A 72,089-nucleotide genomic window follows, 5' to 3' on the forward strand; every position below is an offset into this window, starting at 1 on the left:
TTTGCCCGGAAACCGGGAAAGGGAATAACACTCGAAATGTATATAAGAAATACTCAAGTTAATAAAAAAAAAAAAAAAAAAAAGGGAGTATACCACAATGCCTGACTCTTAAAACATATTCTTAATGGGAGATTCATAAACACATTTTCAAATTTTCAAACTGATTCCTGAAGTTTTAGTCTTTGATATTACCTTAGTCACAATTATTTTGTTGCAGAGTAGCCTGGTCTGTGCAAGATTAACAGATAGAAACCAATGGAAGAGAATCTGCCCTAGCCAGGCTTGAAGTAAGACTTGACCCCAAAAAGAAAGATGTGTTCACAAAAGTTTAAAAATTTAAACATAACTCAGTAATGAATTGTGAAAAGTATCTGTTTTCATTTTCTGGAAAGGAAAATTGAATAATCAATGAAACCAGGCAGTTTAAGAATTATATTCTGAAGGAAGGCTTAACACTGAAGCTTTAGTTTGACAATGACTTAGAAAACTCTGTTTTCTGTATAGATGGTTTATAGATGACTGCCCTTGAGGCATGACTGGGCCATTGCCTTCTTTAAATACCTGCAACTGTGATTACCTGCAGGACCTGCTCATGACCCTGCCCCTCAACCTTCTACCCAGGAGGTGTGTGGTGCTTATAAAGTCCCACCCCTCCCCAAGGACTTAAAGATCTGTAACGATGACTGGAAAAGATGATTTTCTTCTGTGGTTTCTATGCCCATGTTTCTGTAAGTGTCCTCAATTAAATTTGTTGGTTCACTAAATTACACTTGAGCTGAATCTTTATTTCTGTTGATGCCCTACCTGGGGTGAGTATTCATTTGTTCACCTTTCCTCAGGAAAAAAATCATGCAACAAATGCTTTGGTCTTTCTGTGCTGCACTGAGCCTGACTCATTGAGGTGAATGTTATGGGGCTCAGCAGGTCCTCATTCTTGAGCTGATCTATGGAGTCCTTTCAAGTTTGCCAACTGATACTTTCTTTCCCAGATAGGTATTTGAAAGATTATCCTGATCCAAAGTGCTTTGGAGCAGAAGAGACTTGCTGTGCCCACCTTTTCTGAATTTGGAGTCCTTGCATGCACATAATGTAAGACCATGCAGATAGGATACTTCATGTAGCTCATGCAGACAGCTTGGTGTCAATTTCACATAATAGTTTAGTCCGACTGCATTTTGACTGTGACCCACCCACAGGCCAGATATAAAATTATTCACTTGTGTTTGTGTCCATGTCCAGCTTGGGGAGTGTTTAAAGTTTCGGATTTTCAGACCAACCCAAGCAAGGCTGAGCTGCTTCGATTCCAGCACACATTGCTAGTGACTGGAGACAGGACCAGAGCTGTGCTGAGTGTTGAGCAGGTAAGAAAGAGCAACACATTTTTTGATAGCCATGCAGCACACTACATTTGCATAGAGAGGTAGATTTTCCTCTTTCCGGCCATGAGCTAGCAGAAAATGAGGGCACGTCCCTTAGGAACATGCCTTTTCCTGTTCAGTAAAGTCAGCAGAATTCAGATTAGATGTCAGATCTGGGTAACAGTCCATGCCTCTATTTGTGTTGGGTACTTTTCTAAGCACTTTTAGTGATAACTGATCTTCTCCATGTGGTAGGAATTGTTTCTGCTCCCATTTGGATGGGAAAATGAAGGCATAGATGCTTGGTAACTTGTCTATGTAATCAACTCTTTAAAAAAAAACAATTAGCCTCAAATTGAACATTGTTGACATGCAGTTTTTAACTAATTCAGACACCTACAATGAGTCTTAGTTCTTCCATCCTTGTTCTAGAATCCACTTCCCACCCACCCCCATTCATTAGAAAACTTCTGTTTCTTCACACTTCTCTCACTAACACTGAAAAACTGAAGAACTACATGGGCCATGCCTTTGGCTCCACCCCACCACCTCCTCTCTCACCTTATTCACTCTGCTTCTTCTTCATAAGCAGCACCTGGTGCTCATGACCCACTCCTTAACTCCACGTATTCCTCAGCCGTGGAACTCTTGCTAAGCTCACTGCAGTTGCTAGCTCCCTCCTCCCAAGCTGGTCCCTCCTCCCGGTTTGGACCACTTTTCTTTTACTTCAAGTGTGTTCCCAGCCACCACTCTGTCAAGTCAGGCTCAGATTCTTAACCTAAATTAATAAATAAATGTTTATAAATGTTCCACCAGATATTTGTTTTCTTAATGTTTAGAGGTTTTTAAAAACTCCTTCTTATGTCTATATATTTCAAAGTACATTGTATAAATTTCTCAAATAATTAATAAAATATTTAATGGAATGAAAAAGAAAAAAGAAAAAAAAATAAATGTTCCACCAACCCATTACTAGCAAAGAATCAAGATTTTTACCTCTGTCAAAAGCTCCCTCAGGAGTCTGAAAAACTGAAATTCTCTCTGATGCCAGGAGTAGTTTCCAGAAGCAGGGCTACTGGGGCTGCCAGGCTGAAGCTAAGGCAATGATCAAAAATGCATTGGTAAACTTTCCTGGGACTAGACAGAAAAAAAAAGTCCACGGTTCTTTGAAACACTATGAAGAAAAGTCAAACTGAAGAAATGCCAGGCACTTTTCTAGGCTTTAGAACTTTTCAAAAACTAGTCTGATTTCTGAGTTCAGAAGGTGGTTTATAAACCAAAGAGGACCTATGTTTTAAAAGCTTGTCCAATATATTGAATTTCTCATAATTAAATGCCAACACACAGAAACTGAGATAGCTATCATAAAAAATAAATAAATGTAGGTTCTAGCTTTCACAGAAACCCAAGGGAAGCCTACATCCTGACCTGGCTACGTAGACCAACGCAAAGAACCCTGCCAGGACCCATTTACCTCATTTCCTTAACCACCTGGCACAGGAGATCTCCATCTTCTGTCAAGTTGACACAACCACACACCCTTGAGAAGAGGGACCCTCAGCCGAGGAATTGCCTCTATCAGATTGGCTTGCAGACATATCTGTGGGGTGTTTTATTGATTGATTATTGATGTGGGAGGGTCTAGTCTCCTTGTGGGCCATGCAAGTCTGTAGCTGATGTCCTAGGTTATATATGAAAGTAGGCTGAGCAAGCTTTGGGAAGTTAGTCAGTAAGCAGTTTTCTGTCAAGGCCTCTGCCTCAGCTCCTATTGTGTCCTGTGACCTGTGGGCCAAGTTAACTCTTTCCTCTCCACGTCACTTTTGGTCATGGTGGTTATCACAGTCACAGAAACCAAACTAAGACACAACTCCAAGGTAAATGGCAACAAGTTTAAATACCATGTTGATGTCAGCTAGTTGGAAAAATTAAAGCAACTATAGGGTAGAAACGAAGTAGACAAGTACGTAAACACTGCCCTCACACAAGTGTATCAGTATCAATAATAACTTTTTCATTAATGCCCCTTCAAAACTGTTAGTTTTATTTTCTGTACATGGGTGTTTTGCCTGCATGCATGCATGTGTACTTTGTGCATACCTGGTGTCCCTGGGAGCCAGAAAAGGGCATTAGATCCCCTGGGATTGAAGTTAGAGATTGTTATGAACCACTATGTGGGTACAGGGACCTGAACCCTGGAGCTGTGAAACAGTCAGTGCCTTTAAATGCTGACCCATCTCTCTAGCCTCTTATTAGTGCCTTTTGAATCATCATCTGGTTTCACATTTGGAGATGCAATGTGATCCTTTATGTCATCCACCGAAGTTTAAGGTAATTGTTTGATTATAAAGTAGCAGGCACTGTTCTAGGCTCTAGAACTTACCAAAAAACAGCCTGATTTCTTGAACACACTATTTGTTGCAAGTGGATAGAACACTTACCCTATTGCAAAGACCAATGACTGGATGACTATGAAGCAAATTATAAAGGAAATGGGGTTAGGGTACTCTTCCCAACCAGGTCATCATCTTTGCAAAAGGTAAAAATTAATAAAACCCAGTCACCTGTCCCTCAAACTATTGAACCACCTCTCCTTCACTCTGAAGATTTGGCTAACACACCTCACCACTGGAGATAGAACACATGCCTGTGAGGCGGGAAAAGAGCTGAGCCTGTGCTTCTTCAAGTGTCAGAGCTTTGGTAACAGCCTCTTGCCTCTTCAAGAAATGGTGTGAAAAAGAAGTCGAAGGTTAGAAAATTAAGACAACTCAGGGTTTAATGGTGTCAGAACAACTCGCTTAGATAACACAGTTCTAAACACTCAGAACACATTGTGACCTCCAGGCATGATGCTTATAGAACAAGAGCACTTTCGTATGTGCAGAAGTTATAAAGAAAACATAATTTTCCTTATTCACCTCCCCATCTTTTGTTTTCCCAAATGAAAAACTTTTCTCTAGAGATACAAATGACAAGTTTCTTCTTGTCTTTTCTTTGTTTTGTTTTGTTTTTATTTTTATTGGATATTTTTATTTACAGTTCAAATGTTATTTCCTTTCCCAGTTTCCCATCCATAAGCCCCCTTTCTCATCCCCCTCCTCTACTTCTATAAGGGTGTTCCCCCTACCCAAACACCCGTTCCTCACACCTCCCTGCCCTGATATTCCCCCTACACTGGGGAGTCCAGCCTTGGCAGGGCTTCTCCTCCCATTGGTGCCCAACAAGGCCACCCTCTGCTACATATGCAACTGGAGCCATGGGTCTGTCCATGTGTACTACTCTATGGATGGTGGTTTAGTCCCTGGGAGCTCTGGTTGGTTGGTAGTGTTGTTCTTGTGGAGTTGCAAGTCTGTTCAGCTCCTTCAATCCTTTCTCTAACTCCTCCTCCATATGGGGACCCCATTCTCAGTTCAATGGTTTGCTGCTAGCATTTGCTTCTGTATTGTCATGCTCTGGCTAAGCCTCTCAGGAGATGCCTATATCAGGCTCCTGTCAGCATTCACTTCTTGGTTTCATCAATATTGTCTAGTTTTGGTGACTGTATACATATGGTCTGGATCCCTAGTTAAAGCAGGCTCTGATTGGCCATTCCTTCAGTCTCTGCTCCAAACTTTGTCTCCATATCCCCTCCTGTGAATATTTTTGTTTCTCATTTTAAGAAGGACTGAAGCATCCTCACTTTGATTGTCCTTCTTAAACTTCATGTGGTCTGTGATTTGTATCTTGGGTAATTTGAGCTCTTGGGCTAATAACCGCTTATCGGTGAGTTTATACAATATTTTTTTGTGATTGGGTTAACTCACTCAGGATGATATTTTCTAATTCCATTCATTTGCCTAAGAATTTCATGAAGTCATTGTTTTTAATACCTGAGTAAAATATACCACATTTTCTATATCCATTCCTCTGTTGAAGGGCATCTGGGTTCTTTCCAGCTTGTGGCCATTATAAATAAGGCTGCTATGAACATAGTGGAGTGTGTCTTTGTTGCATGTTGGAGCATCATTTGGGTAGAGGCCCAGGAGTGGTATAGCTGGGTCCTCAGGTAGTAAAATGTTCAATCTTCTGGGGAACCTCCAAACTTATTTTCAGAGTGGTTGTACCAGCTTGGAATCCCACCAACAATGGAGGAACGTTCCTCTTTCTCCATATCCTCGCTAGCATCTGTTGTCACCTGAGTTTTTGACCTTAGCCATTCTGACTGGTGTGAGGTGAAATCTCAGTGTTGTTTTGATTTGCAGTTCCCTGATTACTAAAGATGTTGAACATTGCTTTAGGTGCTTCTCAGTCATTTGATATTCCCCAGCTGAGAATTCTTTGTTTAGCTCTATACCACATTTTTAATAGGGTTATTTGGCTCTTTGGAGTCTAACTTCTTGACTTCTTTGTATATATTGGATACTGCCCTCTATCAGATGTAGGATTGGTAAAGATCTTTTCCCAATCTGTTTGCTGTTTTGTCCTAGGGACAGCGTCCTTTGCCTTACAGAAGCTTTGCAGTTTTATGAGGTCCCATTGTCAATTCTTGATCTTAGAGCATAAGCCATTGGTGTTCTGTTTAGGAAAATTTCCCCAGTGCCCATGTGTTCAAGGCTCTTCCCCACATTCTCTTCTATTAGTTTCAGTGTATCTGGTTTTATGTGGAGGTCCAAGATCCAATTGGACTTGATCTTTGTACAAGGCAATAAGAATGGATCTATTTGTATTCTTCTACATGCTGACCACCAGTTGAACTAGCACCATTTTTTGAAAATGCTATCTGTTTTCCACTGGATGGTTTTAGCCCCTTTGTAAAAAATCAAGTGACCATAGCTGTGTGGGTTCATTTTGGGGTCTTCAATTCTATTCTACTTATCTACCTGCCTGTCTTTGAACCAATACCATACAGTTTTTTAATCACTATTGCTCTGTAATACTGCTTGAGTTCAGGGATAGAGATTCCCCTAGAAGTTCTTTTATTGTTGAGGATAGTTTTCGCTATCCTGGGTTTTTGTTATACCAAATGAATTGGTATATTGCTCTTTCTAATGCTATGAAGAATTGTCTTGGGATTTTGATGAGGACTGCATTGAATCTGTAGATTGATTTTGGCAAAATGGTCATTTTTACTATATTAATCCTCCAATCCATGAGCATAGGAGGTCTTTCCATCTTCTGAGATCTTCAATTTTTTTCTTCAGAGACTTGAAGTTCTGTCATACAGAACTTTCGCTTGCTTGGTTAGTTACATCAAGGTATTTTATGTTATTTGTGACTATTGTGAAGGGTGTCATTTCCCTAATTTCTTTCTCAGCTTGATTATCCTTTGAGTAGAAGAAGGCTACTGATTTTTTTTAGTTAATTTTATACCCAGCCACTTTGCTGAAGTTGTTTATCAGCTTTAGTAGTTCTCTGGTGGAACTTTTGGGGTCACTTAAATATACTATCATATTATCTGCAAATAGTGATATTTTAACTTCTTCCTTTCCAATTTGTATCCCTTTGACCTCCTTTTGTTGTCTGATTCCTCTGGCTAGGACTTCTAGTACTATATTGAATAGGTAGGGAGAGAGTGGACAGCCTTGTCTAGTCCCTGACTTTAGTGGGATTGCTTCAAGTTTCTCTCTATTTAGTTTGATGTTGGCTACTGATTTTCTGTAACTGGTTCCCAAGACTTTTACCATGAAGGGGTGTTGAATTTTGTCAAATGCTTTCTCAGCATCTAATGAGATGATCATGTGGTTTTTTCTTTGAGTTTGTTTACATAATAAATCACAAATCAGCCATAACTCCAGTTACATGAGACACTGCACATTCTTTTAGTTTCTTTTACATGGCACCAGACATGTGTGCAGACAAAATATCCATATGCATAAAGTAAGGAAATCTTTGAGGGGGGGCAGAGAGAGGCGGTGGGGAGAGAATGTGAGCCCAGGAGCAAGACATTCAGCCGTGTTCCTCCATGGTCTCTGTTTCAGTTTCAACTTCAAGCTTTTGCCTTGAGTTCCTGCCTTAGCTTCCCTCAATGATGACATGTAGGAAGATAAAATCTCCTGCCCCCAGCTTGCTTTAGGCCAGAGTTTCCGTACATCAAATAGAAATAAACGAGGATAGTGGGTCTTGCTGTCTAGTCAACTCTGGTCTTGAACTTATGACCCTCTTGCCTCAGCTTCCCAGAGATAGTGTTTCATGTGTGAGCCCCATGCCTGGCTTCTCTGGGATATTTGAATATGATTATTGTAAATCTTTGTCTATATGTCAAAGAAGACAAATGTTAAAATTTATAACATACTTCCATAATACTTCTAATGACAAAGGCACTTGTGAGTGTCTTTCTCTGAAGGACAAAGGAATATGCACATAAACACACAAAAACATACCATATACTCAGTGGTGGACAAAGTCATAGGAGCTGAAAAGGGGGAGTGGTGTCTTCCATTTGACATTGACCTATAGGTCTTTGTGACACCAATATAAACAGTTGAAAGATGATTAAAGCAACAACTCGAATATTTGTGTTGAGTGTGGCACAGGGCTTTATCTGGTCACATCAGCACGCAGGAGGTAGAACAGTCTGGAGTGAGAGGTCATCACTGGCTACAAAGCAAATTCCAGGTTGGCCTGGGCTACCTGAGACCCTTTCTTAAAACAACACATAGACAGCATTTGTACTGTTCACACATCCCTCAAATTTGGGTTTTGTCTATTCTCTGAAAGGATAGGGCTTTTCAAATGTTTTGTCATGGGTTTTTCTTGTAAGTTAGTGAAGGTAATTGAATGAATCCAAGTATGATTTTTTTGTTGTTGTCCAATGAAAGAATCCAGAAAACACATAATCATCTCACTCCCTGGCACTCATGTCAACTATCAAAAGCCACCTGATTTTATTCTATTTAAGACAGCAAAACCATGTTATCTAATCTCTAAAAACAAAAATTACCTCAGTATACTTGTTACATACATATACATATATGTATATGCAGTGTATGCATATGCACAGGTGTATGTATATGTATGTCAGGTTTCATTCATATATATATATATATATGTATCAGGTTTCATATTATTACTTCACTCAAATAGCTTTCATGAAAAGAAATGACAAATTTTTTCATATTCCTGTTTTAATAAAATTCACAGTTCAAAGTAATGGAAATAAAGACAACAAATTATTAATAAAGTCTTTTAAATATTAAATAAGAATTATAAAACTGAACACAATATCTGACAAACATATCACTAAAATTATATACAATACTTATTTTTCACTAGTACTGAGCTACAATTCATATAATTAAATATTTACTAAGTAATATTAACTATAAAAAATAATATCCTTAGCAAAAATAAGGTACAGTTTTAAATATTCTATTTACAATATGAGATCTAAAAAACAATACTATAACTTTTTGTGTCCAGAATCAGGAAAGCTTTCTTCCTCCTGCAGGACGCCACTCATAGGTTACTCCTGGGAAGTTACTTCATGACGGTTCGTAGAAAACTAAACGTGTCCACTTTTTACATTAAATATGATTCCAGGTACTTTTTCTTCAAATTATATTTGCATCTTATGAAATGTCTGAAGTGGAAAAGAGGATAAAATAGTAAGAAACTGGTTTTCAAACACATAAAATACTTTAACACTTTTAATGGTTATATTTTATATTTTGTATTATCTTTCCTGAAATACAACCCTAAGAAAGCAGGCTGGTGTGCAGACAGAGAGGAGGAGGAATACAAATAAAAATAGAAATATTATCGGGATAATAAAAGTAAATAAATAACTAAATAAATGAACAGACAGACAGATACTCACAGCACAAGTTTCCTAGGTCTGGGAGCACAGTGGACTCACAGCTAATCTCGTCAGCAATCTAGCACATCTTTTATAATCTAGGAAAGCCATTTAAAGGGAATAATATATATAATTAATTGCTATGAATTCGAAAGAAATAACGTTATTGTCACTGTTACATGTAACAACCATAAGCACTTAGCATAGATGCTTAACCTAGGTTTCGGTATTCTATCTTCTGGAAACATGGAAATTCAACCACTTTGCTTTAAAGACAAGCAAATGTGACTTATCTCATAGCAACTAGGAGTTTAACTCTCCAAACTTCCCTTTCTCCCCCAAACTGTGCTGTTAGCCAGTGTCTTTGCCTTGAGTTCTTAGCTGGTTAATTGAGTTGTTATTTTGATTGTTTGGTTTTGTTTCATTTTGTTAACGTGATACAGACTACAGTTAGCTAGGAAGAAGACACTTGCATGAGAAATTATCACCCTTAGATTGTCCTGTAGGTATGCCTATGAGGAATTTTCTTGGTTAATAACTGATGTGGAAGGGCCCAGGCCTACCCCTGGGAAGGTGGTCCTGGGATATATAAGAAAGCCACATGGAGTAAGCCAGTAAGCAATGTTCTTCCATGGCCTTTGCTTCAGTTCTGGCTTTGAAGTTCCTAGCCTGGCTCCCATCAATGACCAGACTGTGATGTGAAAGTGTAAGCTGAAGTAAATCTTTCTTCCCCAATCACTCTTGGTCAGTGTTCTATCATAGCAACAGGGAAGCAAACTGGAACAAAACTAGTGTGCTTAATCTTCCCTAGTCATTAAATGTAAGTTATTTTGAAGAAATATAAAAATCTAACCCAACATCCTAAATACTTTTCAAGGTCATCTAGTTGGCAAGAAACACAATGCTCAAAAGTTACTCACTTTAAAAGGAAGTTTTAGATTTAGAAAGGAATTTGAAATAGGTGACTCAGCTAACCATACACTATTATAACTGGGCATTTTGAAGGATAGCCCTTTAGTGCTATGTTTGGAATTATTATTAAGTCCAGGAACTTAAGTATCCCAAAGAGCTCATTGCTTAGCAGGCTATCATCATTCACAAAAACCCAGCACACACTGTACAAATGACATGATATAAACACCATTTATTTCAAAATAACTTAGAGATGTTGACTTGCACTTCACAGACAGCTCACTTTTTTCATTTATGTGAAAAAGTATTTTATTTATACCAAGGAATTTGAATAATGATAAACGGTTTCAGTCCTGACAAACATTTTGGTCTTTAGGACAATCTGGCTGGTTTTAGACTTGGAAATATTTCCAACCAGAATATGTTCACTCATTCCTTATAGTTTGGACAGTACACACAACCTTGAGTACTGGAAGGTTATAAATAGCATCTCATCCAATGTTTAGTCTATCATGTCCCACCCAAAGACCGCTGAAGCATGAAATTATATGCATTTATTGTTGGATAAGTTTTTTTTGTTCTTCTAAAGTTTGCCAAGGCAACTTACAAGCTGGCATCGAGCAATCTCTGGTATTGTGATAAAGTCGATGGAAGTGTTTGCTGCATTCAGCTGAAAATGTGACAGGTCCTGGAAAACAGGAAAGAATGCTTATTATAAACAGAGGCATGTCTTCCAAACAAATTGCTAGCACTCTGTGGATGGAGATGGTGTAACTGTAGTTTCCATCCTTCCTGCCCTTTAAAGAACTGGACTGAGAATTCCTCCCTTCACTCAGACTCTGTGGGAGGCAGTGAACGTTGACCTAAGTTCATTCTACATTCTCAGTATCTCACATCATGGAACCTTCTGACTAGTAGAACGCTAGAGGAACTCAAAGAGGGTACCCCAGGCTGAAGGGAAATCTGCAAAAACCCAACAAAGACAGAGTGACTTTGATGTCCTTCTTTTTTACTTAATGGGAAGTAATGCTTCTAGTGATGACATTTATTTTTAGTTGAAGCAATGTGTGCTTATTAGTGTAAGGATTATTGCAAAGGGGGCAGGGCTTTGAAACGGCACCAAAATGTTTCTCCTTCCACCTGGCCCACAGTCAGATCCCCAACACTCAGTAGTTACTTTTTTCTCTTGGGATGGTTCCATTCCCTGTTAACAGCTTTTCTTGGCAGGTATCCCATGGCCCTGGTGTCTCTAACCTCTATGGGTCTCCAAGGCAATCCAGACTTTGCTTTCACAGCTTCACAGAAAGGCCTCTCTGAGTCTCCCTGCAGGGACATCTCTCCACATGCCTAGCCTTCATCTAAGGGGGCCATACCTAATCAAACCATCAGATCATCTGAGAAGGCTTGCAGTGGGAGTGTGATGTGCTTTAAAGGAGAAGAGTATGGCCACAAGGGACCCACTGAGCCAGGCTATAGTGGGAGAGGACAGGCAGAGGGTGTTGATGGACTAGGGATGAAGGGGAAACTCAGGAAGGGCTGTATTTGGCCAATGGACTGAAAAGGGGTGTGAATAAATCAGATGGCCAATGGCCTTCAGGGATACACTGAAGGATTTAGACTGTGTTTCAGTCAGGGCAGGACTGAGGTTTTATAAACAGGAGACAGATGAGGCAGATGAGCATATGTCACACCTCTCTCTCTCTCTCTCTCTCTCTCTCTCTCTCTCTCTCTTTTTCTGCTTTTTTGTTTATTTTTGAAGTTGCAGTTAAATTATAACATTTCTCTCTTCACTTTCCTTCTTCTAAACAGTCTCATATACTCTTACTGATTCTCCTTCAAATTAATGGCCTCTTTTTACACCTCTTTTTATATATGCATTATATGTATATATACACACATTTATATGATGTATATACATAAATATATGTATATACAATACCTAAATATAACCTTTCGAGTCCATGTGAGCTACTTGTATGTTCTGGACAACCAACTGTTGTGCTATTCCTAAGTGAGGGCTAAACCACTACTCCCAACTTTCCTCAGTTGCCCTTAGTTCTTTGTGCAGGGTTGAAACCTTGTGGCCATTTCCGCACGCGGTTTGGTATATTTATTGGTATCCTCCTGGTTAGGCCCATATGTTGGTGGTTATGTTGGTGAGACTTTATGGGTGTAGCTTCTGATATCACTTAGGAAACACAGTCTCATAGCAAGGGTCTTGATCCTCAGGCTTTTACAATCGTTCTATCCTGCTTTCTGCAGTGTTTTCTTAGGTCGTAGAGGGTTTTGTAGATAGAGTCTGTGCCACTCATAAGGACAGATGCTAGCAAGAAATATGACACAATTTTGCTCTTTAACTTTGTGAGTCGTTTCCAAACAATGCATTGTCCAAGTTCTAGAAGAGCAACAGATCATACGCACACACTGCTATCACTTCTCTGCAGCTACTCACCTCAGCTGTCTTTTACTATGTTACATCCCAGGCTTGTAAAAGGAGAAAGACACGGTGTTCCTTAAATGCTTTTTTCCCCTACTTAATCAAATCTGAGAGTTGAATCTATTAATTATCATATTTAATTTAGTATTTTAAATCTGAGACAAGGTGTCGTGTATCCTGATCCTCCTGTCTTCTCAGCCCAAGTACTACAATTAGAGTTCAGTTCACACACACCCATCTGTTAACTGTCAAATGCTGTTGCTGAATATCATACAGAGACATCTGAAGATAAGGAAGTGCCCACGTTAGAGTAGGTACGGCCTTACTAAAGGAAGTGTGTCACTGTCGGGGCAGGATTTAAAGTCCTCTCTGTTCAAGCTATACTCAGTGTGTCTCTCATTCTCCCTCTGCTGACCGATATAGAACTCTCGGCTCCTCGGGCACCATGTTTTCTGTGCTCTGCCATGCTTCCAACCATGATGATAATGAATTGGCCCTCTGAAACTGTAAGCCAGCCCCAATTAAATAGTTTCCTTTGTAAGAGTTGCTTGGGTCATGGTGATTCTGTACAGCAATGAAACACTAAGACACATGATTCTCAGTAAATCATTGCTCCTACTCTTCTCTAAAATATCCTTTATATTCTGTTGCTAATTGAGTTCTGGTACACATTACAGCTCAAACAAGTTAATAGCAGTTGACTGAAACACAGATAAACTTTAAGCGTCTTCTAGACATTAATCTCCACAGCTCCATTATCTAAGACTGGATTCTATATAAAGTCCTTTTTTTTGCAACTGAGTCACTGGTAGAGCATATGCTTACCTGTGAAATGCTTTATGAATTTGTCTTTCAAGGTCAGGTCTCTTGGAAATATTTCTGAAAAGGAAAAAAAAAGGACTTTGTAATTTCCAGGATTGATTTCCACTATTAAAACATAAATATAGCACTAAACACATAGATCGATGTGGTGTGCATAGCTTATCTCAAATCCCTTGCTCTGGCCTAATGATATCCCAGGGCTCTAGAGCTCTATCAGAGCTTCCTGCCTTCCTGCTTTCTCTATAGCTTCCCCACCCCAGGGAATCTCCAATAAGCACATAGAGAGTAGCATTATTCAAAAGTATGGCCTTGTTGAAGTAGATGTGGCATTGTTGGAGGAAGTGTGTCACTAGGGCGTGGACTTTAAGGTCTCAGAAGCTCAAGCTAGGTCCATTGATTCACTTGCTTTTCCTGCCTGTTGATCTGATTGTAGAACTCTCAGCCACCTCTCCAGGACCATGCCTGTCTAGGTGCCATCATGCTTCCTACCATGATCATAATGAACTAAACCTTTGAACTGTAAGTCACCCCCAGTTAAATCTTGCTGTGATCACAGTATTTCATCACAGCAATTAAACTTAAATGAAGACCATAGCCTACCTCAAGAAGTTCTGCTTAACTGTACTTTTTCCTCTCCACTCCATCAGACTATGAGTTTGCATACTCCATCTCCAAATATTCATCTGGGTTCTGGCATTTCTATCATTTATTAACTCTGGCTGGTCCAGATATCATACTTCTGTGACTGTGATTATCCTAATCTGTCTTGTCCTCTTCATAATTCTCTCTCCAGAACAGCAGCCAGAGCAACGGAGTTGAGGTGCTCTTGAGGTCATTCATGAGATTGATTGCTTATGTGACTTCAGCTTGGAATGAAGCACAACTTAAAGAAGAGGCTTCGCTTCAGACTTCCCTGCTACTCACTAAAACATGCCATCCAGAAAAATGCAGTTTTTTAAACCCACTAGGACTACACACATACATACACGTAGTAGAAAATAAAATGAACTTAATGAATACTTAAGCCTTTGGGTCTGTTGCCTGTTATATATTTACTTTTTTCTTACAAAGGAAAAACAAACAAAAACACCAAGACTTGTACTTATTTATTTTGCGTCTGCTGGTATGTGTGACATAGGATGTATATGGTGGTCAGAAAATAAATTGTTCTCTCCTTCCAGCTTGTGGGTCCCAGATATCAAACTCAGATCATCAGGCTTGTCAGCAAGCACCCTTCATCACTCAGCCCTCTCACTAGCCCTACCAGTTCAACATTTAGAACTATGATATTTTCCTTACATTTTGACTTCTTTATAAACCACACATACAGTGAATGAAGCATGAAAGGCACATTTGTTACCCCTAGATGAGTCAGTGTTCATGGAGACTGAGCAATGTTGATGGAGTCTCAGGGGAAGTGAAAGCCCTTTATATCCCAGGAGGTAAGGAATGTGTGAGGACCCTTCTTGTAAAAAGCCTACTTTTGCTAGCAGTGTGTAAGCTCAGAACATGAGTGTGAGAAAGGAAAGAAGGCAAGAGTTTGGGAATCCAAGCTTTGCTTCTGTGTGACGGTGAACACAAACATTTTAGAAATAATCAAAGACTAGTTGTTTGGAGCATTTACTGTGCAAGAATTAAGACCTAAGTTCAAATCTCCAGTTCCCATGTGAAATGCCTATTGTTGAAGTTCAAACCTATAACTTCATCCCTAAGGGGAAGGAATAGACAAATCATGGCTCGCCAGCCTAACCAAAAGCCACACTTCTGATTCAGAGATGCCATCGCAAGGAAATAAGGCAGAGAATAATAGAAAGAGGAGTTGCCCGATGTCTTCCTCTGACTTATACATGTATACACACCTGAAAAATCACATGCATACAGCAGAAACACTGATATACACAGAGAAATAGTAAAAATGATTTGATACTATTTATATAATTTGCAAATTATATATGTGATAAGAAAATGATATCAAATAGATTGTTTCTTACTACTCAAAGCTTTACTTCTTTCTATATGGTCCATTGACCAGTGGTAGCATCGGGGAGCTTCTTGTAAGTACAACATTAGACTGTTTTCCAATGGACTATGGTATGTTTGGAGCACTTTCCATGTCGTATGTGGTGTCCATGTCCATGTCTGCTTAGAATCTACAGACGATCTAGGAGAGTAGTTGTAGCCACTTTTTCAGACTCTAAATATAGAGAAAATAGATGCATTTCCCTTAAGAAATGACACAATCCAGTCAGACTTGTACATCTGTGGTTCTTGCATCTTGAGACTTAACCACTGTATATTGAATATTTCGGGGAAAATGTGTCTGAATTAAGTGTGTGTAGACATTTCACTGGCCATTATTCCCTAAACAGTGTTTAATAATATTATTTATATAGTATTAAGGAGGTATTCAATATTATAAGTAATCCAGAATAAGTTAAAGGATTCAGAGGGCATGCATATGTTATATGAAAATACTACAGCAGGCTATATAAAAGACTTGAGCTGCTGTGGCTCATGGCAACCACATCCTCTATAGATACCAAAATACTCTATAGATATATGACTGTACTATTTTAGATTCCCAGAGCTACCACAACAAAATCTCAGATATTGGGTGCCAAACAATTCCAGAAACTTATTCTCTAATAATTCTGGAAGCCAAAAGTCTGAGATGAGACTGTGAGCTGGGCAATTTTCTGTGAGGACTCAGGAGAAAGCTCTCTCCAGTCTGTTTTCAGTTTCCGTGGTTGCCAGAGCTCCTGGAATTCTGGGGTGACACTCAAGTCTTGCTTTTGTCTCCTTTATCATGTGGCGATCGTCTTGTAAGGATTCCTGTGAAGCTGAACCAAGGGTTCTCTCTTTCATATTCTGGCCTCACTTTAACTAACTACATATATAGTTACCTTACTTTCCAATAAAGCCGTGTTCCCTGCTACGCAGGACTAGAACAAATTTGGGGAGAATATACAACTTGACTCATATGGAAATCTGAGCCCACTAAAAAACTGAATTCGTGATGTGAGAGTCTATTATTTCTTTGGGAAAGAGATCATTAGTCAAATTGGCTACTGTGTGCTGTAAAGATCTACCTACCTGCAAAGTTCTCCCAATGAAACATCCTCCACATAGGACATATTCCAGGTTCATTGTTACTGATTTACCTTTTTACAGTTCCAAACATTTACATAATACAGAACATGTTCCAGGTCACTTAGATTACATCAGAGTGTTTCAGCCACAATGGTTAGGTTTGTATTAGTTTTCTAAAAGCTTTTGAAAGCAAAAATAATCATTTGAGAAATCCTTTTCTACTCACAACTATCCTCAAAGAGACAGAGTTCCTAATACTATGAAAAACAGAATATTTAAGATCTTTGTCAGTTTTGAGAGTATTTATTTTCATTTTTTTGTTTTTCTTTGGCAAATTCATATACGAACACAATGCATGTAGATTAAATTTATCCCATCTCTCTCTCCACCTCATACAGAACACCCCTATCCTTCTCTTAGCTTTAAGAATGCTGTATTTTTATTTTAGTCATTTTTATATGTATAGGTGTTTTGCCTGCATGCATGTCTGTGTGCCACATGCATGCTTGGTGCATAAGGAGGCCAGAAGAGAATGAAAGATCCCCTGGGACTAGAGTTACAGATAGTTATGAGCCGCCATGTTAGTGCTGGGAATTCAACCCAGGTCTTGTGGGGAAGCAGTCAGTTTTATTAACCACTGAGCCATTTCTCCAGTCTAAGACTGCTATATTTTTAAAATAACTTCATTCTTGAACAGATTTAGAGGTCCAGGGAATTTTACTTGTATTCCCAAGCACTCTACACCACACTTCTCCTCTTTAGAGTACTGGGCATCAATTTATTGGAGTTAGTGAACTTGTAGGGATACCTGATCACCCAGCAAGGTCCATAATCTCTGAATTTTCAGAGAAGCTTGTTTTTTACTCAATGTTTTGTTTCCACCTTATGGTCTCACATTACAATCACCTTGTCTCCTTGGGGTCTTCTAACTCTAATGTTTTTTTCAATGTTTCCTTTTGTTGTTACTGTTTTAGACAGGATGCTTAGCTGATCTGGAAGTTGCTGTATATGCTAGGCTAGCCTTCAACTTGTGATTGTCATACCTTAGCCCCTGAGATCTCTGGTTGATAATATCACTATCTGATATTTTCTAGGATTTAGGTGACTTCAACAGTTTTATGGAGTCCTTGCAAAGGATTGAATAGAATGTCCTTTTGATTTGTGCTTTTCTTATGATTAGACTGGAGTTATGGGTTTCAGAAATACCTCATACGTAAGATATCATTTTAATCTGATCAAGTATACATATAATCAGCATAATTATGGTTGCCTATGTTAACATTTCTTTATCTGGTGTAGGTAGCGTTTATCATGTGTGTCTCCATGGTAGAGTTTCTGCTTGCCCTTCTCTAGAAGGCTGTAACTGTATTCTACATGAATGTTAGGGAGACTGGTTCTTTCTTCTCCTGAGCATGCTCATATGAACAATTTAGAATACTGCATGAGACATGTGTCCCCAAGGTGGTACTCTATTTATACCAATTTGAACCCATAGATGTTTATTTTTACATTAAATTACATTCTAGCATTGCTTTTATTTTATTCTCTTGGTGAAATAAAAGGGGTACAGTTTGGGCCATTTTGGTTTTTTGACATGTTTGATACTGTAGGAGTTTTGCCATTTTTATATACTACTTTCTATCTTCTGGCTCTCCTGTAGCCCCTAGACTGATCCAATGTAACTAATTACTTGTCCTATTGTGGTCCTAACCATAGAATCAGGTTTGTTAACAGCAAAGCCTTGTTCCTTTAATTGCAAATGGTACTGAGTGTTCAGATGTACCTTACTACTAAGATGTGTTGCTTTTATGACTTCTCAGCTGATATAAAGAAGCATGTGCTGTTAGGCAGTGGTCTGACTTTAATATGTTCAGTGTTTAAATTACTTCTATAGCTGAACTGGGGTGGTATTTTTAGGATGTATGCCTAGATGTGAGGACATAGACTCACCTTCTGATATGGTAAACACTTTCTTTTACGTTTACTTAATCATGGTGTGTGTTTGTTTCCTTTATGGTGATAGAAAAGGAATTAAGAAAACCGTAGTGTGTAAGAGGCAAAAGTTTGTGCCTACTGGGATGCTGAGGGCCATGTAGGAAGAATGACAAAGGGATCTAGACCTCATGGTATTCGGCTCACTAGTTACCACTGCCACGATGGATGTGTACACCTCTGAGGAGCATGTGTCCTGAGGACATCAGGCTGTTACGGAGTACTGCTCTGCCTGTTGCCCTCATGTCCCTCTTGATCTAAGAATTGTATGAAAACTTTAATGGGGCTTCCAGTCTGCCACTCACAATAATAATCTCAATGTCTTCTAGACATTGCTGCTGGAACAGATTCATGATTCAATCACCACCTTAGAGAAGAACCTAGAGATGTAGATTGTCAGCAATGACCACCAACCTTAGAAAATTGTTGGAAAAATAAAATTGTTAGTGAAGCTAGATTGAGATGGTTTGGCTACTGGCTTTGATGTAGAAAATCTTAGGGGAGAATTTAAAGTTCAGAAAGGTACACTCTTATTATTTAAATTGGGGACATTTTATGGTGAGGGAACAATAACAATGGCAGAATGGGCTGACTTGACTCTCATTGATGATTGATTTCTTTTTCTTTAAATATTTTGTCTATTTATTATATATTATGAGTACACTGTTGCTGTCTTCAGACACACCAGAAGAGGGCATCAGATCTCATTTCAGATGGTTGTGAGCCACCATGTGGTTGCTGGGATTTGAACTCAGGACCTCAGGAAGAGCAGTCAGTGCTCTTAACCACTGAGCCATCTCTCCAGCCCGATGATTGATTTCTTTTTTTTTTCAGTTACTACTGTACTTTATTGTGTTCAACCAAATCACCATGTTACAAAAATAGCAAGCTGTCATAATAAAAAATAAGGCTCCTCTATCCAGCACCAGATAGCATCATTTTACTTTCAAGCCTAGAAATTGCACACTTGTATATAAACCAACCGAAGATGAGGATTGAGAGTTCATCTTGGTGGATTTTTCCTTTGATGAATATGAAGTGTCCTTCCTTATCTTTTTTGATGACTTTTAATTGAAAATTGATTTTATTTGATATTAGAATGGCTACTCCAGCTTGCTTCTTCTGACCATTTGCTTGGAAAGTTGTTTTCCAGCCTTTCACTCTGAGGTAGTGTCTGTCTTTGTCTCTGAGGTGTGTTTCCTGTAGGCAGCAGAATGCAGGGTCCTCATTGCCTCATTTGTTAATCTATGTCTTTTTATTGGGGAGTTGAGGACATTGATGTTGAGAGATATTAAGGAATAGTGATTATTGCTTCCTGTTATATTCATATTTGGATGTGAGGTTATGTTTGTGTGCTTTTCTTCTCTTTGTTTTGTTGCCAAGATGATTAGTTTCTTGCTTCTTCTAGGGTATAGCTTGCCTCCTTATGTTGGGCTTTACCCTTTATTATCCTTTGTAGTGCTGGATTTGTAGAAAGAGATTGTGTAAATTTGGTTTTGTCATGGAATATCTTGGTTTCTCCATCTATGTTAATTGAGAGTTTTGCAGGATACAGTAACCTGGGCTGGCATTTGTGTTCTCTTAGGGTCTGTATGACATCAGTCCAGGATCTTCTGGCCTTCATAGTTTCTGGCGAGAAGTCTGGTATGATTCTGATAGGTCTGCCTTTATATGTTACTTGAGCTTTTTCCCTTACTGCTTTTAATATTCTTTCTTTATTTTGTGCGTTTGGTGTTTTGACTATTATGTGACGCGAGGTGTTTCTTTTCTGGTCCAATCTATTTGGAGTTCTGTAGGCTTCTTGTATGCCTATGGGTACTCTTTTTTTTAGGTTAGGGAAGTTTTCTTCTATGATTTTGTTGAAGATATTTACTGGTCCTTTGAGCTGGGAGTCTTCACTCTCTTCTATACCTATTATCCTTAGGTTTGATCTTCTCATTGAGTCCTGGATTTCCTGTATGTTTTGGACCAGTAGCTTTTTCTGCTTTACATTATCTTTGACAGTTGAGTCAATGATTTCTATGGAATCTTCTGCTCCCGAGATTCTCTCTTCCATCTCTTGTATTCTGTTGGTGAAGCTTCTATCTACAGCTCCTTGTCTTTTCTTTTGATTTTCTATGTCCAGGGTTGTTTCCATGTGTTCTTTCTTGATTGCTTCTATTTCCATTTTTAATTCCTTCAACTGTTTGATTGTGTTTTCCTGGAATTCTTTCAGGGATTTTTGTGTCTCCTCTCTATGGGTTTCTACTTGTTTATTTATGTTGTCCTGGAATTCTTTCAGGCATTTTTGCGATTCCTCTCTGTAGGCTTCTACTTGTTCTCTAAGGGAGTTCTCCACGTCTTTCTTGAAGTCCTCCAGCATCATGATCAAATACGATTTTGAAACTAGATCTTGCTTTTCTGGTGTGTTTGGATATTCCATGTTTATTTTGGTGGGAGAATTGGGCTCTGATGATGCCATGTAGTCTTGGTTTCTGTTGCTTGGGTTCCTGTGCTTGCCTCTCGCCATCAGATTATCTCTAGTGTTACTTTGTTCTGCTATTTCTGACAGTGGCTAGACTGTCCTATAAGCCTGTGTGTCAGGAGTTCTGTAGACCTGTTTTCCTGTTTTCTTTCAGCCAGTTATGGGGACAGAGTGTTCTGCTTTCGGGCGTGTAGTTTTTCCTCTCTACAGGTCTTCAGCTGTTCCTGTGGGCCTGTGTCTTGAGTTCACCAGGCAGGTTTCTTGCAGGGGAAAAGTTGGTCCTACCTGTGGTTCCAAGGCTCAAGTTTGCTCGTGGGGTACTGCCTAAGTCCTCTCCGCGGCGGCAGCAACCGGGAAGATCTGCGCCACTCTTTCCAGGAGCCTCTGTGCACCAGGGTTCCAGATGACGTTTGGTGTTTTCCTCTGGCATCTGGATGTGCACAGAGTGCATTCTCTTCTGGTTTCCCAGGCGTGTCCGCCTCTCTGAAGGTTTAGCTCTCCCTCCCAGGGGATTTGGGTGCAGAGAACTGTTTATCTGGTCTGTTTCCTTCAGGTTCCGGCGGTGTCTCAGGCGCAGGGGTCCTGCCACTCCTGGGCCCTCCCCTACGGGAACCCAGAGGCCTTATACAGTTGCCTCTTGGGCCAGGGATATGGGCAGGGGTGGGCAGTGTTGGTGGTCTCCTCCGCTCTGCAGCCTCAGGAGTGCCCACCTGACCAGGCGGTGAGGTCTCTCTCCCACCGGGTTTGGGAGCAGAGAGCTGCTGCGGGCCGGGATCCGCGGGTGTGATGATTGATTTCTTAATCATCAATTTTTGCCCATAGCGTCCTGGTATGACTTTATAAGAATTGCTAATGAATATATATATATACACATATACATATATATATTCTGAGGATTTAAAGAAGATATGATTGATTTTTATATAAAAATTTAGAGTTTTGATTCTCTTAAGATTTTTTTAAGATTACTTTTAAAGATAAACAATCCTCCTTTCTTTGTAACTGGAAATTGTCTGAGAGAAATACCTTGCTTGCTTACACTTTGATAATTTATAAGAAGTTGCTTAAGTTATGAATGTACATGAGTTCCTAGGAATAATTTGTTTTCTTCACCTCAACTATGCTATGTTATTTCTTGTAAATATATTGGGAAGCATACCGGGGGTTTTTTCATAGTCATTCACTAGGAAAAAACTAGAATATAACCACATTGTAATTTTATACTGCTTCAAAGGCTTTTGATATTAACGCTATGGATGAAAAAATAAAATGTGGGGTTTGGAACATTGTTCCTTCCACTCATCAACTATGAGTGTGTGTGTGTGTGTGTGTGTGTGTGTGTATTGGAGTTTGCTCCATCCATCAAATGTGTTTATATATGTATGTGCGTGTATATGTGTAAAATGCTTGGAGACTGCTTGCTGGAGCTTTATTCTAACCATTCAATGTGTGTATGTGCATATGTCTGTCATAGTTATATAGGCATGTATGTATGAATGCATATGTGTGTGTGTGTGTGTGTGTGTGTTTGTATATAAGAGATTATTGGAGTCTGTCTTTTGCTTCATTCACTTGGTGTGTGTGTGGGGGTGTGTGTGTGTGTGTGTGTGTGTGTGTGAATTTTATATCTTTTCTTCTCTTTCTTGCCACCTTCTTAAGAGAGTTCAGAGGCTTTTGCTGGCCAGAGGGAGTGTCAGCCCCAGTAACTTAATCTTTACTCTCTTAAATCCCTCAAAGAAATATCTACTGAGCAATTTCTCTAATTGCTGGCTTCCATTGACAGCAGCCCTTGTCAGTATCTGCAGCAGATCCTCGTCAGCTGCCTTCCTCAGTTTACTTACCCCACATATGGCAAAGATGGTAATTAGCACTGTGGCCCGAAATAAAGAATAGAGAATAACTGTGAAGGCAGGACACAGGTTCCTGTGGGAAAATGTCAGGTGTAAGGTCCTTGTGTTGAAGACATAAAGTATACAGTGATGTGAATGTAGAGTTAGGGAAGGAGGAGAAAAGGAGGTGTTCCTTCAAGTAAACAGGTGAAACAAAAAAAGTGAATGTGGTTATACAGGGAGGTTTTTGGGAAACTCCAAAAGAAAGAATGAAACCTTGGATGAGTGAAAGCTTTTCAGAGAAGCACGTTAGAATACGGATTGACATTAGGGGTTTACTTAATGAAGGTGTGGATGTCAACAGCACCAAAACTTCCTGGAGGGCAAGATAGATAGGGATCAACTGCCCACTGCCCACCAGAAGTGACAATGCCCAGTTCTTCTCAGGCTGCACAGGTTAGGAAGGATATGGACTACAGGTGAAAATGACAAAGGAGACCCTTATATTTTGTCCTATGAAAGGTTTAATCATACAAAGCCATCCAAGACCTTAAAAATGGAAATAGAAACAATAAAAAAATCACAAATAGTCAAATCCCTGGAAATGGAAAACTTAGGAAAGAGAGGAAGGAGCTATAGATGCAAGCATTACCAAGAAAATACAAGAGATAGAAGAGAGAATCTCAGGCATAGAAGATACCATAGAAGATATTGATAATAACCAAAGAAAATACAGAGCATAAAAATCTACTAATCCAAAATGTGGAAGAATCCAGGACACAATGAAAAGACCAACTCTAAGAATAATAGGAATAGAAGAGAATGAAGATTCCCAGTTTAATGGCCAGAAAACAACTTCAACAAAATCACAGAAGAAAACACCCCCAACCTAAAGAAAGAGTTGGCAATAAAAGTACAAGAAGTCTATAGAATACCAAATATAATGGACGAGAAAAGAAAATCATTCTGTCACATAGAAATTAAGACACCAAATGCATAGAACAAAGAAAGGATATTAAAAGCTGTAAGGGAAAAAGGTCAAGTAACATATAAAGGCAGACCTAAAAGAATTACACCAGATTTTTCAACAGAGACTCTAAAAGCCAGAAGATCCTCGACAGACGTCGTGCAAATCCTAGGAGGACAAGAATGCCAGCCCAGGCTACTGTACCCAGTAAAACTCCCATTCATAAATGGAGAAACCAAAATATTCCATGACATATATATTCCAATATATGTTTACTAATCCAGCCCTACAGAAGATTCTAGAAGGAAAGCAACACAAGGAGGGAAACTATCCCAAAGGAAAACAAGAAATTAATCATATCACAACCAACCCAAAAGGAGAGAATCACAAACACACATAATTTCACCTCCAACAACAAATTAAACAGGAACTAAGAATCATCTGTCTTTAATATCTCTCAACATCAACAGACCCAATACCACAATAAAAAGACATAAGCTAACAGACTGGATATGCAAGCAGGATCCAACATTTTGCTGCATATAAGAAACTACCTCAGAGTAAAAGGCTAGAAAAAAGTTTTCCAAGCAAATGATCCCAAGAAACAAGTGGAGTTGCCATTCCAATATCCAATTAAATAAATTTTCAACCAAAAGTTCTTAAACGAGTTTGGGAAGGATACTTCATATTCATCAAAGGAAACAGCCACTAAGATGAAATCTCAATTTTGTACATTCATGCCCCAAATGGAAGGGTACCTACATTCATAAAAGAAACTTTACTAAAGCTCAAAACACACATTGAACCACACACAATAATAGTGGGAGACTTCGACACCCCATTCTCACCAATGGACAGGTCATTGAAACAGAAACTAAACAGAGATACAGGGAAACTAGTAGATGTTATGAACCAAATGGAATATATATATATATATATATATATATATATATATATATATATATAGAGAGAGAGAGAGAGAGAGAGGGACAGAGAGAGACAGAGACAAAGAAAGAGACAGACAGACAGACAGACAGACAGACTGACTGAACATTTCACTCTAAAACATTCATAGTTTTGGTACAGAGACTGACAGGTCAATCAGTTGAGTAGAATTGAAGACCCAAAAATAAGCCCATACACTTATGGGCATTTGGTCTTTGACAAAGAAGCCAAAAACATACAATGGACAAAATAAAGCATCTTTTATATATGGTGCTGGTATAACTGGCAGTCCGTATGTAGAAAAATAAAAATAGATCTATATTTCTCACCTTGCACAAAGCTCAAGTCCAAGTGGATCAAGGACTTCAACATAAAACCAGATACACTGAATCAAATAGAAGAGAAATTGGGAAAGAGCCTCAAACTCATTGGTACAGGGGGAAATTTCCTAAACAGAATTCCAGTGACTCAGGCTCTAAGATCAATAATTGATAAATGGGACCTCATGAAACTGCAAAGCTTCTGTGACACAAAAGCTACAATCAGTAAGACAAATTGGCAACTTACAGAATGGGAAGAAATCTTCACTAATCCCACATCCAATAGAGGGTTAATATCTAAAATATGTAAGGAACTCAAAAAGCTAACATCCAGAGAACCAAATAACTCAATTAAAAATTTGGTATAGAACTAAACAGAGAATTCACAATGGCGGCATCTCAAATGACTGCGAAGTACTTAAAAAAATATTCAAAGTCCTTAGTCATCAGGAAAGTGAAAATCAAAAGGATGCTAAGATTCTACCATACAACAATCAGAATGACTAAGATTTAAAAAAAAAAAAACGCTCAGGTGACAGCAGATGTTGGCAAGGATGTGGAGAAAGAGGAGTACTCCTTCATTGCTGGTGGCATTGCAAGCTGGTACAACCACTCTGGAAATCAATCTGGACCTTCCTCAGAAAATTGGAAAGACGCATACCTGAGGATCCAGCTATACCTCTCTTGGGCATATACCCCAAAGATGCCTCTGCATACCAGAGGGACACATGCTCCACAATGTTCATAGCAACCTTATTTGTAATAGCCAGAAGCTGGAAACAACCCAGACATCCCACAATGGAAGAATAGATACAGAAAATGTGGTACATTTATACAATGGAATACTATTCAGCTATGAAGAATGAGGCCATCATGAGTTTTGCAGGCAAATGGATGGAACTAGGAAATATTATCCTGAGTGAGGCAACCCAGACCCAAAGGTCATGAATGGCATGTACTCACTAATAAGTGGATATTAGCCAAGAAGTACCAAATACATAGGGTACCACCCACAGATACTAAGAACTTTAACAAGCAGAAAGACCAAATGAGGATGCTTCAGTCCCACTTAGTAGGGAGATGAAAATAATCACAGGAGGCAGAAGGAGGGAGGGATTTGGGTGGAGGAGGGGAAGGAGAGGGAAAGTGGAAAGGACCAGGTATTGGGGGGCAGGAGAGAAGCCCAGAGGGCCAGCAGAATGAATGGAAATAATGTAGCCTCAGAAGGTAGGAGTTGGAGAGATCCTCTAGAAAGTACCAGAGACCTGGGAGGTGAGAGACTCTCAGGACTCCATGGGAGTGACCTTAGATGAGATGCCCAACAGTGAGGAGAGGAAACAGAAAGAATCTACGTCCAATAGATAAACAGGGCCTCAAGACAAGGCCAACTGACAGTAGAAATTTCTGACCCAGAAGTGTTCCTGTCTAAGAACTGCAGGGCAAAAACAGAGAAGAGACTAGGGGAAAGGCAGTCCAGTGACAGGCCCACCTGGGGAGACACCAAGGCCTGACACTATTACTGATGCTAAATGTGCTTACAGACAGGAGTGTAGCATGGCTGTTCACTGAGAGGCTTAACCAGCAGCTGACTGAGACAAATGCAGATACTTACAGCCAAACTTTGGACTGAAATCGGGGACCCCTTGATTGAATTAGGGAAAGTCTAGAAGAAGCTGAGGAGGAGGGTGACCCTACAGAAACACCAGCAGTCTCGACTAACCCAGAACCCTGGGAGCTCCCAGACACTAAGCCACCAACCAGACAGCATACAGAAGCTGGTCTAAGGCCCTGGACACATATACAGCAGAGAACTGCCTGGTCTCAGTGGGAGAAGATGTTCCTAGTTATGGAGAGATTTGAGGTCCCAGGGAGAGGGAGGCCTGGTGGAGGGGGAGCATCCTCTTGGAGACAGGAGGGAGGAGGCATGGCATTCGGAACTGTGGGAGGGAGACCAGCAGAGGAAGATGGCTGGATGGTAAATAAATTAAAAAAAGAAAAGAAAGATTAAATCATGTTTTGTTTTTCTTTTCTAGATCTGTCTTCTAAAAAATCAATTACAATTTAAATGAATATAGAGTTAATTCATATTTGTCTACAAGATAATAAGTGCATTTTGTGGCATAAAAATATATCCTCTGAAATTCAAACCACTTACACTATTTGTTTATGCAAGTGACTTACATAATCAAACATAATGGTTATGTTATCTAGAATAAAACGAACTACTTATAAAAGTCATATTTAATCATGTTTATTTATAAATCACCATCCTAGTAATTGTAATTCCATTAGCCTGACCATGACCAAGAATATAGCCACCTGTGACTGCATTTCTTCACTGAGCATGACAGAGGAGTCAAATTACTTCTGAAGAGAGGTCAAATGCTGTCAAGTTTCATTTTAGTTTCATTCAAAGGTGGAATTTATATTAAAGGGAAGTTATTTCTACTTTCAGATGTGGGAAAGGAAGAATTTGTCCTGGGGAAGGCCAGCAGGAAACCTCTCAGCAAGGACAAATTTCATTCAGAACTGGGGTGGTTCAGAGAAATCCCTCAGTGGGAAGTCATCTCTAGAAGCTCTTATATGTTTACTAGAGGAGGGGAGAGAAAGGAGGACCCTTTGTCATCCAAAGTGTCCTTGGAGATCTATTGGGAACAATAGAGGGATGGAATGAAGAGTTGGAGGAACAAAGCTGAGGTCAGATGCTTTGATTCAGCAGGGAGAGGAGAGAGAGAGGAGAGAGAGAGAGAGAGAGAGAGAGAGAGAGAGAGAGAGAGAGAGAGAGAGAGAGAGAGAGAGAGAGAGAGAGAGGCAATCAGGAGATTACCAAGGTCACTTTCCTTATCACTGGAGCTGGATTCTACTTCTGAAAACACTGGCCTGTGACTTTATCCAAAGGAAGCCTAGTAAAGCTTCTGCCAGAATGGGAATAAAGTGTGCTTTGTTTTTAGAGAGTAGAACAGGATTCGGATGTAGTTGGACTGAGGGAGGGCTCATCATCTCTTGGCCTTTTCAGTGGACCCTTTCAGAGACCCTTTCAGTGGACTTTTGTCTATTGTGAGCATTTTCTCTTCTTAGAACAATGAGGATTTTAGCACCCAAGTTGCTAACAGTGGTGTGTCTTTCTTTCCTCCTTGATGTCACCTGCTCTTGAAAGGAAACTGGTCCTTCCCAGTTCCTTAAGCTCTCCAGCACATCAGCAGCTTGGTGCTATGATATTCTACTTAATGAAGTTTCTCTTCTTTTCTGGTAATTTCCATTCTTCATTTCCTGTGGGATTTTGTTTTGTGTCTGGAAACACTTCAGATTTTACTTTATATTGATCCTCACTGTCTGGCATTTCTGCTACAAAACTGCCTCTTCTCTCTGCAAGGTTTTACTGTACTCTGTAAAGTTATCACTTGCCTTAGCGACTTTAGATTCCTGCAGGAAACTAGCTGTCTTTCTTTTGGAGAGGGGTTTCTTTAAAGGAGCATGTGACTCTGTTACATGAGTCTGTTCCTTTTGAGTTCCCTTTGGCACTAAATGGAACACCTTTCTGTGATTCACTGCACTTGAATCTTTTGCCACCATTGGTCACACCTTCTTCAAGCATGGCATCCCAGTCTTCTTAACTGGCCAGCAAACATGGAATGATTGGAGGTCACTTTTTGAAAATTGTGACAGCCTTTCTGCACACTCTTTGGATTCTTAGGGAGTTTTCTATCTATTCCAGTCACCTAGTCTTCCCATTCTTCAGCTTCCTATAGATGCCTTTTCTAGCTTTTGAAGTTGGTAATTCTCATTCACACTAGTATTCATTGATCGTTCAGGTCACTTTTTTTTTTATTTGAAGTACCCTGAGCATCCTTTTGGCTTCAGCTGCTTGTAATCTGGGAACTTCAGCTAGTGACAGTATCTTTTACTAAGTACCAGCCATTAATCTGTTTTGTGCAGAATGTTCAGATATCTTTTAGTTCTTTCTCTAGAAATAGTATATCATCATGCTTCAACATGGACCCCTCTGTGGTGGTTTGAATATGCTTGGCTCAGGGAATGGCACCATTTGGAGGTGCAGCCTTGTTGGAGTAGGTGTGGTGTTGTTGGAGGAAATGTGTCACTATGGGCATGGTCTTTGAGACCTTCCTTTTAGCTGTCTGGATGCCAGTCCTCTCCCGTTTGCCTTCAGGACCAAGATGTAGAACTCTCAACTCCTCCACCACCATGCCTGCCTGGATGCTGTCATGCTTTCACCGTGATGATAAAAGACTGAACCTCTGAACCTGTAAGCCAGCCCCAATTAAATATTGTCCTGATAAGAATTGCCTTGTTCATGGTGTCTGTTCACAGCAGTAAAACTCTAACTAGGATACCCTTTCTCAAGTGTCTCTCCATTTGCCTCCAACTTTCTGCTTGTGTTGATTCCTTCCCAGATGCTTCTAAGCCTTCATGGATTTTTTGGCTTTTAAGCAATTCAAACTTTTTCAAGTAGTTCATGTTTTTCTTCATATTTTCCTCAATGAGTCCTAAAAGCTCTAGAACAACATCTTTCTCCCCCCACATGGAACAGCCTATTAATCAGTGGAAAGACTCTCCAGAACACCAAGAGAACAGCAAACAATAGTGACACACAGGATCAATTTTCATGAAAATTAGAGGCTGTGGTCTGGTCTTCACAAAGCAGTGCCACACTCTACACGGTTCTCCCAGGACCAGCATCAGTAGGGCAGTAGGGGATCTGGGCCATTCCTGGGTTTCTGTGTGAGACTAGGTGGTTGCATAGGTTATTTGGGCCTCTGGTGCCAACTGGGCCACAACACAAAACACACCATGGCCTTCAGAACTGAATACTAGGTGATAGTGGGGCAGGCTATTTCTACATATGAACAGGATAAGAAATGCACATTACTGCACCTGGCTTTACATGGATTCTGGGTATTTGAACTGAGTTCCTCCTCATGCTGGCACCCACTGAGCTCTCTCCATTGGATACTTCTGTAATTTTCCATCTAATGCTTTCTTTTTAAGTCCTCATTGGGTTATTGTATGTGTATGGGTGTTTTCCCTATATGTATATCTGTGTACCATGTACATAAAGTGTGTGCCCTCTGATGCCAGAAAAGGCCATTGGAATACCTGGGACTGGAGTTTTCCACAGCTGTGAGTCACCATGTGGATGCCGAGAGTCAATCCTGTGTTCTCTTGCTTATCAGTCAGTGTTTTAACCACTGAGATGCACCTCCAAGTTCCATGTAACACTTTCAACCCTTGAGTGGCCATAGATCTGTGAACACTTTAAAATTAGCAGTAAGGGTAAGGCTTCAAGTTCCCACAGACATAGGAGGGAAACACCACCTGTCTATCTGTCTCCTAACATCAGCAAAGATCTTAGAAATCTGCACCTACACATTTGAGAGTTTTCTTACAGACGTAAAAATGAAAAACAAAGGAGAAAATGTATGATTGAAATGGAATTTTAGGGCTAGGAAAATGGCTTAGTAGCTAAAGGTGCTTGCTGCCAAGAGTAAGACCGAGGTTCAATCACTGGCACCCACATGATAGAACTGACTACCGCAAGTTCTCTGCATGTGTGCGTCACCAAACGCACACTCATGCACACGCACATAGGCAAATAAATTTAATAAAAAATCTAAAGGATTGAAAACCTGTAACTTCCCTAGGTAATCTCTGATTAAAAAGTACTGTTCTGGGAAGAAAGAAATACTGGGTGATTCTATCAACTTCCTGCATGGAATTTCTTTACTTTGTAGTGAGATAAATGGGTCCTTCAAGCAGATAACGGTCACTGCCAAAAGCACCGTGAATGGGGAGAAATCCATTCATGTAAGTGAGCTCTGGCCACTCATAATGAGTGTTTATGATCAGAGCTACTGGGCCCAACAGACAGCAGACATCTGGTTGTAGTGCCTGCCAAACACAAAAGTGGAGCAAAATCATATGTATCCTTCCCACCTTGACCTCTTCCCACACTAACAGTTTTCGGGGGAAACAAATAGCTATAAGCTATTCTACAAATAAAATATTAACATGTGGTAAAACCAAGGGCGATGGACATGCTTGTTTGACTATACTAATCATTTCCTTGTGCAGATGTACAACAAAGCATCAGGCTCTGAACGTTAATTATATTTTATAAAAACATTTTAAGAAAGAACCGACATAACTAGTCAGGGTGGCACATGTCAGTAATCTTGGCCCTCAGGAGGCTGAAGCAGGAGGACCTGGCTTAAGTTCAGCCTGGACTATATAGCAAAACTTTGTCTTGAAAAACCAAACAGATTATACCTTCTGTCTTGGTAATAGGCAAAGTCACAGAAAATATTTTCACCATTTCACTCGGGAGAAATTGTTCATCACCAGTTACTATAGTATGGCTGTCTAATTGGACAGAGAGATGCCTTCCATATTTATAATAAGAGAATGTGGATTACATAAAATAGAATTCTATTATTACGCAAGTGCTGGCAGTATCCAAATATATCTAGGATATTTTGAGATTTTTTCATAAATATAACTATGAGACATGTTTGAGTATTTTTGAACACAGAGAGATATAAAGGAAAAAAGATGTGATGTTGAAAAATACGTAAAGGTGCCTCATCCCTGCTCCCTGAAGTGCAATCTTAGGAATCTCCAAGATGAGCCTGTATTTTGCATGCCAATGATTTGAATAAGGATTAGAAGCCTTCAGAGTGTTTGGAAATGGTCACCAGAAACAAGAAGACAAGATACAGGGCTGGTCCCAGGGTAGGGAGGAAGGCTGGCGGTTCAGTTGAACACGGAAGACCAGTGATTCAATCAATCCTAGCTGTGTAATAAAACCTCCACAAACTGTTCAAGATGCTGGGACTTTAGAACTTACAGGTAGCTGGGCACATGGAGAGCAGTGGAGGGTGACTTCCACTCGCAGGGCATGGAGGTCAGTGACTTTCCCTGGCCTTGATTTTTTTAATCGTTTTTTATGAAAAAACAAACGAAGGTAGGTATAGTATTTCCCTGAGTTCTGTTAGTTGATCTAGCAAATTAAACCAGTTTGTAGCTGTTTATCAAGGAAATCAGACTGGAGTTAGCACTTGCATAGAGGACTAGAAGTGGAATCAGGAAACTGTCTTAGTTAGGGTTTTACTGCTGTGAACAGACACCGAGACGAAAGCAACTCTTATAAGGACAACATTTAATTAGGGCTCACGGGTTCAGAGGTTCAGTCCATTATCATTAAGGCTGGAGTATGGCAGCATCCAAGCAAATGTGGAGCTGGAGGTGATGAGAGTTCTACATCTTCATCCAAAAGGAGACAGGAGAAGACTAGCTTCCAAGCAGCTAGAAAGAGGGTCTTAAAACCCACTCCTATGGTGACACACTTCCTTCAACAAGGTCACACTTTCTAATAGTGCCACGGAGGCCATGGTGAATCCCATTTCACATAGGTGTACACCTAAACTAGGCTGCAGACAAAGTGTCCTCCACACCACACATAGAAAGCCACCACAAACACACATACCCCTTCATACAAGCTTCCTACACACATACATACCCCTTCATACAAACCTCCTACACACATACATGGTCAAACCAGTTTCCTTAAACAGGTAATCCCTGCCTTTGTACCTTGGCTCCTTTGCTTTCTTATGTGGAATCCTCTCCTCTGTCAGCACAGGCCATAACGCCCAACATGTGATCCATTTGGAGTTAGATAAATACAATAGTTTGCTTGAAGCACAATTTTAAGATATCTTGATTTTGTGTTTTCCCATACTGCAACCCTAATTAATACCAAGTTAATTTAGTTTTCTCTGTTCAGGGGTAGTCCAACTCACGCTCAACAGTCAGAAATGTCAGGTGCTTTGAATTGAGATTAGTGTGAAGTAAGATCACTCACTTGGACCCTGTCTCCACATGGACAGCATCAAGATTGAGCTGGATGTGAGAACACCAGGTGGTGTCCAGGGCAAAGTAGACTGTGTGCTGCTTGTGCAGAGAAAACGCTATGCTTTTTGATGTCACAGACGTCTTCCATTTTGACTGCTGGGGCAGAAGAGTGTGGAAAGGCAGTTCGTTTTTACCATGGAATCCAAAATGTGCGAACAGAATTCCATCAGGCAAAGATAAAAGAAGCATATTGGAGAACACAGCCAGACAGGTGGGAAGGGTGGAGTAGGGATAGCATCTGAACAGGTGAGCCTGTGACTGCCACTAACTATGAAAAGAGAAACATTCAAAAAGGGAGCAATGTCCTGGAGAGAAAGCAGAATGTGCCTTCAGTCATCTTAAATGTTTAAGTGAAAAGTACATCCATCTACCTAGAGCCTCTTTTCCTTTTCTATCTGATTCTTGGTCCGACATTGCCTTTTAGTGGACTTAGGACTTTTTGGGAAAGTGAAGAAAAGCCATGGCAGATTTATAACTGGAGAGGGGCCACATCCCATGTTACTTAATAAAGGATGTCATTTGCAATTGTTTAGAATGACCTCCCTAAAGGGATCTTCAGTTTCCTTTAAGGCTCCACCATCAGCCTGGCCTCACATTTACACAACCCTTCTGAGACTCTGACTTTAGAAATTTTATAGAATTAATGAAAGTGTGTATAGGTCACAAAAGGGGAGGTATCAAAGTCAAAATTTTCTTTTATACTTCTGTTTGCTCACATTTCATGACAATTTCCTTCTGATCTCAAAATTCTCCAAAATTCCATCACAGCTCATTTTCAGCTTTCTGAACTTGTCTACATGTGAACATATGGACAGCTTTTTATGACAGAGTTTGGAGTTCCATTTGAGCTTCTTCCTGTTATAGTGATGATGAGCCAGTATCAGGGGTCAGGAAGAAAGAGCGAAGAAACACACATTTTAGTGCTCATCCAAGTCAGAAGCAGGAATATTGTAAGAGGTACAGAGACCATGGAACAACAGATTCCAGGCATTTGACGCACCAGTTATTAGCAAAAGTGAATTGACAATCAAAATCCTCACAATCAAATGTCTGTCAAAGAGACCTCAGATATTGTTGCATGACTAATTCAATTGAAAAATGCCTTCATGAATGGCAGCCAGGCTATAGGGAAGAAGGGAAAGCCATAGGTGGTTAATCACTAGTGTTTCTGGGAGCCAAACACCCCATCACTACCACCCCTGATCAAACAATTCTAGGGAGAGAATCCTGGCTGGCAACTCTTGTCCCAGGCTTTATGCTTATTGTCCCTTATGCTTGGGAATGGCCCTCCCACCTCCACTCTTGACTTCGATTTAGGAAAGGAAGCTAACTAACTTACTTAAAGGGGACAATGTACAACTCAATGCCATGATACTGTAAAACTCATAGTTGGCTTTCCTGGTGTACAACTCAGAAACTGCTTGGAATCTTGGAAATGCTAATATGTTAAAAAGATGACTGAGGAGTGGTAGCTTCTGAATAGCTTCAAGATGGGTCTGATGGGTTAGCTGATCACCACTGCCCAGTGATTCAATTTTATCTACGCAATGAAACCACCACCAAAATGTGAAAGCTCCAAGTTTAGGGTTTTTGGATAGCTGAACATGAAGACTCACTGGGGGAGGGGGTGTTTGCTCTCACATACACTTCCTCTGTACCCCATCTTATGCACATCTTCATCAGTAGCTATTATGATACCGTTTATGGGCCACTGTAGCAAATTAGTGTAAATCTGAGGACACGGTATGGGAATCTTGCTTCTTATTTTGCTAGAGGCACAGAATCACAAGTAAAACCACCTGGAGATTGCAGTTGGCATTGGAGGCAGTGACAGTCTTAGAGACAGTCCTTAACTTGTGGGTTCTGACTCTCATCTTCAAGAGATGGTAAATGCCAGAAGCAAGTTAAATTGGAACCCCATCTGGTGTTTACTGCAGAACTGCTTCTGTGGCGTGCAGGGAAATCCACCACAGTGCAGTGCCAGAGATGATCGGTGTGGCCACAGTACCAGAGGAGAAGCTGCATCTGAGGTAGTTTATTCACTCACGTGCAGCAAGAATTCTAGAACTTAAGTCTAAAAATATGGGGAGCGGTGTGTGTGTGTGTGTGTGTGTGTGTGTGTGTGTGTGTGTGTGTGAAAAGGATGGAGGAAAATTGAAGTGAGGAACACAAAAAGACTTCCACTTCCCTCACATAACAACTCAGTGGGAGTTCCAGGACACTCTAAAGCCTCCTGGGTTTGCTTGGTCTTCTCACCAGCTCAAGCTGGGTGATCTTGCAGGTTCTGTTTCAGACTCACAGAGGGCAATTGCCAGCTTGTCCACAAGAATGACAGTCCTCACCCTCAAGGACCTGGGAGATGTTTCCTCCTGGGTGAGTTATAACCCCTTGCCACTCCTATGAGAACTTCCAGATGGGAACTTGTCTTCCTGTATTCATGTCCTTGTTTTTCCCTGATCTATGTCAAGAGTTTCATTCATAGACTCAGAGGTAACCAGCCACCCTTTCTCTCCCCATGTAAACAAGTTACAGGAATCAAAAGATAAGGTCACTTCAAACAGCTGCAGAAAGCAATGGATTTTGGGGGTGAGCCATAGCTCTTTTTTTTTTTTCAGGCTATACTACTTTTATATCTTCTCTGTCATTGGGAGAAGGGGTATTGTGGATTGAATCTAGGGCCTCACATGTGCTAGGAACGTGTTCTACCAAAGAACTATATCTTCCAATTCCCTTCTATGTCTTTAACCAGAGAAATCATATTAAATGAAAGTAAAACAGGTAAAGTTCATGTGCTACCATAAATGATTTTGCAATTTCAGGTTTTTCCTCACATTCCTTTTGTATTCCAAAGCTATACTAGTACCTGAGATAAATATTTTTGTTAGCAATAATCTTCAAGTCAAGGTGGATAACTAATGTGATATACTTCCCCCATACTGAATGCCTCTTCTGTCTCATCTGGAGGGCATCCAAATAAATAGGCTTGGAATAGACCCCTATATTAGCTACAATGCCTTACTGTCACTTTCCTCTGCTTTCCTCCCTACCTGGCTCACTTAGTCTGTCCATGTGCAGTGCCTTCCTCTCTCTCTCTCTCTCCCTGAGACATATTGTGAAAGGAAGACACACTTGTTTTCCTATCAATCTTCTTAGTCTCACTTCTCTGCAAGATTTGTACCATGGGAAGTAATTTCTCAGTAGAAGCTATGGGGTGACTAGGTAATATTTATGCCATAACTTGTAAGAAAAGTATGGTTTACCTCTTACCCCAACACTTGGGATGTGGATGGAGGAAGATTTCTCCAAACTCAAGGTCAGCCTGATAGCCTGAACTATGGGATAAAACCTAGAAAAGAAAAGGAAAGGGAAAAAACAGAAAGGGAGAAGGAAAGAAAGAAAGAGAGAAGGAAAGAAAGAAAGGAAGGAAGGAAGGAAGGAAGACAGAAGAAAAAAGAAAGAGACTAAAAAATCAGTACCTCCTATTTTCTTAAAGAAACCGCCTGTTGTCTTAAAACAATAACTTCATGAAACTTGCAGGCAAATGGATGGAACTTGAAAATATTGAGTGAGGTAACTCAATCACAAGAGAACACACATGATACGCACTCATGGAAAAGTGGATATTAGCCAAAAAGAAGCTTGGCATACCCAAGATACAACTCACAGGCCATATGAAACCCAAGAAGAAAGAAGAGCACACCAAAGTGTGGATGCTACAGTCCTCCTCAGAAGGGGGAAGAAAATAATCTTGGGAAGTAGAGAGAGAGGGGGATCTGATAGAGAGAGAGGGTGAAGGGGGGCAGTTCAGGTATGGAAGGAGATAGGGAATAAGTACAGAGGGTCAGAATTTGAAAGGAGATGTGTAGCAATGGGGTATGGGGACTGGGAGTAGCCACCAAAAAGTCCCAGATGCCAGGGACCCAAGAGGTTCCCAGGTCCCAACAAGAAGGGCATCAGTTGAAATACCCAACCAAGGGGAGATAGAACCTATAGAGACCATATCCAGTGATAGGCACATCCCTCAGTTTAGGGATAGGGCCATCCATCTACCTCAAAAAAATTAATCCAGAATTCTTCCTCAAAAGGAATTACAGGAACGAAGAGTGAAGCAAAGACCTAAGGAAAGGCCATCAAGAGACTGACCCACCTACGGATCCATCCCATCTGCAGACATCAAACTCAGACATTACTGCTGATGCCAAGAAGCTTGCTGACAGGAGCTGGATATAGCTGTCCCCTGAGAAGCTGTGCCAGAGCCTGACTAATACAGATGCAGATATATGCAGCCAAAAATTGGACTGAGCTTGGGACCCCAATGGAGAAGTTGGGGCAAGGACAGAAGGAGCTGAAGGGGTTTGCAACCCCATAAGAACAACAGTATCAACCTACCAGATCCCCCAAAGCTCCCAAGGACTAAACCAACAGCCAAAGAGTACACATGGGGGGTCCCATGGCTCCAGCTGGGTATGTAGTAGAGGATGGCCATATCTGGCATCACTGGGAGAAGAGCCCCTTAGTCCTGTGGAGGTTCAATGATCCAGGGTAGAGGAATGCTAGGGTGCTGAGGCAGGATTTGGTGGGCAGATGGGGGAGGACCCTCATAGATAGAGGTAGGGAAGGAAGAGGGCATAGTGATTTGTGAAGGGGAATCTGGAAAGCGGGATAACGTTTGAAATGTAAATAAGTAAAATAAACAAAGAAAAAAGAGAAAGGAAGGAAGAAAGAAAGGAAAGGAAGGAAGGGAGAGAGAGAGAGGAAGAGAAAGAAAGAAAGAAAGAAAGAAAGAAAGAAAGAAAGAGAGAGAGAGAGAGAAAGAAAGAAAGAAAGAAGTCCTCACCTTCTGTTTTCTTAAAAGTGAAGCTTGAGCTGCTTATGGTAGAAAATGCTAACAATCCTAAGGCTAAGCCAGGAGGCTGAGAAGTGGGGGCTACAAAGTGAGACTCTGCTTCAGACAAAAGGGAATCAAAATGAATGGAGGGAGAAGAGAAGGAAGGCAGAAAATAAGGCTCAAGGGAGAGAGGGAGGGAGGGAAGGAGGGAAGGTGAAGAAGAGGCCTTGGCTGCAGTGATATAATTGAACTAACCCACCCCTGTGCTTGCTTTGTCCTCTCAGCAGTTTCCATGGAGGACAAGGGGAAGATCCGTTGCTCCAGCCTCCACCTTGCTCTGTAACTACAGACTTAAGTAAAGACACCCTAAAGTGGCTTCTCTCTTCCCAGCAGTCCTTCCTCTATACCTCCTGTTCCCCAGGCTTTCTCCCCTTCCTTCCCATTCATACATCTCTGTGTGTAGGTGTCTTGCGGTACTGGTGCTGTATCCTGACAGCTTTTCCTAACTTCTTCCTAAGCATCTTGCTAGCAGGAATATCCTGAGTTGGCATGGGAAGAGGTGGTAGCATTTAGGGTCCTTCTAATTGACCCAGGGAAAAGCATGATCAGCCATGGCAGCTTACTGAAATTAACACGCCAGCGCCGCCCATTCCCCGGGACCAGCTTGAAGAGGGAAGAAAGAGATTTTCCAGAATGTTAGGTGCCTGAAGACTGCCATGTTAGTAGAACTCCAGAAGACCAAGAGCAGAGGTATTGACAGGTGCTTAAGTTGTCCATCTTCCTGGAAGGCTGGGTTGCAACCCAGGTCTTTCCACAGTTGGGTTAATACCTCCCACGGTTAGGAAGGAGCATATAAAGCTGATTTACCCCCCACCCCCACCCCAAAACGAGTTTTGTGGTCGAATTCTGAGTCGAGGCAAATATAGTAAGCTGGCTACTTCCTTCCCAGGGAAAGATTCCCAGGACTCTACAGGTGTCCACCCTCTTCTCTGCTTAATTCAGCCATCCTGACACCAGCTTGCCCAGCTTTAAGAGTGGTCAGGCTCTAGCAAGGGCAGATCAAGGGACGGGCATGGCTTACCTGTGCTCCGGGAGGTTCTGGGAGCCAGGCGAGTCCCTGTCACAGGGAGGAAAAGCTGTGGCAAGAGCTCAGTGACACGCGCCGCCCTGCGTCCCCGGGGCCGCCCCTGAGTCCCGGGTGGGGACAAAGCCAAAGCCAGCAGCAACAGTAGGAGCACCCGGGTGCTGAGCTTAGCCAGCCACATGGCCTCGGCGTCCGGAGCGGGGAGTGCAACTAGGGTGGCAGTGGGACTTGGAGGCGCGGGTGGCTAGGTCTAAGCGCTCCGGGGCGCGGGGCGGGGATCGGAGGCGGGGCGGCTCTGGGGGGACAGGAGAACCCAGGATGAGGGCGGGTCAGGACACAGGACCATCGGGAGCACATGCGGCCTCCCTGGGACCCTTTCCTGGTCTCCAGGACGTGGGGCAGAGACGGGGCCAAGTCACACTGCGAGTCACAGGTTCTACCCGGCTCTGCCTCAGGCCTTGTGATCTCTGGGCCATGGCTTCTGCTGGTCCATGGGATCAAAAGCAACTTGTAGCTCTGGACTCAAGAAAGCGGATGGGGTTTCTGCTGGCAGAGGCAGGGTGCAGAACACACTGGCCATGAGCCCCGCTGCGCCAAAGGGCTGGCCAGGTGAGCGCAGTAGCTGTTCCTGAGTCCAGAGTCCCCATCTGTCCAGGGGCCCAGAGGAGGCAGAGCCTGCAGAGCCTCAGGAAGTGATCCGGGACAACAGAAGCCAAGAGTCCCCGCACCAGGGCTCACCCAGGTCTCTCTAGACAGGAGACCTGAGATCCTCATGGCTGGGTTTTTTTTTTGTTTGTTTGTTTGTTTGTTTGTTTGTTTTTGTTTTTGTTTTTTTTTAATTATGGAACTTTAATTACAAAGTTTTGTCGATGATAATATTAAAGAACAGAACGGGAGAGGGAAGTCCATTCGTTTTTTCAGATGAAGCAGTACTTTGTCAGTTATGATTTGAGCCGTTTTGTCTGAGCCTGCCTTACTCTGTTACATTAAGTATATAGATCAACATAGCCATGCTAACTATCCTCTCGTAACTGAGGGAAGAAACAAAACAAAAACAAAACAAAACAACAACCAAAAAGGCTCTGTGGTTCTCTAATCATTGGCTGTCTTGAAATTTCTTTTCAAAAAAGACCTGTGTGTTTCAACTGAAAATAAAACAAAAAACAAAAAAACTCCAGGCCAAGCATTGTTTTCAAACATGCCCAGGACATTGTGGCAGGAGGTACAAATCATTTTTATAAACTTTAAAAAGTCATGCCTTTGACTGGAACTCTTTCAAGAACGTTGTTGTGCAAAGGCTTCCCCTCAGAATGCCTGAGGAAGCACGAATCGAACCCGTTTTCTAAGCAGGCGCCATAGCATGTAAGAATGCTTCTACTGCCCTGAGGAGTCCTTAGCAGACGGAACAAACTTTCTCACATCTCGAGTGAAATGCTGAGAAATTACAAGTTTGCAGACATGAACAAGAATTTCACACTTAAATTTAATTAGAAAATACCGGATCGGAAGTTGAGTATTACTCTGGAACACACGGCACAGGGAGTGTGTGAGGAGGAGTGGGGTGAGGGTGGAGACCAGAGTGTGAAATAATGCTAGAGAAAATACAGAAGTGACAGACATGCACCCCCAAGTCGCTGCGAGTGAAAAAAGCTGGATAGCTTTTTTTATTTCTTCCGTGTGCCAAAAGGAAGGTAGCAAACCAAGGAACTCTTGACAGTGTGGGCTCGAGGCTTGTTGCCTGTGTTTGGACAGTGTAAAGCAGAGCAAGATTTGTTTTCTCTCAAAATAAAGGTGAACTTTATTCCTTTCTCTTTTTTCCTTACCCTCTCATATGTTACATTCCAACCAGTTTCCCCTACCTCCTATATTCCAGTCCCTCTCACTACCTCCTCTTTCCCCCAGATCCACTCTGCCTCCATTCCTCTTCAGAAAAGAGCAGGTCTCCCAGGGATCTCAATCGAACATGGCATAACGAGTTACAGTAAGACTTGGCACGGACCTTCATATCCAGGTTGGATAAGGTAACCCAGTAGAAGGAAAGGGTCTTAAAAACAGGCAAAAGAGTCAAAGACAGCTCCTGCCCTCACTGTTAGATGTTCTACAAGAAATCTAAGCTCTACAACCATAACATATGCAGAGGACCTAGGTCAGACTTATATAGGCTCCCTGCTTGTTGGCTCAGACTCTGTGAACCCCCATGAACCATGGTTATTCTGTGGTTTTTCTTGTGGTATCTTTGACTCCTCTGGGTCTTACTATCCTCCCCGCCCCCACATCTCCTTTCTGCAGGATTCCCCAGGTTCTGTGGATCTCTCTCTGCATCTGCTCCTATCAGTTGCTGGATGAAGCCTCTCTGATGACGAATATGCTAGGCTTTGGTCTATAAGTATAGCAGAGTGTCATTAGGAATCATTTCGTTGATTGGTTTTGTTGTTCGCTTGCTTGTTTGCTTTTGTTTTCTTGTTTGTTTGCTTGTTTTGCCAGTCAGACTGAACTGTAGCGGCCATCTATTATAGTCTGTGAAAGAGGGCATATTCCAGAGGTTCATATGGTGGCAAAGAACTTTGGTGTCCTGTTGGAGGCTAAGATGGCAGGATTCCTTGATCTCAGAAGTTTGGGACCATCACAAAAATATTAACATATTTTTTTCTCCATCTTTATTAAATTGGGTATTTCTTATTTACATTTCAACTGCTATTCCCTTTCCCAGTTTCCAGGCAAACATTCCCCCAACCCCTCCCCATCCTCCCCCCATTACCGACCTCCCCCCAACATATTTTAAAATGCAGAATTTTATTCTTCTTGGCATTCAGTTCTGCTGGAGGGACCCATGGATCTACAGTTCAGAGTAGGCAGGGTAGTTTTAAAGCAAGCAGGCTTTCAGTACAACAGAAATTACTTGAACATAAGTCGCAGGTCAGACATGGAGGAAGCCACTGCAGTAAATTAGACAAAACCCTTGTCTCTGTGAAGCATTAGTTTCATGGATTTAATTGCTGGCATAATGATTTTTGTCAGAAGTGATCATCTGTACCTCTCTGTTGTTTGACTTTTCTTTGTGATTTCTCTATTCCCTTGAGTGCTACCTGCTACCAAATGCTAGTTTGTTCAAGTGACTACTTGAAGTTTCAGCTTAGATATAATCTCACAATAGTTGCTAAATACCTTCATGTATTATTTTGTACATAACTAATGAGTATTCTGTTTAGAAAAGGACACTTGGTAACTGTGGTGGTTAGAACCAGAATGGCCTCAATAGGCTTGTAATATTGAATGTTTGGGCCCCAGTTACTGGAACTATTTGGTGAGGATTAGGAGGTGGGGCCTTGTTGGAAGAAATGTGTCACTGGAGGTAGATTTGAGGTTTCAGAAGGTCACACTAGGTCCAGTCTAGAACATAATCTGCCCACTCCCTTTCCACTTCTGTCTGCTTGTTTTATAGGCAGGGTCTCGCTCTATAGTTTAGGATAGACTAGAACACAATAATAGACTAATAGACTTGGTGGCCTTGAAGTCATAAAATACACCAATGTCAGATATTTGAGTTCTGGAACTATAGAAATGCACCAATTACACCCAGCTAAATAATTCAAACTTTGAAGTGTACATTTAGAAATATGTTTTTAAACCTCAATACTCAAGGTTTATTTCTTTCCTTCTTTTTCCAACAAACTCATACTAATTTACCAAGATTAGGCTTGAATTTGTAATTCTCCTGCCTTAGCACCCATAGTGGTAGGATTATAAGTGTGTACCATCAAACCCAGCCATTTGTTTTCTTTTTAAATGATTTAATAAAACATGTTACATTCCTCTAAATTCTTGACCCCAGTGCTCTCTGTGCTGGGGTCTGGCTTGCACAACATGACAAAACACAGTAAAGGACCAAATCGTTCATACATGCCAGAGCAGCTGTGATACTTCCCCTGGAAAATGGAGAAGGGAACAAGTGACTTTAGTCAACAAAATAAGTCCTTCTTTAGGGAAACAGAAGTTAGTGGTATCTGACCCACTTTGCTGTTATGTTCAAATGCTCAGCAGAAGACTGAATGATATGAAGGACAAGTAGAATCCTGTGTAACAACTGAAGAACACCTACTAAAGTACTACATAAACCTTATTCAATATTTCAAGTTATGGTCATATATTTAATACATTGCAAAAATTTAAAAGAAAAATATTGAGGGGAAAATCTATTCTTATGTATTTTCCCCAGTTTTCCCCCTTTCTTTACATTCTTCTTTCCTGTGCTAAAAATCTAACCTAGCGTTTTCTATGTTCTCTACCAACGCTTTACCTATAAACTACGTTCACAGCCCTATCCAAAAGTAATGATAATATTAACCTAAATATTCTTAATATTACCTTTTCTTTATTAAAAATTTCATGCATGTATACAATGAAACATAGTCATATCCACTCCCTGTTTCCCATCTCCAACTTGCCTCAGATCCTTATAACAAGCCCCCTAAAGTTTCATGTCCTTTTAGAGTTAAGATACACTAAGTCCAACTAGTGCTGAATTCATGTATGTGGCTATCCTCTAGAGTATAAAAAAATCTACCAAGGGGAGAGAGAGAGATAGAGATAGAGATAGAGATAGAGATAGAGATAGAGATAGAGAGAGAGAGAGAGAGAGAGAGAGAGAGAGAGAGAGAGAGAGAGAGAACTGAATGACTCTCCTTCATCTGGTAGCTATCAACTGCCAACAGTCCTTCCCAGAATTTTGTTAGATTGATTTTTTGCAGGTTGCGTGCCAACAGCTGTGAGTTCATGAGTATGGTAACCATGCCAAGTCTGAAAGTTTGTACTCCACAGCACTGATCTCTATATCTGACTCTTACATTCTTTCTACCTTTTCTTCTCTGATGTCCCCAGAGTCCTGATGGTGGTTGTGAAGACTGGGTTGTGTTGAGAAAGATGTCTTATTTAGAACTGAGCACTCAGCCTCTTATTCTCAGGAAATTGATGAATATGCATCTCAGCACTGACGGCTAAGAGCTGCTGAAGAAGCTTCTCTGACTAATATTGAGAAAAAGCCAGGTCTATGAACAAGAATGTAGATATTTAGAAGGCAATTTTGACAACAATACCACTTAGCAAAATAACAATATCAGGTTCTACCTTAAGGCCTATAACATTGAGGGACAGTCATGGAAGTTTGATTAGAATTATGCTACTAGGCATGAGATTACCTACTGTGGAAAAGGACTCAAATCCAATCAAAATATGTCTAATTACTCAATTATGGTTGTACTACTACTGCACCAATGGGCACTTCTTGCCTGGTAGGTTGGTTAGAAGAATACATGGGCCAGTGCCAGAAGAGTCCATTGATATCACTTTCCCCCAGCAGTCTGCAGAGCATCTTCCTGAACTATAAAAGAAAGCTACCTGTGCTGGTTGATTTGTCAACTTAACACAAGCTAAAGTTATCAGGGAGGTCAACTGAGGAATTACCTCCAAGAGATTGGCCTCTAGGCAAGTCTGTGAGTCATTTTTCTGTTTAATGATTGATGTGGGAGGGCCCAGTCCACTGTGGGTAGTTCTGGGTTGTATAAGGAAGATAGCCAAGAAAGTCTGTGGCATGTGTCCATGGCATCTGTTTCAGTACCTGCCTCCAGGTTCCTGTATTGGCTTCCCCCAATGGTCTGTGACTCGAGATATGTAAGCCAAATAAACCCTCTCTTTCCCAAGTTGCGTTTGGCCATGGTCTATAAACTATGAAGTTTATAGAAGAAGGCACATTTAATTAATTAGTTAGTTAGTTAGTTAGTTAGTTAGTTTTACTTCTCAACCATAGTTTCCTTCCCTTCTATTCCCCCAGTCATCACCCCTTCCCACTTTTGTTTTCTCTTTTAAAAAGTAAAGGCTTTTCATGAATATAAACCAGCCTGCATACTAAGACTAGGCACACCCTCTCTTATTGAGGTTAGATGAGGTAACATAGTAGGAGGAAAGACTCCCAAAGGCAGGCAAAAGAATCAGAGACAGCAGGGGGCTGGGGATTTAGCTCAGTGGTAGAGCGCTTACCTAAGAAGCGCAAGGCCCTGGGTTCGGTCCCCAGCTCTGAAAAAAAAAAGAACCAAAAAAAAAAAAAAAAAAAAGAATCAGAGACAGCCCCTGCTCCCACTGTTAGGAGTCCTATATAAAAACCAAGCTACACAGCTGTAATATATGGGTGGAGGGCTTAGGTGAGTCCCAAGGAAATCAGATTCTTTTTAGAGCAATAAAATCATACATACCCATATCTTCTCTAATAGTATGTTCCATCTCACTCTGTTTAAATTTAAACCACTTACATATGTTTTAAGATAACATTTTTTACAATTTTTCTCCTGCCTTTGTTTATGGACTCTTGCATATATGCACACACATACATACACACACAGTAAGTTAAAAGATTGCTTAGTAACTAACTTGAATTTCACCCAATAAAATATTGTAAATGGAATTATATTTCTGTGGGAAGCAGATGAAGTCCTGGGTGAATGTATATTATTGACAGGTATAGACTTAGATTTTTCAAATACTACTTTTAATAAGGATTCATAAATGCTTTAACCTTCCTTCAAGCATACCACCTACCAGAAATAGTGGAAAAGAAAGGTTATAAGAATATGGGGGAAGTGGACCTGTTTAGAAATAGTTCCTTGGAGCAAATACAATCTGTCTTGTCAGGATATCAGCAGTTCAATTCAGTAGTGTCCGGATAGCAAACATGAATCAGCAGCAGTAGCATGATCCAGCAGAAACAGCCAGGCCTCTGCAGAATTGGCAAGAGTCAGCAGTCACCAGGACCTGTAGGGAGACCAGGAGAACTTCTCTGCCATGCCTCTCTCAACAGAGTGAAAATCAGCAAAGACTACAAAGTGAGACCAATGAAGCATTGCAAAGCTAGCTTCTATCACTGTCTATTTATATGCCCTCCAAACATCACATGTCCTCCCACGGGTCCTGTTGATGTACATATTAAAAATTAGCTAAACCTTTTATCCTGTGCTAGTGCTGGTACCCTGGGGCCACATGGCACTGCAGGGTATCTTTATCTCAGTGACTACATGCTGCCCTCATGTACTCTGACCCAGGTTGTTCATGGGCCACTTCAGCATGGCACACTGGTCCCTAGAGTCAGTTCTGGCACCAGAGGGTCATATGGAACTAACCATAATTAATCTCTGGTTAGTATCTTTCCCAGAAGCTCTCTTCTAGCTGCAAACTTCCTGGTTCCAGCTACCTGGTAAAATCAGGGCTCTAGAAGTCTGCATGGGCTGGCCTATTGTGGTTCCCTGCCATGGACTGTGCCCACACTCGGCACCCCCTAGTAATTAAAGTATAAATTCCCAATGACCCAATGAAATCAGGACTCAATAAACTGTAACTCAACAACTAGATTTATATGTTAAATTCTTAATCCACAATACAACCACACAATACACTCACAACCAATTGATAAAGATATAAACCACCCACCTAGATAAGATAAATTGGCCTATAGAAATCCATCCCTTAAGAAATAGTCATAACAACCTGGATCTATGTAGAGATTCATGGCAAGGATTGATTATATCTGCCTCCATGTTGAATCTCTCCTCTCTTCTGCTTTTCCCTCTCCTTCTAAAACCTCTGTTCCTGCCTCCCTTCCTTCTCGTCCAATGACAGGCCTCGTTTTATCTTGTGACTGCCTTCACTTGCATAATGACATCCACCTCCAGGGTCCTACCCCAGCAAAACATCATGTGAGTCTGTCTTAGCAAAACTCTCTGTGAGTTGGTTTCAGATGACATATCCAGAAACTTTCACTTCACTCTGATAATTGACCCAAATCCAGAGAACCAGCAAGAAGCCACCAGAAGTTTTTTGGTACATTTCTTTCTAACAAATCACAACAAACAAGGACTATTAGGAAATGCCAAGGTGTATAAATACCATCCAGCATTGTATACCATCTCCTGGGTTATATTTATGTTCCTCCTTAACATCATGCATCCTTTCATGTGTTTGCTCCAGCAAGACATCCTTCACCTGTGTCTGCTTCAGCAAAACATCCTTTCACCCCTGTGTGCCCCAGGAAAACATCATTTGACCTAACTGACTTTGCAAAGAAACCAGAAGTTTCTACTTCATATATGTTAAGAATGCCCAGGAAGAAACTCTGAACTCTTTTAACTCTTAATGACTGGCAAAAAAGAAAAAGATGGAGAGTCATTCATGTACACACACACACACACACACACACACACACACACACACACACACACACCTACATAGGTAGGTTTGCACATACATATAGACTGTTGCATGTAGTTTTAAGTTGCTACCATCTTTGCCTGAGATCGGCCATTCTACCAGCTCTACCAGCCCCTCCTGGCATCCCTTTTGCTTTACTCTCCTTTAGTTCCATGAGGTGACTGTTCCACCATCTCCCACTCAAGAACCTTGAATACACAGATGAAACACACACACTTAATTCCTTTATAATTTGCCTTCTTGGCAGAATTGCTGGACATTACTATCTCCTGCCTAGAAAAGCATGCCCTTACCAATTTACTATCTCCATCTCTCCATCTGCCCTAAACTTTGTGGCTAGTCCCACCTAGCCCCTGCCAAGCATCCTTGCTCACCTGCCTGTAGCAGAAGCCATAGGTCCTAATTCCTCGGGAATCCTTACATGGTTGCTGTGTTCTTCTTCCTCCAAAGCTTGACAAGAAAAGCTCCTCTCTCCTTTCTTGCATCTCCCTTTTCCTCCTGAGACCCAAAGTTCCACCTGTACCTTCTGCCTAACAATTGGCTCCTGGCCTTCTTTACTTAAAAATCAAGAACCAATTGGGGAACAGGACTGTAGTATCATAACCTCCCTTTATAATAGACATGCGCATATATATATTTATATATATATATATGTATATATATATATATTCATTTATTTGGTAGATGAGCAGAGCCCCAACAGCTACACTTTATTTTTTCTCTTAGCCTTCCTATAGCTTCTTAGACAAAAGTTCTGTATAAAATTACCTAACAGATAAAATGACACAAAAAGGAGTTACAGAGGATGTAGATAGTAAGTTCAAAGCAGTGTTTCATTCTATAAGCCCATTATAAGTTCAAAGCAATAGTTTCACATGGCCTTGCTTTATCATGGTGCACACCTGTGGCTTCATCCTTCGACCTGACCTAGAAAGAATATTTTTCCTTGATCACACATCTGTCCCAAGCCTATTTCTCTCCTTAGAACAATTTATAAAAGCTCACTGTGCTCCTTATTATGCAGCTTTTACTTTCTATTTTACGAGGAGGGGCACAATTTATTCTTAATTCTAACTTTATTATATTTTTCTGTCAAAACAACTAAAACCATCTCCTTAAACTTTCTTCCTAAAATTATTTTAATCAAATCAGGAATTCTGTAAAGTCATTAATACATCAAAACAACATTATTATATGAAAGTACATCTTCATATTGATCTTCAGGAAATTTGCTCAATAGGGTGAGCTGATGCCCAGGAATCATTAAGATGTGTAAAGTGGCAGGAAAGGCATATCAGCAGCAAGAAGCAGTTCTGGGAGCAAATCTCTGGGGTCATGCTTCTCAGAGCACACCCATTACAGGCATGCCAAATGGTGGCCATCTTCAGAAAACTCATTTGCTTGCCATATTGTTTCCTACATGCTTTGTGCCAAATTCCAAAGCCAAGCAAGTCATGGTGTATAACAGTTTTCTATAAGTACAATTTTAAAATATCATATATTTTTTTATTTTATCATAGATTCCACCTTCTCTTGCCATTCTTGGGCTTTAAGCCAGAACCACTCTTATACATCAGACAAGGGCTTATCTCTAAGATACATCCATAGTACTGCTTCACGTTTTTAGTATAATTAAAAATGCATAATAATCTCGACTGAATTATTTATTTCCTTGTAAGTCTTTGAAAAAGTCTTTACTTTGAACATCCTATAAAGTCCATGTGTTGAAGATGTAATCTGCTCTATATTAGGTAGATCCATTAAGAGGGGGGTCTCAGAAGAACACAGTGGGTCATTAGAGGAATATTCACAAGGAGATTATTGACACAATGGCCCCTGTTCTCTCTCAGGTTTCCATGAGCATGAATGAGCAGCTTCCCTTGACATATGTTTTTCCTGTAAGGTACTGCTTCATTGAAAACCTAAAAGCAACGGACTAGAAACTTCCACAACTGTCTTCTTTAAGGTAGGTTATCTTAGATACATGGGCACAGTGATAGAAAATAGGATATTCAGACCCAATTTGGTCAAATGGAAACCTCTAGTCTACATCCTTTCACTTCAGCAGCCTACAGCACCTGTACAATCAGCCTTCACGTCCTAGCAGTGGAAGTGTTGTGCCTGGCATGGCTTCTCTCCAGGAGACATTGGTAAGAATCACCATCAGAACATTCCACAAGCATTAGACAATTTATAATCTGAGGGTTAAGAAAAGCCATTGTATAAGCTGTCTACTCACAAGGGTAAGCTGCAGATTGCAGATAAGCTCCATGGGCCGAAACTATGTTTGTATAAAGAGGAATATAAACAAATAACACTAGCCAATTGGAATAAATAATCTGAAACTTCTACCTGAAACACCTGGGTGGGTAAAAAGTGTAATCCATAAACAATTCCCTGTTTTTGAAGAAACTGAGATCACATGACTCTGGTCTTGGTTTCTTGGAGTTTTCTCAGAAGCACTCAGAAGTTTTCTCACAAGGATTCTTCAACCACATTCTGAATCAGAGTAAACTTAATCTGCAGTAAATGTGGGGAAAATAAGAGTCTAAAAGACCTCAGAACCATTTGAACAATAGCTGGTTATTTTAAAATTTTAACTGTTATTCATTGAATCTGGTTTTTCCACTGAATTCTACACACAACATACACTATTCTATCATAAAAATAAATAAATAATAAAATAAAATAAATGTTTTCTACACAGCATTTTTGATTGCCTGTATAAGACCTACACAGCTTGTTCTCATCAAAATTTGTTACGAATAGGAGAGGGGCTTATAAAACCTTCTGTTCCCAAGGAGCTTTTGGATGCTGATGGCTGTCAGTGAAGAAGGAGACACTTTTTTATGAAGTAGTCACTGGTAAGTTGCCCATGTTCCTGTAAATACCCCTCATCCATACTCATATAAGTAATACTAGTTAAATGCAATCATTTACCAAGACAAAATAAAAGATATGAAGGTAGAAGGAAGACTAGTTTAAAAGAGAAAGGGGGCAGCAAGAGTTGGAGGAGAATAACAGAGAGGAATTGGAGTTAAATATGAAGATATACATGACATATATAAGATATATTTATATGAAAATATTATCATGAAGCACAATGTCATATATAATTAATATATGCCTCCCTGATTCTTTCATTTTTGAGTCTAAACACGGATGTCAAGTTCTGCCTCTTGCTCAGTCTCTTCTTTCAATTATGTTTGTACCAGCCTTTTGTTGTTAAAGGTTCCCTTTCCAACTTAACTATTTACAAGTTTAGCAGGGTGGGTCTTGCACCACAGTCACCACTCTCCTTATTCCATTTAGCATCAGGCTTTTCTTTAAATTTTTGTCTCTTTTTTTCTCCTAACACCATATATTTTATATTTCTCCTTGTTTCACTTGCTCCTTTTCTCTATAGATCTGTATGAGAGTGACTGATAGTAACCCCTTGGCAAGTCAATACTAGTCTGTCTTGAAATCTCCTCTGCTAATTCCATTAATCTGAAACTCATCCATTTAGCCCCAGGCAGATTGTTAGGACAAAAGCAGAAAACAGCCACATTCTTTGCCAAAGTATCCCAAGGATGGTGTCTAGGGCACTTACTCATTTTCTTTGCCTCTGAAACTTCTTGAGCTGAGCACTGACAGTTCAAATCTTCCTCAGCACTGTCTTCTATATCCCTACTAATGTGACCTATTATGCCCCATTAGAAGTGTGAAATTGATTATCTAGTATAAAGTTGCAAAGCCTTTCATATTATACCAATAAGCAACAAAGTCAGGCTTGTCATAGCAAGAGCCCCCAGTTCCTGGTACCAACTGCTGTCACAGTCACTGTTCTATTGCTGCAAAGAGACACGATGACCACTGGAAACTTTTAGAAAAGAATGCATTCATTCTAATTCAAACCACCACACTTGATCTTCTCTGGAAATTCCAAGGTCATCATTGGTTTTGTCATGGTTTATATCAAAACGTTTTGAACCACAGAAGGAATTCAACCTTGGCTGAAACTTTCCTTATACCAACTTATCCATGGGAATTACTTGGCTACCACCCATCATCTTAACAAGTGCTTGTAGTATTTTGTCATTTTGGATATAGTCATGTTCTACCTAGCATGAATTTTACTATCTTCAAGCAGTAGAAAAATCTGGATGCCATGTATCCATAAACTGACAGTATGTAGTCCTGACCACAGCTGCTTCATCTCTGTCAGACTCAGCTGCAAACATTGTTTTATCCTTGGCCAGCATAGTACAGCAACTTACATTGTCACTGGTGACTAATGTTGAATATGCATATGGTATACTGGGCCTCTCTGTTCCTGTCTTGAAGAAAAGAATTTAGTCCAAACTGTTTAAGTGCGACTTTATTTAACAAAGTCATTGTGAGCAAAGCAAGCATGAAAAAGACAGACTGGATAGGATGCTCTGAAGTGGAGAGAATGATGCACATTACAATGGGTTCTGTACTGTGGGTTTAAAAGAAGTTTTTATGAATATTTAGGGGATAAAGGGCATATTCATGGGGTAAGATAACCCCTTTCCCCTCCCAAATCAGGATGAAACAGATCTCCCTTTTAGGTCATTTCTGTCGATGATTCTTAAGGAAGCCTACAAAGTGGGTGGGAACACAGCAAAATCATAATATAAATATCATAATGAAACTGAAGTTTTCTGAAACTGTAAACTCATGCTTCTGCACAAGTGTAGGAAAATGTACTGATGCCTTTGTTTGTTTGTGTGTGTGCTTGTTTGTTTGAAATAGGGTCTAAACCCCTGATTGGCCTAGAATTTGTAGATTGGCCTTTCATGCACAGAGATCAGCTTGTATCTGCCTCTGGCAAACTAGGATTAAAGGCATGCATCGCCGTGCCTGGTCTCACTATGGCTCCTTATATAGCAATAAAAGCTTCTGCATCCTGATAACTAATGTTGAATATGCATGTGGTACAGTGGACCTCTCTGTACTTGTCTTAAAGAGAAGTATTTAGGCCAAAGTTCTCTTCTGGAGAACTTTCTACCACAAAGGAGCATCCTGACTGTCAGGGAACACAGTGCCAAGTTACAAGTGTCATTTCTTTATCGACTACATGTCTGTTTGTCAGTTAAGAAAATTGAAATTTTATCATGACTGCTAGCCAAGGTTTTCCAATGGCATGACAGGCTATACAAACAGGAAGAAGGCCTTAGGCGGTCTGTAGGACTCTTTTCTTCACCTCCTAGGACCTTCCACCACTGCCTTCCCATGGACCTCCACTTAATCTTTGGTCCAGCCATGCTCACACAATACCTTTGGATATGTTTCATACTCTTCTCTGCTTCTCTTTCCTAATTTAGTTTAGGAAAAAGAAGACATTTTGTTTGTAAGATCTAAATGAAATTACATTTGAGGACAAGGAGATCAAACCGCTGCCTCCTAGTATATCACTCCTTATCCAGATTTCCTCTCTAATCAAGGGCATGCAAGAAGTGATCTTCCAGTATGTGGATGCTGTTTTTCTCCTCAGGTAAACTGTGCTTATTGATTCCCTGTTGATTGCTTCTGTCAAGGAAGAAACAGACTGCACTTCATAGGAAAGCTGTTCCAGGTGCTTTTTTTGGCTTAGATTTCCCCTACAATTCTTGGACTACAAATTCGATGCCTATAGTGGTGAAAATATTGTAAGATGCCATATACCATTAGAAAGTAAAGGTCTAAGTATCTCTCTCAGGTCCCCTCTCTTTCTCCTCCTCCTCCTCCTCCTCCTCCTCCTCCTCCTCCTCCTCCTCCTCTTTTTTCTTCTTATTCCTTGTCTTCTTCCCCTTCCTTCTCTTTCTTTTCCTTTTTCTCCTCTTCTACTTCCCCTTCCTCCTATTCCTCTTCTCCTTCCCCCTCCTCCTCCTCCTCCTTCTACCTGACTTTACATGTAGACCAAATGCGCCATCCTTGCCAGAGGCCCAAAGTATAGGACCACTGACCTTTGACTAAAGAACTGTGAGCCCAAATGAACTTCTGTTCACCTAATAAATAGATCAAGCATTTAGTTACAGCAATATGAAACTGAGAGAGTTATATTGGGGGAAGGGGAGGTGGTAAGGAGGGGTGGATGGGGGAAACACCTTTATGGGGGAGGGGGAGGGAATAGGGGGTTTATGGACAGGAAACCGGGAAAGGGAATGACATTTGAAATGTAAATAAAGAAATATATCCAAATAAAAATAAATAAATTAATTAAACAAGAGTTATATCAACAGATGAAAACTCTATACCAAGTGGCTTAAATGAATATACTGGGAGGGGTTTTTGTTGGTTTGGTTTTATTGTTTGTTTGTTTGAGATAAAGCCTCCTATAGCCAAGACTGGACTTTAATTCTTTTTGTAGCTGAGGATGACTTTGAAGGAAGCAGAAGTTTTTTACTGTGGGCATGGAGGTCTTCTCCTATGTCAGGCTCCACCTATTATAGAGAACTTCCTCCTGGCTGCTTCAGGACATTAGTCCTCTCCTGGTTGCCTTTGGATCAGATGCAGAACTCTCAGCTCCTTCTCCAGCACCGCATCTACTTCCGTGCTGCCATACTTCCTGCCATCATGATAATGGATTGAACCTCTGAAACTGTAACTCAGCCCCAATTAATTTTTTCCTTTATGACAGTTGCCTTGGTCATGGAGTCTTTTCACAGCAATAGCAACCCTAACTAAGACACACACCATTAAAATAATATTTATGAGGATGGCAAGATGGCTCAATAAATAAGTGTACTTGTCAAGCCTGAGGACGCGAGTGTGATTCCCTGGGGCCTAAATGATGGAAAAAGAGAACTGATTTCCAAAAGTGGTTATCTGCATGCATGTGTTCAAACAGATGCACATCCATGCACACATACTAAATAAATGTAATGGACATTTTTAATTTTTTTCCTCTTTTTTTTTTTTATTAACTTGAGTATTTCTTATATACATTTCAAGTGTTATTCCCTTTCCCGGTTTCCGGGCAAAATCCCCCTCCCCCCTCCCCTTCCTTATGGGTGTTCCCCTCCCAACCCTCCCCCCATTGCCGCCCTCCCCCCATAGTCTAGTTCACTGGGGGTTCAGTCTTAGCAGGACCCAGGGCTTCCCCTTCCACTGGTGCTCTTACTAGGATATTCATTGCTACCTATGGGGTCAGAGTCCAGGGTCAGTCCATATATAGTCTTTAGGTAGTGGCTTAGTCCCTGGAAGCTCTGGTTGCTTGACATTGTTGTACTTTTGGGGTCTCAAGCCCCTTCAAGCTCTTCCAGTTCTTTCTCTGATTCCTTCAACGGGGGACCTATTCTCAGCTCAGTGGTTTGCTGCTGGCATTCGCCTCTGTATTTGCTGTATTCTGGCTGTGTCTCTCAGGAGCGATCTACATCCGGCTCCTGTCGGTCTGCACTTCTTTGCTTCATCCATCTTGTCCAATTGGGTGGCTGTATATGTATGGGCCACCTGTGGGGCAGGCTCTGAATGGGTGTTCCTTCAGTCTCTGTTTTAATCTTTGCCTCTCCCTTCCCAGCCAAGGGTATTCTTTTTCCTCATTTAAAGAAGGAGTGAAGCATTCACATTTTGATCATCCGTCTTGAGTTTCCTTTGTTCTAGGGATCTAGGGTAATTCAAGCATTTGGGCTAATAGCCACTTATCAATGAGTGCATACCATGTATGTCTTTCTGTGATTGGGTTAGCTCACTCAGGATGATATTTTCCAGTTCCAACCATTTGCCTACGAATTTCATAGACTCGTTGTTTTTGATAGCTGAGTAATATTCCATTGTGTAGATGTACCACATTTTCTGTATCCATTCCTCTGTTGAAGGGCATCTCGGTTCTTTCCAGTTTCTGGCTATTATAAATAAGGCTGCGATGAACATAGTGGAGCACGTGTCTCTTTTATATGTTGAGGCATCTTTTGGGTATATGCCCAAGAGAGGTATAGCTGGATCCTCAGGCAGTTCAATGTCCAATTTTCTGAGGAACCTCTAGACTGATTTCCAGAATGGTTTTACCAGTCTGCAATCCCACCAACAATGGAGGAGTGTTCCTCTTTCTCCACATCCTCGCCAGCATCTGCTGTCACCTGAGTTTTTGATCTTAGCCATTCTCACTGGTGTGAGGTGAAATCTCAGGGTTGTTTTGATTTGCATTTCCCTTATGACTAAAGATGTTGAACATTTCTTTAGGTGTTTCTCAGCCATTCGGCATTCCTCAGCTGTGAATTCTTTGTTTAGCTCTGAACCCCATTTTTTAATAGGGTTATTTGTTTCCCTGCGGTCTAACTTCTTGAGTTCTTTGTATATTTTGGATATAAGGCCTCTATCTGTTGTAGGATTGGTAAAGATCTTTTCCCAATCTGTTGGTTGCCGTTTTGTCCTAACCACCGTGTCCTTTGCCTTACAGAAGCTTTGCAGTTTTATGAGATCCCATTTGTCGATTCTTGATCTTAGAGCATAAGCCATTGGTGTTTTGTTCAGGAAATTTTTTCCAGTGCCCATGTGTTCCAGATGCTTCCCTAGTTTTTCTTCTATTAGTTTGAGTGTGTCTGGTTTGATGTGGAGGTCCTTGATCCACTTGGACTTAAGCTTTGTACAGGGTGATAAGCATGGATCGATCTGCATTCTTCTACATGTTGCCCTCCAGTTGAACCAGCACCATTTGCTGAAAATGCTATCTTTTTTCCATTGGATGGTTTTGGCTCCTTTGTCAAAAATCAAGTGACCATAGGTGTGTGGGTTCATTTCTGGGTCTTCAATTCTATTCCATTGGTCTATCTGTCTGTCTCTGTACCAATACCATGCAGTTTTTATCACTAGTGCTCTGTAATACTGCTTGAGTTCAGGGATAGTGATTCCCCCTGAAGTCCTTTTATTGTTGAGGATAGCTTTAGCTATCCTGGGTTTTTTGTTATTCCAGATGAATTTGCAAATTGTTCTGTCTAACTCTTTGAAGAATTGGATTGGTATTTTGATGGGGATTGCATTGAATCTGTAGATTGCTTTTGGTAAAATGGCCATTTTTACTATATTAATCCTGCCAATCCATGAGCATGGGAGATCTTTCCATCTTCTGAGGTCTCCTTCAATTTCTTTCCTCAGTGTCTTGAAGTTCTTATTGTACATATCTTTTACTTGCTTGGTTAAAGTCACACCGAGGTACTTTATATTATTTGGGTCTATTATGAAGGGTGTCGTTTCCCTAATTTCTTTCTCGGCTTGTTTCTCTTTTGTATAGAGGAAGGCAACTGATTTATTTGAGTTAATTTTATACCCAGCCACTTTGCTGAAGTTGTTTATCAGCTTTAGTAGTTCTCTGGTGGAACTTTTGGGATCACTTAAATATACTATCATGTCATCTGCAAATAGTGATATTTTGACTTCTTCTTTTCCGATCTGTATCCCCTTGATCTCCTTTTGTTGTCTGATTGCTCTGGCTAGAACTTCAAGAACTATATTGAATAAGTAGGGAGAGAGTGGGCAGCCTTGTCTAGTCCCTGATTTTAGTGGGATTGCTTCGAGTTTCTCTCCATTTAGTTTAATGTTAGCAACTGGTTTGCTGTATATGGCTTTTACTATGTTTAGGTATGGGCCTTGAATTCCTATTCTTTCCAGGACTTTTATCATGAAGGGGTGTTGAATTTTGTCAAATGCTTTCTCAGCATCTAATGAAATGATCATGTGGTTTTGTTCTTTCAGTTTGTTTATATGATGGATCACGTTGATGGTTTTCCGTATATTAAACCATCCCTGCATGCCTGGGATGAAGCCTACTTGATCATGGTGGATGATTGTTTTGATGTGCTCTTGAATTCGGTTTGCCAGAATTTTATTGAGTATTTTTGCGTCGATATTCATAAGGGAAATTGGTCTGAAGTTCTCTTTCTTTGTTGTGTCTTTGTGTGGTTTAGGTATAAGAGTAATTGTGGCTTCGTAGAAGGAATTCGGTAGTGCTCCATCTGTTTCAATTTTGTGGAATAGTTTGGATAATATTGGTATGAGTTCTTCTATGAAGGTTTGATAGAATTCTGCACTAAACCCGTCTGGACCTGGGCTCTTTTTGGTTGGAAGACCTTTAATGACTGCTTCTATTTCCTTAGGAGTTATGGGGTTGTTTAACTGGTTTATCTGTTCCTGATTTAACTTCGATACCTGGTATCTGTCTAGGAAATTGTCCATTTCCTGAAGATTTTCAAATTTTGTTGAATATAGGTTTTTATAGTAAGATCTGATGATTTTTGAATTTCCTCTGAATCTGTAGTTATGTCTCCCTTTTCATTTCTAATTTTGTTAATTTGGACGCACTCTCTGTGTCCTCTCGTTAGTCTGGCTAAGGGTTTATCTATCTTGTTGATTTTCTCAAAGAACCAACTTTTGGTTCTGTTGATTCTTTCTATGTTCCTTTTTGTTTCTACTTGGTTGATTTCAGCTCTGAGTTTGATTATTTCCTGCCTTCTACTCCTCCTGGGTGTATTTGCTTCTTTTTGTTCTAGAGCTTTTAGGTGTGCTGTCAAGCTGCTGACATATGCTCTTTCCTGTTTCTTTCTGCAGGCACTCAGCGCTATGAGTTTTCCTCTTAGCACAGCTTTCATTGTGTCCCATAAGTTTGGGTATGTTGTATCTTCATTTTCATTAAATTCTAAAAAGTTTTTAATTTCTTTCTTTATTTCTTCCTTGACCAGGTTATCATTGAGTAGAGCATTGTTCAATTTCCACGTATATGTGGGCATTCTTCCCTTATTGTTATTGAAGACCAGTTTTAGGCCGTGGTGGTCCGATAGCATGCATGGGATTATCTCTATCTTTCTGTACCTGTTGAGGCCCGTTTTTTGACCAATTATATGGTCAATTTTGGAGAAAGTACCATGAGGAGCTGAGAAGAAGGTATATCCTTTTGCTTTAGGATAGAATGTTCTATAAATATCCGTTAAGTCCATTTGGCTCATGACTTCTCTTAGTCTGTCGACATCACTGTTTAATTTCTGTTTCCATGATCTGTCCATTGATGAGAGTGGGGTGTTGAAGTCTCCCACTATTATTGTGTGAGGTGCAATGTGTGTTTTGAGCTTTAGTAAGGTTTCTTTTACGTATGTAGGTGCCCTTGTATTTGGGGCATAGATATTTAGGATTGAGAGTTCATCTTGGTGGATTTTTCCTTTGATGAATATGAAGTGTCCTTCCTTATCTTTTTTGATGACTTTTAGTTGGAAATTGATTTTATTTGATATTAGAATGGCTACTCCAGCTTGCTTCTTCTGACCATTTGCTTGGAAAGTTGTTTTCCAGCCTTTCACTCTGAGGTAGTGTCTGTCTTTGTCTCTGAGGTGTGTTTCCTGTAGGCAGCAGAATGCAGGGTCCTCGTTGCGTATCCAGTTTGTTAATCTATGTCTTTTTATTGGGGAGTTGAGGCCATTGATATTGAGAGATATTAAGGAATAGTGATTATTGCTTCCCTTTATATTCATATTTGGATGTGAGGTTATGTTTTTGTGCTTTCATTCTCTTTGTTTTTTTGCCAAGACGATTAGTTTCTTGCTTCTTCTAGGGTATAGTTTGCCTCCTTATGTTGGGCTTTACCATTTATTATCCTTTGTAGTGCTGGATTTGTAGAAAGATATTGTGTAAATTTGGTTTTGTCATGGAATATCTTGGTTTCTCCATCAATGTTAATTGAGAGTTTTGCTGGATACAGTAACCTGGGCTGGCATTTGTGTTCTCTTAGGGTCTGTATGACATCAGTCCAGGATCTTCTGGCCTTCATAGTTTCTGGCGAGAAGTCTGGTGTGATTCTGATAGGTCTCCCTTTATATGTTACTTGACCTTTTTCCCTTACTGCTTTTAATATTCTTTCTTTATTTTGTGCGTTTGGTGTTTTGACAATTATGTGACGGGAGGTGTTTCTTTTCTGGTCCAATCTATTTGGAGTTCTGTAGGCTTCTTGTATGCCTATGGGTATCTCTTTTTTTAGGTTAGGGAAGTTTTCTTCTATGATTTTGTTGAAGATATTTACTGGTCCTTTGAGCTGGGAGTCTTCACTCTCTTCTATACCTATTATCCTTAGGTTTGATCTTCTCATTGAGTCCTGGATTTCCTGTATGTTTTGGACCAGTAGCTTTTTCCGCTTTACATTATCTTTGACAGTTGAGTCAATGATTTCTATGGAATCTTCTGCTCCTGAGATTCTCTCTTCCATCTCTTGAATTCTGTTGGTGAGGCTTGTATCTACAGCTCCTTGTCTCTTCTTTTGGTTTTCTATATCCAGGGTTGTTTCCATGTGTTCTTTCTTGATTGCTTCTATTTCCATTTTTAATTCCTTCAACTGTTTGATTGTGTTTTCCTGGAATTCTTTCAGGGATTTTTGCGATTCCTCTCTGTAGGCTTTTACTTGTTTATTAATGTTTTCCTGTGCTTCCCTAAGTGTGTTCATGTCTTTCTTGAAGTCCTCCAGCATCATGATCAAATATGATTTTGTAACTAGATCTTGCTTTTCTGGTGTGTTTGGATATTCCATGTTTGTTTTGGTGGGAGAATTGGGCTCCGATGATGGCATGTAGTCTTGGTTTCTGTTGCTTGGGTTCCTGCGCTTGCCTCTCGCCATCAGATTATCTCTAGTGTTACTTTGTTCTGCTATTTCTGACAGTGGCTAGACTGTCCTATAAGCCTGTGTGACAGGAGTGCTGTAGACCTGTTTTCCTCTCTTTCAGTCAGTTATGGGGACAGAGTGTTCTGCTTTCTGGCGTGTAGTTTTTCCTCTCTACAGGTCTTCAGCTGTTCCTGTGGGCCTGTGTCTTGAGTTCACCAGGCAGCTTTCTTGCAGCAGAAAATTTGGTCTTACCTGTGGTCCCGAGGCTCAGGTTCGCTCGTGGGGTGCTGCCCACGGGCTCTCTGCAGCGGCAGCAACCAGGAAGACCTGTGCAGCCCCTTCCGGGAACTTCAGTGCACCAGGGTTCCAGATGGTCTTTGGCTTTTTCCTCTGGCGTCCGAGATGTGTGTGCAGGGAGCAGTCACTTTTGGTTTCCCAGGCTTGTCTGCCTCTCTGAAGGTTTAGCTCTCCCTCCCACGGGATTTGGGTGCAGAGAACTGTTCATCCGGTCTGTTTCTTTCAGGTTCCGGCGGTGTCTCAGGCACAGGGGTCCTGCCGCTCCTGGGCCCTTCCCCACGGGAGCCCAGAGGCCTTATACAGTTTCCTCTTGGGCCAGGGATGTGGGCAGGGGTGAGCAGAGTTGGTGGTCTCTTCCGCTCTGCAGCCTCAGGAGTGCCCACCTGACCAGGCGGTTGGGTCTCTCTCTCACCGGGTCTGGGAGCAGAGAGCTGCTGCGGGCCGGGATCCGCGGGTGTGGGACTTCCAGTAAACACAGAACGTGCCCGGTCCTAGAGAAATTCTGCTTTCCTGTGTCCCAAGCTCACCAGGCAGCTTTCTTGCAGCAGAAAATTTGGTCTTTCCTGTGGTCCCGAGGCTCAGGTTCGCTCGTGGGGTGCTCCCCACGGGCTCTCTGCAGCGGCAGCAACCAGGAAGACCTGTGCCGCCCCTTCCGGGAGCTTCAGTGCACCAGGGTTCCAGATGGTCTTTGGCTTTTTCCTCTGGCGTCCGAGATGTGTGTGCAGGGAGCAGTCACTTCTGGTTTCCCAGGCTTGTCTGCCTCTCTGAAGGTTTAGCTCTCCCTCCCATGGGATTTGGGTGCAGAGAACTGTTTATCCGGTCTGTTTCTTTCAGGTTCCGGCGGTCAACATTTTTAATTTTTATGCCTTCCCTATGTGTGATTATCTTAGGACCTACTATTACCACTGCTCTTGAATATTTTAATAGTTGTTGTCCTGTACTTGCAGTGAAAGAAGTCATAATATATGGACCAACCACTCACGTCATTTAGCTGCTGTTAAGCCATAGTAGAGTAAAATATAAGGAGAAGTCAAATATGATGATTCAGAATACTAGCCCACAAATGAGTGTTCATATTGCAGCTGCCACTCAAATGGTTATATGACTTCCAAGCCTCAGTTCCCTCCATGTAAAACAAGAGCAATGTAGCACCCATTTGGCATACCTGCCATGCCTAGGTTAGGCTTAATATTAGACTACTTTACAGTAAGTGCAAAGGGAGAAGTTACGGAAGCCCACAGTCATTTGAGTCTCCACTTTTGCAGGTCAGGATAACCATTTAGGGTTGACTGTCCTCTGCCAGTGCTGGGAAAACAACTGCTTCAGTTTCTGCTTGATTCTTGAATAGACACATATCTTCTACTTTTATGGAGATGTCTGAGGGAGGCTTTTGCCTGCAAATATGTTTTTGCTTTCTCATCTTTTTCAGAAAATGCCACTGCTTAAAGTATGTGTAATTAACTCTTAAACCAATTGTTAGACATACAAAACTCTAAGACTAAATGTTCTCCTAACTACAGTGGTCATGTGGGTTTATATTTGGACTCTAAAACTTGCCTTCTGTGTTCTTCCTGGGTGGATACTTGATTCAGTGCAAGGAAAACTCAGCATTTGATATGTTAGCATATGTTACGTATGATATGTTTGCATGTATTACTATCCAAATGTTCCAACCTGAAGAATTGACATTTCACTTCATATCTCAGAACACTAATGGAGTCTCAAACATTTAGGGCCAGGCAGGATAAGAGACATAAACTTCAATACATAGCAATGTTCCTTTACAGTTTTCTTTCTTTTGTTTCAGTTAGCCATAGTCAGCCACCGACTGAAAATACTAAATGGAGGATGACAAGAAATAAACAAAACACATTTTAAATTAAGTGCCATTCTATGAGTGTGGAGAAACCTCATCCTTGCTTTGTCCTGCCTAGTATTTGTGTTATATGCTGATGATCTACCAGCCACTTAGCTGTTGTAATACCCAGTAACACTCAGATAACAGCAATGCTTCCAAACACAGAAGACTATACATTCAAATTTGTCAGAGGGGAACTATAATTTGTTTATTTTTAGTAAAAAGGACTTTGAATGTAATAAGAAAAAAATGATTTGCTGAGCCAGGGGGAGAGACATATTAAAAAAGAAAAGACTGAAGTTTCCAGTACTACTTGCTACTATCTCAGGTAGCAAATGGTATAACTTAATATATAGTAAGTGCTTATTTAAATTAAAGATTAAAAACCTGGCATGATGTAGCATCTTTGTCATCATAGCCATGAATTTGAAACAGGAAGATTATGAGTTTCAGCTTATCAAGTGTCTGCCTCAGAGAAAAGTTTAAAAATTTATTGTTTGTTCATAGAAAGTGTGCTCTACTTGAACAAAATAGACTATTCCAAGAACTTTGACACTTCCTTCACTCCATCTTATAAACATCATGTCATCTGACTATCATTAGAAGGGCAAGTACAGTATAGGAAGATTCTATGTGAAAGAAAGAACATCTAAACATTTGTAGTACAGTGTGTTCTTGTAATTGTCCTGTTGTCCTCTTAGTCTTTCTTACTGTGCCCAATGTGTAGAATGACCTTTACAAGAGCCATGTTTATATAAAAATATGATCTATATGATGTTTGTATGTTTATATGATATATATCAAACTATATGTATATCCATGTCTGTGTGCATGTGTGCGTGTGTGTGTGTGTGTGTGTGTGTGTGTGTGTGTGTGATTCTGCTGCACACTTTGTGGTTTCAACTCTCTTGGGCATCTTGGACAACATTCTCCACAGATTAGGAATTGTTACTGTCCTATAAAATGCTAGTCTTTCTGTATGGAAAAACTAGCTTGGGAAACATATCAACCAATAGATGGCAGTGCTGATTTAAATTCTGGACAAATTATTAGAGCAGAAAAGCAGTCAACTTCTAAAAAATGTCTATTTCACAATGCCCACCTGCCGCTCTCCTCATTATCTCTCTGAGGTATGGATGCTACTGTCATATGCAACAAACACTGCCTGAGAAAAGCTGTAGCAAAGTCCTTAACTAGATGCTAGTCTCTGATCACTTTCAAACCACATTCATATAAGCTGGGAAAAATTTTGTGAGTCCTGTACTCAAATATGGAAGATGACCTCATGGCTTACAATAATAATTACAATCATCCAAAGTACTTTTTAATGATGACAGGAACTTGTTTAATTTTTACTATTAACTTCACTATCTACACATTACTCTAAACAGTTCTTTCAAGCAATGATCCTCACCATTCTGAGTCTGATAAATATTTAGAACATGCACTATCCACACTTGCCAGCATGTATGCATAAATATATATGTATATGTTGGAGCATCTTTTGGGTATATGTCCAGGAGTGGTATAGCTGTGTCCACAGGTATTACTATGTCCAGTTTTCTGAGAAACCTCCAGACTGATTTCCAGAGTGGTTGTACCAGCTAGCATTCCCCCAACAATGAAGAAGTGTTCTTCTTTCTCCACATCCTCCCCAGCATCTGCTGTCACCTGAGTTTTTATCTTACCTATTCTGACTGGTGTGAGTTGGAATCTCAGTTTTGTTTTGATTTGCATTTCCCTAATGACTAAGGATGTTGAATATTTCTTTAGCCACTCGATATTCCTAAGTTGAGAATACTCTGTTTGGCTCTGTTCCCCAATTTTAATAAGGTTATTTGATTCTCTGGGGTCTAACTTCTTGATTTCTTTGTATATATATTGAATATTAGGCCTCTATCAGATGTAGGATTGGTAAAGATCTTTTCCCAATCTGTTGGTTGCCATTTTGCCATATTGACAGTGTTCTTTGCCTTACAGAAGCTTTGCAATTTTATGAGGTCCCATTCATCAATTCTTGATCTTAGAGCATGGGCCATTGGTGTTCTGTTCAGGAAAATTTCTCCTGTGCCCATGTGTTCAAGACTCTTCCCCCACTTTTTCTTCTATTAGTTTGAGAGTATCTGGTTTTCTGTGGAGACCCTTTATCCACTTAGATTTAAACTTCATAAAGAGCAATACAAATGGATTAATTTGCATTCTTCTATATGCTGACCTCCAGTTGAACCAGCACCATATGTTTTTCCCCCTGGTTGATTTTAGTTCCTTTGTCAAAGACCAAGTGACCATAGGTGTGTGGGTTCATTTCTGGGTATTCAATTCTATTCCATTGGTCTACCTACCTGTCTCTGTACCAATACCATACAATTTTTATCACTATTGCTCTATAAAACAGATTGAGGTCAGGGATGGTGATCCCCAAGAGTTCTTTTATTGTTGAAGATAGTTTTCACTATCCTGGGGTTTTTGTTATTCCAAATGAATTCACAAGTTTTTCTTTCTAACTCTATGAAGAATTGAGTTGGGATTTTGATGGGGATTGCACTGAATCTGTAGATTGCTTTTGGCAAGATGGCCATTTTTACAATATTATTCCTGCCAATCCATGAGCACGGGAGATCTTTCTATTTTTTGAAATCTTCAATTTCTTTATGCAGAGACTTGAAGTTTGTGTCATACAGAGCTTTCACTTCCTTGGTTAGAGTCATATGAGGCCTATACTCAACAAAACTGGAAAATCTTGATGAAATCAACAATTTTCTAGACAAATACCAGGTACCAAAGTTAAATCAGGATCAGATAAAGCATCTAAACAGTCCTATAACTTCTAAAGAAATAGAAGCAGTCATTAAAAGTCTCTCAACCAAAAAAAGCCCAGGACCAGATAGGTTTAGTGCAGAATTCTATCAGGCCTTCATAGAAGACCTAAAACCAATACTCTCCAAACTATTCCACTAAATACAGACAGAAGGAACACTACCCAATTCTTGTTATGAAGCCACAATTATGCTTATACCTAAACCACACAAAAACCCAACAAAAAAAAGGAAACAGATGAATTTCCCTTACGAATATCAATGTAAAATTACTCAATAAAATTCTCACAAACAGAATCCAAGACCACATCAAAATGATCAAACTCCATGATCAAGTAGGCTTCATTCCAGGGATGCAGGGATGGTTCAATAAATGGAAATCCATCAGCATAATCCACTACATAAACAAACTCAAAGAAAAAAACAACACATGATCATCTCATTAGATGCTGAGAAGGTACTGTCAAAATTCAACACCCCTTCATATTAAAAGTCTTGGAAAGATGAGGAATTCAAGGCTCATACCTAAACATCTTAAAAGCAAACCAGTAGCCACTATCAAACTTAAGGAGAGAAACTTAAGCAATCCCACTAAAATCAGGACTAGACAAGGCTGTTAACTCTCTCCCTACTTATTCAATATAGTACTTGAAGTCCTTACCAGATCAATCAGACAACAGAAGAAGGTTAAAGGGATACAAATTGGAAAGGAAGAAATTAAAATATGGTTTGCAGATGATATGATAGTACTAAAAATTCTACCAGAGAACTCCTAAACCCGATAAACACTTCTGCAAAGTGGCTGGATATAAAATTAACTCAAACAAATCAGTAGCCTTCCTCTATTCAGAGATTAACAGGCTGAGAAAGACATGAGAGAAATGACACCTTTCACAATAGTCACAAATAGTATAAAATACCTTGGCATGAATGTAAACGGGCAACCACCACCCTTCTTTTAATTGGACTGAAGGACTACTCTTCAAGATGGAATTCATGCCAGTACTATAAACCTGGTTTAAAAAAAATATGCGTGGAGAGGTCATAGGACCTACAGCAGAACCTACTACCAAATGTTCTGCCAAATAAACATTGTATCATTCTACCTTCTAAATATTTATGCTTATGTCCATAGACAAATGCTGCTCTCAGCCTTCGTTGAAGCTCCTGTTCCCAGTGGGGAATAAGTAATACAGAGACTCCTAATTGGTTAAAGTGCAGGGAATAGGGAAGTATTGAAGTCTCAGCACTAAATAGAATATCTATATCAGCCCTTCCAAAGCCCAGGAAGAGTTGGTGCAAAGAACCAAAGGGTTTTGGTTAAACACAGTATTCTGAGCATGACACAATAACTTTGCAGTGATGGACTGACAGCAGCTATGGTTTCCTACACAAACAGCATCCTCTCATGTGAGAGAGGAGTTCATGAACCTTCATCTGCTTTAGAAAATAATAGGCGAAACCCCGTGGGAGAGAGACCTCACCGCCTGATCAAGTGGGCACTCCTGAGGCTGCAGAGCGGAGGAGACCACCAACACTGCCCACCCCTGCCCACATCCCTGGCCCAAGAGGCAACTGTATAAGGCCTCTGGGTTCCCGTAGGGGAGGGCCCGGGAGCGGCAGGACCCCTGCGCCTGAGACACTGCCGGAACCTGAAGGAAACAGACCGGATAAACAGTTCTCTGCACCCAAATCCCATGGGAGGGAGAGCTGAACCTTCAGAGAGGCGGACACGCCTGGGAAACCAGAAGAGACTGCACTCTGTGCACATCCAGGCGCCAGAGGAAAACACCAAACGCCATCTGGAACCCTGGTACACGGAGGCTCCTGGAAAGAGCGGCGCAGATCTTCCCGGTTGCTGCCACAGCGGAGAGGACTTAGGCAGTACCCCACGAGCAAACTTGAGCCTTGGAACTGCAGGTAGGACCAACTTTTCCCCTGCAAGAAACCTGCCTGGTGAACTCAGGACACACAGAGGCAAAATTCCTCTAAGGCCGGGCACTTCCTGTGTTTACCGGAAGTCCCACACCAGCAGATCCCGGACCGCAGCAGCTCTCTGCTCCCAAACCCCGTGGGAGAGAGACCTCACCGCCTGATCAGGTGGGCACTCCTGAGGCTGCAGAGCGGAGGAGACCACCAACATTGCCCACCCCTGCCCACATCCCTGGCCCAAGAGGCAACAGTATAAGGCCTCTGGGTTCCCATAGGGGAGGGCCCGGGAGCGGCAGGACCCCTGCGTCTGAGACACTGCCGGAACCTGAAGGAAACAGACCAGATAAACAGTTCTCTGCAACCAAATCCCATGGGAGGGAGAGCTGAACCTTCAGACAGGCGGACACGCCTGGGAAACCAGAAGAGACTGCACTCTGTGCACATCCAGGCACCAGAGGAAAACACCAAACGCCATCTGAAACCCTGGTGCACGGAGGCTCCCGGAAGGAGCGGCACAGATTTTCCCGGTTGCTGCCACAGCGGAGAGGACTTAGGCAGTACCCCACGAGCAAACTTGAGCCTTGGAACCACAGGGAGGACCAACTTTTCCCCTGCAAGAAACCTGCCTGGTGAACTCAAGACACAGGCCCACAGGAACAGCTGAAGACCTGTAGAGAGGAAAAACTACACGCCCGAAAGCAGAACACTCTGTCCCCATAACTGGCTGAAAGAAAACAGGAAAACAGGTCTACAGCACTCCTGACACACAGGTTATAGGACAGTCTAGCCACTGTCAGAAATAGCAGAACAAAGTAACACTAGAGATAATCTGATGGCGAGAGGCAAGCGCAGGAACCCAAGCAACAGAAACCAAGACTACATGGAATCATCGGAGCCCAATTCTCCCACCAAAGCAAACACGGAATATCCAAACACACCAGAAAAGCAAGACCTAGTTTCAAAATCATATTTGATCATGATGCTGGAGGACTTCAAGAAAGACATAAAGAACTCCCTTAGAGAACAAGTAGAAGCCTACAGAGAGGAATCGCAAAAATCCCTGAAAGAATTCCAGGAAAACACAATCAAACAGTTGAAGGAATTAAAAATGGAAATAGAAGCAATCAAGAAAGAACACATGGAAACAACCCTGGACATAGAAAATCAAAAGAAAAGACAAGGAGCTGTAGATACAAGCTTCACCAACAGAATTCAAGAGATGGAAGAGAGAATCTCGGGAGCAGAAGATTCCATAGAAATCATTGACTCAACTGTCAAAGATAATGTAAAGCGGAAAAAGCTACTGGTCCAAAACATACAGGAAATCCAGGACTCAATGAGAAGATCAAACCTAAGGATAATAGGTATAGAAGAGAGTGAAGACTCCCAGCTCAAAGGACCAGTAAATATCTTCAACAAAATCATAGAAGAAAACTTCCCTAACCTAAAAAAAGAGATACCCATAGGCATACAAGAAGCCTACAGAACTCCAAATAGATTGGACCAGAAAAGAAACACCTCCCGTCACATAATTGTCAAAACACCAAACGCACAAAATAAAGAAAGAATATTAAAAGCAGTAAGGGAAAAAGGTCAAGTAACATATAAAGGAAGACCTATCAGAATCACACCAGACTTTTCGCCAGAAACTATGAAGGCCAGAAGATCCTGGACAGATGTCATACAGACCCTAAGAGAACACAAATGCCAGCCCAGGTTACTGTATCCTGCAAAACTCTCAATTAACATAGATGGAGAAACCAAGATATTCCATGACAAAACCAAATTTACACAATATCTTTCTACAAGTCCAGCACTACAAAGGATAATAAAGGGTAAAGCCCAACATAAGGAGGCAAGCTATACCCTAGAAGCAAGAAACTAATCATCTTGGCAACAAAACAAAGAGAATGAAAGCACACAAACATAACCTCACTTCCAAATATGAATATAACGGGAAGCAATAATCACTATTCCTTAATATCTCTCAATATCAATGGCCTCAACTCCCCAATAAAAAGACATAGATTAACAAACTGGATACGCAACGAGGACCCTGCATTCTGCTGCCTACAGGAAACACACCTCAGAGACAAAGACAGACACTACCTCAGAGTGAAAGGCTGGAAAACAATTTTCCAAGCAAATGGTCAGAAGAAGCAAGCTGGAGTAGCCATTCTAATATCAAATAAAATCAATTTTCAACTAAAAGTCATCAAAAAAGATAAGGAAGGACACTTCATATTCATCAAAGGAAAAATCCACCAAGATGAACTCTCAATCCTAAATATCTATGCCCCAAATACAAGGGCACCTACATATGTAAAAGAAACCTTACTAAAGCTCAAAACACACATTGCACCTCACACAATAATAGTGGGAGATTTCAACACCCCACTCTCATCAATGGACAGATCATGGAAACAGAAATTAAACAGAGATGTAGACAGACTAAGAGAAGTCATGAGCCAAATGGACTTAACGGATATTTATAGAACATTCTATCCTAAAGCAAAAGGATATACCTTCTTCTCAGCTCCTCATGGTACTTTCTCCAAAATTGACCATATAATTGGTCAAAAAACGGGCCTCAACAGGTACAGAAAGATAGAAATAATCCCATGCGTGCTATCGGACCACCACGGCCTAAAACTGGTCTTCAATAACAATAAGGGAAGAATGCCCACATATACGTGGAAATTGAACAATGCTCTACTCAATGATAACCTGGTCAAGGAAGAAATAAAGAAAGAAATTAAAAACTTTTTAGAATTTAATGAAAATGAAGGTACAACATACCCAAACTTATGGGACACAATGAAAGCTGTGCTAAGAGGAAAACTCATAGCGCTGAGTGCCTGCAGAAAGAAACAGGAAAGAGCATATGTCAGCAGCTTGACAGCACACCTAAAAGCTCTAGAACAAAAAGAAGCAAATACACCCAGGAGGAGTAGAAGGCAGGAAATAATCAAACTCAGAGCTGAAATCAACCAAGTAGAAACAAAAAGGACCATGGAAAGAATCAACAGAACCAAAAGTTGGTTCTTTGAGAAAATCAACAAGATAGATAAACCCTTAGCCAGACTAACGAGAGGACACAGAGAGTGCGTACAAATTAACAAAATCAGAAATGAAAAGGGAGACATAACTACAGATTCAGAGGAAATTCAAAAAATCATCAGATCTTACTATAAAAACCTATATTCAACAAAACTTGAAAATCTTCAGGAAATGGACAATTTCCTAGACAGATACCAGGTATCGAAGTTAAATCAGGAACAGATAAACCAGTTAAACAACCCCATAACTCCTAATGAAATAGAAGCAGTCATTAAAGGTCTCCCAACCAAAAAGAGCCCAGGTCCAGACGGGTTTAGTGCAGAATTCTATCAAACCTTCATAGAAGACCTTATACCAATATTATCCAAACTATTCCACAAAATTGAAACAGATGGAGCCCTACCGAATTCCTTCTATGAAGCCACAATTACTCTTATACATAAACCACACAAAGACACAACAAAGAAAGAGAACTTCAGAGCAATTTCCCTTATGAATATCGACGCAAAAATACTCAATAAAATTCTGGCAAACCGAATTCAAGAGCACATCAAAACAATCATCCACCATGATCAAGTAGGCTTCATCCCAGGCATGCAGGGATGGTTTAATATAAGGAAAACCATCAACGTGATCCATCATATAAACAAACTGAAAGAACAGAACCACATGATCATTTCATTACATGCTGAGAAAGCATTTGACAAAATTCAACACCCCTTCATGATAAAAGTCCTGGAAAGAATAGGTATTCAAGGCCCATACCTAAACATAGTAAAAGCCATATACAGCATACCAGTTGCTAACATTAAACTAAATGGAGAGAAACTTGAAGCAATCCCACTAAAATCAGGGACTAGACAAGGCTGCCCACTCTCTCCCTACTTATTCAATATAGTTCTTGAAGTTCTAGCCAGAGCAATCAGACAACAAAAGGAGATCAAGGGGATACAGATCGGAAAAGAAGAGGTCAAAATATCACTATTTGCAGATGATATGATAGTATATTTAAGTGATCCCAAAAGTTCCACCAGAGAACTACTAAAGCTGATAAACAACTTCAGCAAAGTGGCTGGGTATAAAATTAACTCAAATAAATCAGTTGCCTTCCTCTATACAAAAGAGAAACAAGCCGAGAAAGAAACTAGGGAAACGACACCCTTCATAATAGACCCAAATAATATAAAGTACCTCGGTGTGACTTTAACCAAGCAAGTAAAAGATCTGTACAATAAGAACTTCAAGACACTGAGGAAAGAAATTGAAGAAGACCTCAGAAGATGGAAAGATCTCCCATGCTCATGGATTGGCAGGATTAATATAGTAAAAATGGCCATTTTACCAAAAGCAATCTACAGATTCAATGCAATCCCCATCAAAATACCAATCCAATTCTTCAAAGAGTTAGACAGAACAATTTGCAAATTCATCTGGAATAACAAAAAACCCAGGATAGCTAAAGCTATCCTCAACAATAAGAGGACTTCAGGGGGAATCACTATCCCTGAACTCAAGCAGTATTACAGAGCAATAGTGATAAAAACTGCATGGTATTGGTACAGAGACAGACAGATAGACCAATGGAATAGAATTGAAGACCCAGAAATGAACCCACACACCTATGGTCACTTGATTTTTGACAAAGGAGCCAAAATCATCCAATGGAAAAAAGATAGCATTTTCAGCAAATGGTGCTGGTTCAACTGGAGGGCAACATGTAGAAGAATGCAGATCGATCCATGCTTATCACCCTGTACAAAGCTTAAGTCCAAGTGGATCAAGGACCTCCACATCAAACCAGACACACTCAAACTAATAGAAGAAAAACTAGGGAAGCATCTGGAACACATGGGCACTGGAAAAAATTTCCTGAACAAAACACCAATGGCTTATGCTCTAAGATCAAGAATCGACAAATGGGATCTCATAAAACTGCAAAGCTTCTGTAAGGCAAAGGACACTGTGGTTAGGACAAAACGACAACCAACAGATTGGGAAAAGATCTTTACCAATCCTATAACAGATAGAGGCCTTATATCCAAAATATACAAAGAACTCAAGAAGTTAGACCGCAGGGAAACAAATAACCCTATTAAAAAATGGGGTTCAGAGCTGAACAAAGAATTCACAGCTGAGGAATGCCGAATGGCTGAGAAACACCTAAAGAAATGTTCAACATCTTTAGTCATAAGGGAAATGCAAATCAAAACAACCCTGAGATTTCACCTCACACCAGTGAGAATGGCTAAGATCAAAAACTCAGGTGACAGCAGATGCTGGCGAGGATGTAGAGAAAGAGGAACACTCCTCCATTGTTGGTGGGATTGCAGACTGGTAAAACCATTCTGGAAATCAGTCTGGAGGTTCCTCAGAAAATTGGACATTGAACTGCCTGAGGATCCAGCCATACCTCTCTTGGGCATATACCCAAAAGATGCCTCAACATATAAAAGAGACACGTGCTCCACTATGTTCATCGCAGCCTTATTTATAATAGCCAGAAACTGGAAAGAACCCAGATGCCCTTCAACAGAGGAATGGATACAGAAAATGTGGTACATCTACACAA

General features: G+C 40.7%; 1 protein-coding gene across 1 annotated transcript; it reads right to left on the bottom strand.

The window, feature by feature from the left end:
- Positions 1–8,740: 8,740 nt before the first annotated feature.
- Alkal1 (ALK and LTK ligand 1) lies at positions 8,741–38,929 on the bottom strand. Its single transcript, NM_001302143.1, has 5 exons — positions 38,746–38,929; positions 13,304–13,357; positions 10,649–10,729; positions 9,151–9,227; positions 8,741–8,913 (listed from the first exon to the last, which is right to left on the bottom strand). Exons 1-4 carry the CDS (start codon positions 38,927–38,929, stop codon positions 9,163–9,165), a joined length of 384 nt encoding a protein of 127 aa, NP_001289072.1. The 3' UTR covers positions 8,741–8,913; positions 9,151–9,162.
- Between the last annotated feature and the right edge of the window lie 33,160 nt (positions 38,930–72,089).

Source organism: Rattus norvegicus, chromosome 5, assembly GCF_036323735.1.
Source record: "Rattus norvegicus strain BN/NHsdMcwi chromosome 5, GRCr8, whole genome shotgun sequence".
Lineage (NCBI taxonomy): Eukaryota > Metazoa > Chordata > Mammalia > Rodentia > Muridae > Rattus > Rattus norvegicus.

Bases quoted from the DNA above. Each gene is read 5' to 3' on its own strand.
- Alkal1 (NM_001302143.1), bottom strand. From the start codon at position 38,929: ATGTGGCTGGCTAAGCTCAGCACCCGGGTGCTCCTACTGTTGCTGCTG. The intron at 10,730-13,303 runs GTAAGCATATGC...CCTGTTTTCCAG, and splicing joins ATTCATAAAGCATTTCACAG to GACCTGTCACATTTTCAGCT. The intron at 9,228-10,648 runs GTAAGTTGCCTT...TGGCTTTCCTAG, and splicing joins AGATTGCTCGATGCCAGCTT to ATTATAAAAGATGTGCTAGA.